This window comes from Rhinatrema bivittatum, chromosome 5 (assembly GCF_901001135.1).
Source record: "Rhinatrema bivittatum chromosome 5, aRhiBiv1.1, whole genome shotgun sequence".
Lineage (NCBI taxonomy): Eukaryota > Metazoa > Chordata > Amphibia > Gymnophiona > Rhinatrematidae > Rhinatrema > Rhinatrema bivittatum.
In genome coordinates this window covers 212,423,625-212,495,713 of record NC_042619.1, presented here as the reverse complement: position 1 = coordinate 212,495,713, position 72,089 = coordinate 212,423,625, and the positions used below count along the sequence as shown (strand labels likewise).

Genomic DNA, 72,089 nt, shown 5'->3' with positions numbered 1-72,089 from the left:
CTATGTTACTGGTGGAAAGAAGGTAAAGGGGGAATAAGCTAGAAACATTAGAATATTAAACTGGTTTCAATGGCGTATGTAAAGGTGAAATTATATAAAAAAAAAAAAAGAAACTCAAGGACAAAGGGTCATAACCTGAAGTTGAAGGGAGGAACGTTCAGATAACATTTGATAAAACATGTTAGGGTGGTAGATGCTTGGGCTAGCTTGCTGGTAGAAATAGCAGCAACCAGAGCCATGACAAAATGTAAACATTCGTGGGACAGACATAAAACACTGTGGCAAGGGCAGGTAGGGGGTAACAGGTAGAAGAAGTGAGGGCAGGAACTTGGCTATTTGCTCAGTCATGTGAAACTTTAGTGGCCCAAAGAGGGGAGAATATAAATCAACAGACAGGGCGTGGTGTTACAACTCCATTGGTCTTCCAAGAAAGCTGGGATAGCCTGTACGGAGGGGCCACTGTTACAACTGCACCATCAGAGTTATATCGGCATCACGTTTCCAAGAAGGCTGAGTTAAACCTGCAGAGAGCAGCCCTGCTTACAAGACTAACGGCAACGAGCATGGGGTGGCTGACTTTTTTGGCCATTGGTCTTACTAGTGTTGGTGGTTGTTTGGATTATCATAGAACTTGGTGGTAAGACTTGGAAGGAGGCCCGATGGCCAGATTAAGGAACGGGACTTGAAAGAGAAAATAAGGGAAGGCAACCAGGCTTGGAATAGCCTCTATTAGTGGAGGTGCTGGAGGCCAGTATTGTAACGAAATAAACATATTAGGGACAGATATAGAGGGCAGTGGTGGAAGCGGGTTTGAGAGATGGGTAAAAGATAAGGTTAGCTGGATCTGGTGTCAGTTTACATATTAGGAATTTATGTACTCATCTCCCCGTGGTAAAGAACCAGAGAGGAAGACAACGGAGCAAAGTAACTGATCTTCATCTCCCTTCATCTGCGATGTTATGTGGAGTTTGCAAGGTTCCCACGTGACTGCAATCTCCTTTTCAAAGGGAAACTGCTTGTGGAGTGCAGCTAGCGAGCACAGCCCTGATACAAAAAGTGCCTACGCATGGGAGCAGGTGCAAAGAATTTGCTGGAAATTACACGTGGAGGTTTGAAAACGAAAGATGTGCATGTGTTTTCACTTCTTGACCTGTTCCTTGCCCATTTTTTATGTGAATAAAAGAACACATACTGTTCACAGTGCACATATTTTTATCCGTACTGAAGCAGAGGGTGGGGGCAATATTCAAAATGTGGTTTCCTTACTATGATTATTGCCCCTATATATAAATCTCACCAGGCAGATAACCTGCACAGTTAACAGAAGACTCTGGAGTAGCCTGCATGCAGCGGCAGTTATTACCCTGAAAAGATGGCTTGGGGGTAATCTGCATGGAGTGGCAGTTGTTACCCATAACAGAAGGCTTGGGGTAACCTGCACGGAGCGGCAGTTGTTACCCATAACAGAAGGCTTGTGGTAACCTGCACGGAGCGGCAGTTATTACCCTTAAAAGAAGGCTTGGGGGTATCCTGCTCAGAACGGCAGTTATTACCCTTAAAAGAAGGCTTGGGGTAATCTGCATAGAGCGGCACTTATTACCCAAAAAAGTCTTGCTGAGCAGATTGGACAGACCATTTTGGCCTTTATCTGCCATCATGGATTAGATAATATATCCCCTGTTAAGTTTGCCGGCTCGCAGGATGACCTCGCGAGCTGGCGCATTCACTCCGGGGCCTGCTGACCCCAAACTAATCTTCGCGGCAATGGGAACGCTGACACCAAGCTGCCTTTGGTCTCTCTAGGCATGTGTGTGCGATGCGCACCTAGTCTTAAAGGTCCCAAGGCAGGAACCTCAGCCACCGGTGCACCAAGATAACATCATGCAACTGGGCATTTAAACCCCAGCCGTGCAAGGAGCAGACGCCTCAGCAATGGGTCAACCACATCCCATGTGTAGTGAGAGTTGCTGCTCCTGTGTTCCAGCCCAGACTGCCTCACCTCGCCAGCTCAGCCTGCCTTGTCCTGCAGTCCAACCTGTCCTCTTCTATCCAGCTCCTGCCTCCTGCCTTCTTCTCTGCCTTCTGTGTCAGTCCTTCTTCTTGTCTCCTGTTGCCTGCTTTCAGACTGCCTTCTGGATCTGGCCTTCGCCTGGACTTCGACTTCTCTTGCCTGCCACCTGTCTCTGCCCCATGTCTGGGATACTGACCACTCTCGTCTGCTGCCCACCACTGACCTTTGCCTCCTAGTTTATTATCTGCCTCTGACCCTAGCTCGATACTGGGCCCACACTCTCGCCTACCTCATAGAGACTCTCGCCTAAGACCTGCCGGTCCCTGGAACCCAAGGGCTCAACCTGAGGAGAAAGGGTTTGGCATAGGTGATGCTCCTGATCCATCAGCTGTCGGTGAGGACCTATGGGGCCTTCCCTATAGGTTGAGTCAATCTCGCTGCAGCCCCAGGGCCAACGAATCTTACATCCCCATTACTATACTCTTCCAGTTTATCCTTGGAATTTCTATCCATAAGGGTTCCATTAAATCTAAATAAATTAAAAAATATATATATTTAAAAACATAGACAGTTTGCTGTCTGCAAAACCTTTGTCTTTCTGGACTCTAAGGCTTTCTTAGCATACAGTGTCACCCCTCTAACAGTTTTATCTGCCCTGTCATGTTGATATAAATTGTACCCTGGTATCACAGGGTCCCATTGGTTATCCTCCTTCCACCAGGTCTCTGAGATGCCAATTATGTCTGTATCTTCCTTTAGTGCCATACACTCTAACTCTCCAGACTTATTTTTCAGGCTTCTGTCATTCGCATGCAGACATTTTAAAGTAGGTTTATTTATAATTCTGTTTTTATAGGTGCCCACGCCCTGCATATTATCAGATGACAAAGGCTTTGCAGTCATTTTTACCTGTGTGCTCTGAATTTACATTTTTTGAGTAATTTTTATTTGCATGCTCTGTATTTAGAGCCAGGGAAGTGTCCTATTGTGGACTTGTAACTGGATAAAAGACAGGAAACAGAGGGTGGGACTGAATGGTTGGTTTTCTGAATGAAGAAATGTCATTAGTAGACTGTCCCAGGAGTCTGTATTGGGACTTGAGCTATTTAGCACATTCATAAATGATCTGGAGAAAGGAACAATGAGTGAGGTGACAAAATTTGCAGATGACGCAAAATTATTTTGAGATGTTAAAACAACAGTGGATTATGCAGAGCTGCAGAAGGATCTTGTGAGATTATGAGACTGGGCTTCTAAATGGCAGATGCAATTTAATGTGGACAAGTGTAAAGTAATGCACGCAGGGAAAAATAATCCCAGCTACAGGTACACGATGCTGGGTTCCAGGTTAGGAGTCTCCACCCAGGAAAAGGACCTCAGAGTCCTTGTGGACAATACCTTGAAATCTGTGTGGCAGTGGTGAAAAAGGCAAATAGAAATTATTTGGAAAGGAATAGAGAACAAAACTGAGAATATCATAATGCTTTTGTATAGATCCATTTTGTGACCACATTTTGAGTCTTGTGTGCAGTTCTGGTCACCTCATCCTTAGCGCCTCCTTTTGGACCGGAGCGGCGGCAATCAGCGGGTTTGACAGCCGATGCTCAATTTTGCCGGTGTCGGTTCTCGAGCCCGCTGACAGCCACGGGCTCGGAAACCGGATGCCGGCAAAATTGAGCATCCAGTTTTTGACCCGACAGCCGCCGGCAGACTTCAAATTTTTTTTTATTTTTTTTTTACTTTTGGAAAGTTTCAGGACCTCCGACTTAATATGGCCATGATATTAAGTCGGAGGGTGCACAGAAAATCAGTTTTTACTGCTTTTCTGTGCACTTTCCTGGTGCGCGAAGAAATTAGCGCCTACCTTTGGGTAGGCGCTAATTTCTGAAAGCAAAATGTGCGGCTTGGCTCACATTTTGCTTTGTGAATCACGCGGGAATACCTAATAGGGCCATCAACATGCATTTGCATGTTGCGGGCGCTACTAGGTTCGGCGGATTGAACGCGCGTTTTTGGCCCCTTACTGAATAAGGGGTAAGGGAAAACGCGCGTCCAGTGGCAGGTTAACAGTGTGCTCCATCGGAGCACACTGTTAACCTGCCACAGGACGCGCGGCCCGATAGTGAGGTTCAAAAGAAGACTGGACAAGTTCCTGAAGGAAATGTCTATAAATAGTTATTAGCCAGGTAGACTTGGGAAAGCCAGTGCTTATCCCTGGGAATGGGATACAAGAAATAGATCAACTATTGGGGATCTGATGGGTACGTGTGACCCGGATTGGCCACAGTAGCAGAGAGAGAGGATTCAGGTTTGATGGATCTTGATCTGACCCAGCATGGCACTTGTTATATTAGAATATTTGAAATAAAATATTAACTATATAGAAATAATTGATTATATATTTTAATTTCGAGGCTCAGGAATCCTTGTTTTTGGATCATCACTTTGTATAGAAGGGGTATGTATAAAATGGATAAAGTATGTGGATGAATGTTTTGCTGATTAACTGTTTAAAATTATCTAATAATACTTTATACGCATACGTATGAATACAGTCCGGGAAGGGTCAATTCATCTTTTGAATGTTAATATGGTGTTTCTCTGCTCCTGGCTGCACTGCATTCTGTTTGCTGGATGCTCTTCAGGACAAACTATTGCCAGACGGATAAAATATATTGCATGGTTTAATCTTCTACAGGAATCCAGGTGGGTGGCCAGCGAGTCGCACTCTGCGCGCATTGTCCAGTGTGAAGGGCGGGCAGAGTTGGGGACTGTTACAGAAAGTACCAACACAATGTGAAGGGTTAAGAGAAAGCGGAGCCCTCTAGCCTATGGTCCCTATAAAATCTTCAAAATGCAGCTGTTTATAAATCAACACATTCCCTAATGAGGTGTTGATGCCTCTAACATAGATGTCCATAGTTAGTTAGGGGGATTGGTGCAATCTCCCACGTGCTTGCAGAGGCCGCAGATATTCTTGCCAAGCAGATTTTGGGCCGATGGAATACCCTGCACAGCGGCTAGCGCACGGCTTAACACGCGATTGGACGCATGTTTCGGATGCGTGTCCATAACCCCTGATCCAATACGGGGATTAGCGCATTCAAAATGCACGTCCAAATCACCGCGGAGCTAATAGCGCTCATCACATGTAAATTCCAATTAGATGAGACTATTAGATAATCCCCGAGATGCAAAAGATGTCCTGCCCTGCCGACGCGCCCATTGCAACGTGGCAAAGTTTGCACCAGTCCAGGGCTGGCGTAAAGGCGTGCCACGATCAAAGGCACATCGGAAAAAAAAAAAGAAAAATCCTGCTTTCTGTGATTCCTCCAAATAGTATTGCCGTGATGTTAAGTGGGAGGAGCCAAAGAAAGCAGATTTAGGTTAAAAAAGAAAAAAAACACTTTTTGAAAAACAAAAAATTCTGGACGCCCAATACACGCACACAAGGTACACGGTGTAGGTTGTGTATCTTGTGCATGCATATGCCAGTAGCGGGAGAAAATGGCCGCTCGTAAATTGAGCTTCCATTTTTTCAACCCACATTGACAGCCACCTCTCCTGTACGCCCAATGGCGAGGAGACGCTAGGGAAGTACAATTTTTCCCTGCTCCTCCTTTTTAACGCGATCCCTAATTTTAAATATTGCATCGCGCGCCCTGGAGAGGTGGCAGGGCGCGCGTTAGGAATATGGACGCTCAACACTGAGTGCCCTTTTTCTGCGCAGAAATATTGCATCGGCCCCAAAAGTAGCTGGCGTGTAGCGCGTGTGCTAAAAGCGCCTGGCGCACTTTGCCCCGGATATTTGCCCCACTGGTGGTGGCAGTGGGGGAGGGTAAAATAGCATGTATGCTTTTGAAAAGGCCCTTGTACGCCCGCTGTCATCCTTCCCCTGGTCTGGATGTGCCCCTGGAAGTGCCTCTTTTTACCCGGCGAAAGATCCAGGTGCTGGGGAAGCCCATGCGTGCTTGGAGCAGGGCAGGGGAGGGCCGGTTAGAAGACAGGCAAATGCATCCAGGGAAATGGCTTTGAAAAGAGCCTCCACGTGCAATTGCCAAAATTAATTAATTAGTTAATTAACCAATTAAGTAATTAATTTTTCATTCTTGCCTAGGAAGGTCAGAAATCTAACAGCACTCCGTGAGCAGTGAAAAGCCCTGCCTCGCTGAACAATACATGGGAATTGACTTCCACCAAGTGGTAAGATATGAGAAGTACCACTTGGTGGCAGTCAATTCCCATGTATTTATTGTTCAGCGAGGCAGGGCTGAACAATACATGGGAATGAAGAGGTGGCAAAGGAAAGGCACAAAGAGTCCTCCTGCTCTCCTCCCCATCCTCCTCCATTCTGCTGCTCCTAATCTAAGAAGGAAAGGTTTGGCTCAGCTCAGGAGATCAATTCACTAAACACTCTGAAGGACCTAAGGAAGGGAGAAGTGGGGAACAGCGCAGCAGTGTGCGTAAACCAGCACATCCACCTAGCACACCCAGGCCTGCCAACTAATTCAAAACCACCGAAGAGATTTAGAGTTAGTTCAGGTTTAGATTTTTTTTTTTCTATACAAGAAAAATTGCTTTTTCATGTGGCCAGCCTGTCTGCCTCTGAACACATTATCTCCCTGAGCATTTAACCTACAGCAGTCACATTTTCAGCATAGGTATAGCTATACATAAAAGCTAGAAAATGAAATAAAGGTCTCCTATACAACTTATGAATCAAGTCAAAATTGAAAAAGAAAATTCAAAAACTGGATCAAGCTCAAAATTGAAACTGAGTCATCAGCATTTCCATCCAAAAGAATTTCTCTCTTCAACCATCAGTGGACTTCCTCCTCATACATTACTTCATAACAGTGTAATTCTTGTATATTGAGACTAATTTAATGTAATTTAATTTAAATATTTATAAATCACCTCTCCAAGTTACAAACCAATATAGTAATGTACATCCAGCCATATAATAACAAAATAATATATTATAATAACAAAATATTATAGCCCCCCAAAAATAAACCATAGAAACAATATAAGCACGATAATAGAAGATCATTAACATCAACATCTCCATCTACAATTGTACTCTTCATATGCCACAGATCAAATGTATTTCTACATACATCTCAACCTATTATAACAAAAATGTAAAGCCTCAGTCAATTACGATTAAACTGAATCCTTTAGGGTTAGTATTTCTCTGATATAATTTTATTTATTTATTTGCAGTTTTTATATATCGTCATTTGTTTAGTAACCTCACATCGGTTCACAGATAACAGAAACATTGCAGCTGTGCGAACTAGAACAAACATATGCAACAGTGCTTTACAATAAACATTTACAATAATCAATAAACTTTACAATAAACTTGTTAACGAAAATATGCAACAGTGCTTTACAATAAACTTATTTAACCAGGGGGGGAGGAGGGGTAACAGTGGAAACAATGGAAGGGAAAAATCAAATAGCGGTACATAGCAAATTCTCGCTGAACTTATGTCTGTAAATAAATAGAATGAGTTTTATAAAACACAATTGGAAAAGAGAGAAGCTGGGCCTGAGAGAAAGAAATAGGGTAGAAGTATTATGTCCAGTCTGACAGGTGGCCTTGGAAGTACAGAGGTTTTCATCTTCGCCAAGTAGTTTCTTTGCAATCTAATGCCTCTTAGGAGACTCTTCCATAAGAGAAGGCTGATGTCACATGTCCCGTACTGCCAGGAAGTGCAGTAACGTGTCCTGATGGGATCTCGTTTGCCTCCCTGGTTTATCCCAGGTGAGCATCTCCGACAGATACAGTGAGACTTGTGATATCTAAGGGTTCAACACCGAAAATGTCTTCTTCCCGAAAGCTCTTACATACCTCTGGCACTTTAGCTCTTGACCAGAACTGTGTCTTAGGGGCAGGGCTGACTCAAAGGGGGTGCAAAGCCAGAGTCAGTTCAGCCCTACTGGGCCCCTCCCCACAGATCGTGAAGAGTGGGGGGGGGGGGGGGGCTGGCCCCCCCCCCCCCCCCCCCCCGTGAGATGAAGGGCATGGGGCTTTCTGACCCAGCAGCTTGGATGTCTCCATACAGGGCTTGATGCAGCTGCTGATCCACCGGCGCTCCTGAGGAACTGGAAGTGATGATAATAATCACAGGGAGGGCAGAGCCACCGTATCAGCACAGGGCCCTCCAATGTCACAGCTGGCATCTCGCTAAGACTGGTCCTGCCCAGGGGTGCTGGCAGGGACGGATTTAGGATTTAGCCGCCCTTAGAAACTTTTGGTGCTTTCACTCCTCCACCTCCTGTAAGGTAGCAGAGGGCTATTATCTGATGAAAGAGCTTCACAGAGCTGGAAGACAGCAAATCTTAGCCAACTCGCTGCCCCGAAATGCTTGCTGCCCTAGGCACAGGCATAATAGGTGCCTATTGACAAATCCAGGGCTGGGTGCTGGTGGGTCTGTACCTATGTAATCTGTCATGGGGCGGGTTTAAAAACATCAATGCAAACTGTAATTTTATGTGCCTGAGAACTAACCCTGCCTTAACATCTGGCAACCACACCTCACCAGAAGGGTTGCAGGTTTGCTAAATATTCGTGTATTAATGACTATGCAGTGCGGCGCCATTGTGTGGGCAAGGCTGGTGAGAGGGCACCTTGCTATCTATCGAATCAGCATGTCCGGCTTAGCAGAAGGGTTTTAAGTGTTCTTTGGCTGTATTACATGGTCTGGAAAATCATGCATGTGTAAGCAGAGATGGGGGGGGGGGGGGAGGTTTTAAAGGGTCTTAGGGCTCTTTTAATGTGAGGCCGGTCGGTTGGCAAGGTGGGCCAGGGGTGAAAGCGCTCAAATTAAAGGGAGAGCTGTGAGCACTACTCCCTCTGGGACAGCCAAGTCCACTGCAGTCAGAACCTGAAATAATGCTGGACTGCCCTAAAGCTGTGGCTCCAAAAGTGCTCTGAATTGCATTTACAGAACAGAAGCGCCCCTGAGTGTACACAGCTCTCAGATAACTGTGAAGAGCCAAATGTCAACGCCCGTCCCTGGGGCTTTCCCTTAACCCTTTCCAGATTGCCCTTTCTCGGAAGAGCAGAAGGAGTGGAAGGAAGCCCTGCTGCCTAGATCTGCCTAGATCTGGCTTCCCTTGACATTTACCCCTCATGGTAGAATCCCGGTTCCCCTGCTGAGTGTGCGTGAGGAGGATTCCCCTTACTGCTCACTCTTCCATTTTTCCTCATGGGTGAGGAAACTCATCTTCCTGCCAGGAGTGCAGCGCCTCTCTCACCAGGAGCCTGGCATTCTCTCTGTAGCCCTCCCCTCTGCTGACGTTCTGCTCTCGCAGCTCCATTCACTGCAGCTGCTTCACGCACCGAAATCCAGCTCTGACCTGTCACACGCTCCCTCCACTCCCATCCCTTCCGTGGCTCACTACCACTAAGGTTCACAAGGGTTTACATTTCTCTCTGGGACATTCCCCGTGGCACGGATGCTACACATGCAATTATTCAGATGTTTAACCATTAATTCAATTCCAAAACTGATGTGTCTGAGAAAATTCAGTGTGAGGTTAATGGCTTGGGCCGAGCACAGTACTCTAAAATAATTTTACAGATTGTATATAGGTCCTAGTGCAAACCTTATGAAGACTCCAAAATGAAACCGAAGCATAAGCATTGGCAGCTATATTCAGTAAATAAACTTGTTTAATGTGGTTACCATTTCCAGGAATGAGCCAAATGACTATGCTGGTAAAGACTGATCTTAATTGATAAAATAAACCCAATCCAACTAAGAAGCAAATTATTCTAATAAGAATGATTGATAATACCTAGCATGGAACAAATTAATTACCAAAACATCCCAGTTTAACAAGTAAAGGGCAATCATACATAAGTAACCTGTATCAGAGTAAATAATTTAGCTCAGATTTATAAATGGTCATCAATTTACAATCATAGCCCTCATGGTTCTTAAATCATTTATAAGCATATAATTTTTTTACCCTTTACTTCTAATTTCTTTTAAATACGTCTAGAGCAGAAATAGCAAAAAGTCTCGAAAAAGTATAACCAGCGTCCTGACAATATACAGTACTTACCTGCTGAAATACTCCAACATTGTTATCACAAAATGTTCAGAAGCTTATTGCCGTTAGAAACTGAAGCTCCAATGAAAATCAACCTCTGATATATCTGCCCTTGTTTGGAATCAAACATGCAAACCCTGATGAATTAAATGTGGAACAGACCGGGATACTTCATTGTAATTGGATTACGTGAAGAATATCTGTAGTAATTCTCAACTACTTGAGACTTATCTGGCTCCTTGTGTTGGGTCTGGATGACCACATCCTGAAGATCTTGCTAATTGTCCAACCTTTCCAGGTGACGGCAGATAGGCTGATGGCTTGGTGTCAGAGCTGTGTCCTATATAATGCTTTCCATTGTTCCCCCTCCCCATCCCCCTCTTACTGAATCTATACCCTTTCATACCTTGAACAATGGGCAAGCCAACATTTTTGGTTACGACTCTTTGATGGTGTAACAGTTATTGAGAGAAAATTCCTAAAGTTTGACAATAAGACCCCCAAGAAGAAAGTTTTAACATGTGTCTCAATAACATGTTAAACGTGACTGCTTTGCAATACTTTTTATTGAAAGCATACTAAAGCTTACTCGCAATAGCATGTCCTGGGTAATGAATATAAACCTAGGCTATTCTTACAGTAACATTGTAAGGAACTGCAGATGAAGACTGAAATGGAGTCTGCCCAGTAGAGATTCATCCAATTGAGGCATATGCACACATAAAAGTAGGGTGGTCTCATAATTAGGAGGGTGAGTCGGTCACCTCAGGTGGCAAAATTTGGGGGCAGCAGCAAGTGCTGCCTCACTTTTCATTTTGAATTCTCTATCCCAGTGGCAAGAGTTTGGTGATAAGCCAGCAATTCAGTTTACTCATGGCTTTCGGAGGTCCAAGCCTACACCCAGCGCACTTTACAATAGGCCTAATCCTATATGGATTCCAAGTGTCCTTTTTACAGAGTTTTCTGGTTGGCACCACAGCAGTGCTTGTAAATATAATATACATGTTGTAAATGATATTTTTAACCCAGAAGATTGTACTTTGAATGTCCTTGTTCATGTAAAATCTCCTCTTTTGGGGACCTTCCCCCTTGGCCTGCTCGGTGATTTGACCTGTGCCACACTTTTGGGGTGGGCACCATCTCATCCCTCGCCTCAGGCAGCAGATTGTCTCGAGCTGTGCCTGCACAAACCCACCCCCCATGCAACACAACATCAACTGCTTCCCCTCCACCACCACCACCCCAAGTCTCTTTCCTGACCTCTCAACCCTCTTCCCACCACCGTCCTGGGCATGCCCAAAATCTGCCATCATGATGGCTTTTACCTTTTCTGCTAGTACGCCATTTCAGCTTTGTTTCTTACCATTTCAGTACCCAAGGCAATACCCCAATGCAGTCCTAGTATTGCTGTTATAGGCTGAACTGTCGCTCCAACACCTGCCTTTCTAAAAAGAGATCATTAGAGAGAAAGGGGAATTTGTTGTTGCTGTTGCTGCTCAATGCATGCTGGGAATCCTGAGAAATCAGTGAATTTTATATTTGACTGCTGGAAATCCCAGATTTCTTGTTCATAGAGGCATCTATGAAAGGCATCTGTCAGTGACACAGGAGTGTATTTGAAGATGTTGGACAAAAGGGTGCAGTCAGAGGGGTCACAGACGGGAAAGAAGCTCTTTTTTTTAAATTCACTATCCAGCTTGATAAATACTGTCTTTGCCTCCGTGTCAGATCCACTACACCATCTGCTTGACTATTTTTTGTATTTTCAACCCACAGAGACTAGTGCATAGCTCATAGAAAAAGCATCAGACACCTCTCATTTTGTATACCCCGAGGGTGGATTACACTGTGATGAACATCAATGTAGTCATTAGCTAGAGACAGGCAACAGGCAGCGTTCACACAAGCAGTACAGCTCACTCCTCCTAACCTCCAATTCCATGTTCTGGCATAATCCGAATCAGAACTTCCAATCCTGCCAAACTTTTGACAAACTCCTTAACTGACCTTTAGTGAGAGTGCAAGAATACCATATGTGACAGGGCCCCTAAATTGGATCTACACCTTGGAGTGTGGCTGTAGGAGACATTTTGGGTGAGGGAGGCCCTGAGGTGTCTGTAGAGGATAACTGGAGGAAAAATTTGTTATTGTGCAGTACTAGTAAACTGCCACTAGATGGCATAGTAAATGGTAACAGCTTGTTGCAATGGTTCAATGGGAAGTTTCTAGATAAAGTTAATTATGAGTTGTGTAATATGTTAGTTCTTATAAGAGGGTTGGAAGGATGATTCTTTTGAGGTGTGGTCTTAAGACTATAAAATCTGGTTCAAAGTGTAAAATTTGTGGACCCTTGATGCTGTGGTGAGGTTGACCTAGCCTATGGGAAAGGTCCTGTAGACCCTCACCAAGAGCTGACAGAGCTACACAAGGAAGAGATGGGTTAAGAGCTTTACCTACACCAACCCCTTTCCCCTTGGGTTGAGTCCTTGGGTTCCGGGGGCCAGGAGGTCTTAGGCAAGAGTCTCTATGGTAGTGGCATAAGCGAAAGTCAAGGGCCAGGCTAGGGTCAGAAGTGGGAGGCAAGCTAGAAGGGTCAATGTCCAGGCAAGGATCAAAGGCAGACAGCGAACAAGAGTAGGCAAAGTTCTGACTAGGTTCAGATCCAGAAGTCAGTCCAAGGGAAGGCTTAGGAGACAGGGGAAGGACTGACACAACCGGGCAGGCAGGGAAGCAAGGGCTAAAACAGATGAGGCAGGCTGGGCTGGAGGTACGAGGCAAGCACAGGATCAGGAATGCAGGTGTCAGGAAGCAGCAACTCACACTACAACAAGATGCAGATGACCCAATGCTGAGGTGTCTGCTGGGAGTTTGTGCTGGCCTTTTATACCCAAAGCAGGTGATGTCATCAGCAGGTGCCGAAGTCTGGTTTCTCATCTCTGGCCCTTTTAAGATGCGACACGCTATGCACATGCACCTATGGAGACTGCTAGGAAGGGCTGGAGCACGGCGAGGAGGAGCAGCGTCGGAAGGAGTGTCTGAACTGGGGTCTGCTTGGGCTGTCGGCATTGGAGGTGAGTGCCGCAGCTCGTGGGGCCTCCCTGAAAGCCGTGAAACGTAACACAAGGTTTGGCATGGAGTACCAAGGAGACTTTATCATGAATTAAGGATTTTTGGAGGGAGCTGCCAAAAGGGCTGGAGAGCCTGGGGACCCCTCCTTTTAGGAGAGGGCCCTGCAGGGGCTTTCCGTCTCAAGGGGAAAGGTCCAAATCTTAGAGGTCTCAGAGGAGTTAGATACTGTAGAGGAATTGTCCCCACAGTCTATGGATGACCAAGGGAAGGAGAGGTACTGGGTAAAGGTGTGCACCAAGGAATGCCGGGGAAGTCCTTGAACACTGCCGAGGATACAGAGATGCTAGACCTATAGAGAGGTGATACCTTGTGGCCCATGAGTGAATACCTGATGTAACTGAAGCTAATGCTGGAGATTGTGAGAATATAGCGTTACCCTAACAAAGGTAGGGTTGTGGATTTGTGAAGTACTAAAGGGAAGGAGAGCAACACATTCCTACGGGGCAAAGGAGGAAGAGTACTGTAGACCAATTTGAGAGACGGGCTTGATTCTTCTGAATTTTATTTGCAGCTGTTATTGGATAACTTTAAAACTGTGTCTTGACTATGAAAGCCTGTGAATTCTTACAGAAATCTTGTCTTTCACTATCTTGTAAATCTTTATTTTTATTGCTAGTTACCCCCAAAATAAAAGTTGAACTGTTTGGAATACCTCTTGGTATGGATTTTGTTTGGGGTGTATATTGACTTCCAGCATTCACCATAAAGAGAGTGAGGGATGGGTTTCACAGAGGGAAGACCTAAGAGGGTTGGTCTTTGTTCCACTTCAAGACAAGAGTATTGCCCTGTCTGCTTCTGGGTCTGGGGCCACTGTACCATCGACTCGACTCGCATTCCTGAATCCTACGCCCGAGAGGCTGGCACAAGTCCCACTCAGGTGCCAGACCCCTCTCAACATTTTATGCACCTCATTCAGAGGTGGTCAGTCATTCTCCTAATCCCATTGCTCACCTCCGTAGACATCAATGGTTTCACCCTGTAGTCCAATGATCAGGTTTATTCCGTTGAGGGTCATTTTCAGTACTTTTTACCCATGGACTTTACATCGGTTTTCAAAGGGAAAGCTTTCCCTTTGAAAATTGCCTAAGAAAATGTTTGCAAACAAATTTGCACCTGCGATTTGCGGGAGTTACTTTTTCTGCGTAAATTAACACTCGTGTGATTGGAAATACAAACGTACGCACTTAAGTGCAAACTCCGACCCATCCTCGCCCCCTGGGAACGTCTTCCCTCTCTGTGGGTAAAATTATGTGCGCAGTGGCACAACACATGGCAGCTCTACCCCCAGGTAGAGTGAGCAATTTTCAGGGACGCTATTTTCACACAGAAATGGCTTTTGAAAAATGCTCTCTAGATACAGTGCCTGATCAGAAGTCCCAAAAATCTCACTCGTCCGTGACTCAGGAGTCCCAGAGACATGCCTCAGTTGTAGTCTTGTCTTCAATGCAACAGAAAAATAAGTCCACTTTTACAGAAACTCGCTTTATTTAATGTTTGTAGGAGGTAGCCTGAATTCTACTGCTTGGCTTCTCTGTTAAACCAGCTTTTATTCCTTAATGCCCTGGCTCCTGCTGCGCCTATCCTCCTCCTCAGCTAATGCCATTATGAACACCTCTACAGCAGAAGTTCTCTTCTATTTAGTTTTCTCCCACGGTAGCAGAACAGATTGGAAACTGGTTGACTGGCAGATGACAGCAGGTAATGATAAATAGAAGTCACTCTGGGGAAAGAAATGGAATGCCTCAAGGATTGGGTCTGAGGCCAGTTCTGTTCAATATCTTTGTGAGTGATATTTCGGAGGGATAGAAGGAAAGGTTTGCCCTTTCGTGAATGACCCTAAGATCTGCACAAGGATAGAAACCCTTGAAGGAGTAGAGAGAATGAGAAGCGATCTAAGAAAGCTGGAGGAATGGTCAAACTTGGCAGCTGGGATTCAATGCAATGAAACGCAAAGTCATGCATTTGGGGTGCAGGAATCCAAAGGAGCTGGAAGTGTTGGGGGGGGGGGGACACAGGCCAAGACCTAATGTGCATGGACTGGGAGAGAGACCTTGGGGTGATAGGGTCTGGCGATCTGAAGGCAGTGAAGCAATGTGAAGGCCAGGGACACTGAGCTGCACAGAGAGAAGCATAGCCAGCAGGGAAAAGGAGGCGATGGTGCCCCTGTCCAGGTCATTGGTGAGGCCTCACCTGGAACACTGTGTTCGGTTCTGGAGACCTCATCTCAAAAAGGATAGAGACAGAGGGGAAAGAGTCCTGTGAAAGACGACCAAAATGGTGCAAGGTCTGCACCAAAAGCCATGTGAGATGAGACTGAAGGACCTAAGTATTTATACCCTGGAGAAGAGGAGGGAAGGGGTGGGAGAGAGATAATAAATACCTGCACAAGAATCAAATCTTTTCCAGTGGGCTGCAGAACTAGGGGATAGACACACGGTTCCTCTCTCCTTCCCTCCTTTTCCCATAACCTTCTCCCTTTACCTCTTTTTTTTCTCTCACTCCCCTCTTCCATCGGACTCTCAGCCCCTTCCCTTTTCCTTCCTTCCTCTCTCACTCACACCCACCTTCACCTTTCCTTCCCACCCTTCTCACTCACTCTTTTCCTTTCCCTTCTTTCCCTCTCACCCTTTCCTCTCTTCTCATTCATCCCTTCTCTCCCATTCCCCATTCCCCCTCCCTTTTCACCCCTTCCCCTTCCTTCCCTCTCACTCACCCACATCTCATTCCCCTTTCCTTCCCTCTTACACACAAACCCCCTTCCCTTCTCTTCTTCTCCTCTCACCATCTTCCTTTCTCTTCCTCTCCTCTCACTCAGACACCCTTATTCCCCTTCTCTTTCCTCTTACACACTCATCCTCTTCCTTCACACTCGGTCACTCCCTGCCACATCTCACCCCTCTCCCACCTCCTCCACCTCCTACTGGTAACTTATGGTGCCACCTCTTGAGGTCATTCTGCCGGCAGAGAGGACGTTGGGAACCCTGCCAGCCCACAGGTGGGAGGGTGGGAACTCCACTGGCATGTCATCAAACTGCACCTCCGTGCAGGTCACTCTTCATGACTGGATGAAAACTGAGGAGCTTTTGGAGGAGCACTTGCTACTGCCTCAAAATGTTGACAACCGAGGCAACTGCCTCACTGTGCCTAATGATAGAACTGCCCCTGGAGAGAGGACTGGCGATGAGGGGAGATGCGGGAAAAGGAAAAGAGACCTGAGGATGAAGAGGGAGCGAGGACGAGGATTGGAGAGGATGGGAAATGAGGGACATCGAAGAAGGAGGGCGGAGGAAAGATCAGGAATCTGGGATGGGGGGGAGGGAACGAGAGGGAAGTTCTGGGATTGAGGAATGGGAGGAGGGGAATAGGAGGGTTTGGAGTGTGGGTTTCAGGATCATGGGAGAAGGGAAAAGGAGGAAGAAAGGGAGGTTCCAAGATCTGGGTGGGGGGGGGCTGAATCAGAGATCAAGGGAGAGATCTGAATTGTGAAGATGGGGTGGGGGGAAGGAGAGGATGCAGGTGTCCCTACTGTGCTCCAGTCCTGCTCCCCCTTGCATCGCCTCTCTAACCTCTCACCCAGTCTAACATACATACACACAGACACACACACACACATACTTCCCCCTTTTCCTCTCTTTCATACACAGACACACATCCCCTGTTGATCCTCTCTCATCTGCCAGCATCATCACCCACTCAGCCTCTCCTTCCTTCCCAAAACTCCTCCTCCTTCACTCTGTCTGTTCCAGGCTCATGCCCTCCCCTCCTGTCCTTGAATAACAGGAGGGGAGGGGCTGGATTAGGGAGCAGAGGCTCTCTTTGGTCTCCTGTGACTATACCAGGTTCACCTCCTCCCCTCCGATTCCCTGCAGGTTGTCTGCGAGGGGAGGGGCTGGATCAGGAAGCAAGATTCAGCACAGCTGGAAGGCAACCGTTCTTTAACCAGACTGCTGCCCCCAGATGTTTTGCCGCCTTAGGCACAGGCCCAGCGCCCCTATTGACAGATCCAGGCCTGCTGCCGTCTGCTATATTGCTGTGTTTCATTTCCATAGGATAATAAGGCATGATGCGGCCTAGTGATACATTTTCATTAGCTACAGTCCCGAGCTAAATTCTGATTATGTTGAAGCACAAAGGGACAAGTTTCAAAAATGCCTGCGTTAACCCAACAGCAGCAGCTACTTTTACTCATGGGTTCTGCATCACTTTTCAAAAGAAAAGTACAGGTAATTATCTTGGGAGAAAAAGGCCCCACAGAGCCATTTGTAGCTGCTTTTTCTGTGAGGGCTCGTTCCCTTCTAAATTATAGCATGTAGATGTGAACACGTGAGGTGGCTTTTCCCCTCCCTGGACTTAGATGTGGCCCTCCCCGGGACTGCCTGCTTTTTACCTGGCTGAATGGAGGCGTGTTGTTGATCCCCGCGCGTACATTCAGGCGGGTAGAGGTTGCGCAGCTCTCGGGCAGCCATGTTACCCGGGTAGATCAGTTGTCGGTTATGACATTTTGAAACTTGTGTCCTACGACTATTGAACATTAAAAAGAAATCGCCAAACTTTGGGTTTGGAGAGTTGCAAAGTTTAGAGCCCGGGGACAGTGTCCTCGGCCATAACCATGGGTCGGCGAGGACCTGTGGCCCATATGAGAAGAAATTGGCAGGAGCTCTATGACTGCCCCGGATTTTAGGGCAGCTCTGCACTTTTTCAAAGGATGTCGTGGGCAAACGCAGAAGGACACTAGTGGGTAACCTGGTGCAAGGACAGACAGAAGAAGAGACCGACAAGGAATAAAAGGCTGGTCTGGTGGCTCAGGCAGTAAAGGGTCCCCGCGTCTGTTCCCTGGATTCACTGGCACTGGGGATGCGGCAGAATCCAGGTCAATGGAAGAGAGCGTTCAAAGGGGATATGAGAGTTTATTTTGGGTTCATCAAGAACTGAATTATACCTCCGCTTGCCTGTAAGCTCCTGAGCTCTGTTCCCTGCCTTAGATCTGTTTCATAGTATTATCAGAAGAGCTCCCCGTTTCTGTCATATCCCACCTCGAGTACTGACCCTGATATACTTTGGGCTGTATCGACCCTGCACATGCCTGGCTTGGATTGCATGAATAAGTGTTTATCTGTTTCCCGTACTCATCCCCACGTGAGCCACCGAGCCTTTTGCTGTACATTCTCCCTTTCTCCCTCTCCCTGTCTCTGTCTCCCATTGTTTGTACTGGCTGACAAATAAGGACAGAGCTGGCTAGCGGCAGGGCGCTTCCTGGCCCTGCTGTTACTGCATTTAGCTCTTAGAAGGGCTCAGGACTTCAGCAGATGTTTTATTTTTAGGCTAATAAGGATTTGTGGATGCTTACTGTCTGCCTCCTCTCCCTGTCCTCCCCTCCCCACCTGTCCACAACAAATGCCAACAGCTGACAATGATATCTAAAGACTTTACCATCCAAACCAGAGCAAGACAAGACCGATGCCTGGACGTCACTAACACACAAAGATCCCAAATGGATGGATATCCCTGCATACCTCCCAATGCATAGATATCACCAGCAGACTTCCCAATGAATGCATGTCATTAAAAACATTACAACACCGGTATACTTATGCTATTATGCTATTATGCTAACTAGCATCAAATACGTATGCCTATATGAGGTCTGCTGACGAATATGATGTTGTGTACTTACACTAGTATTGAGTGTGATATGTTGGGATTCTAGCTTTTTTTGATTTATTTCTTTGCTGGGTCGCTACTCCCTTCCCTATAATTGGTGCTATAGGATAGCTGTGGTCCCATTAAAAACTCTCCAACATATGGCTCAATGCATGCACATCCCCCAACATGATATCTCCCAATCCATGCTGCCAACATGCATGTTTCCCAATGTGTGAATGTCACTAAACTACAAACCCCTCAGTTCATTGATATCATTAACATACTTACCTCCCCATATCACCAGCATACCTCCCAATGCATGGATAAAGGGATCAGGATTAGGAACCAGACCCTTCGTGTAGAGGGCAGAGCAAGTGATAATCATCCCAGTTCTCAATCATTTCAACAAGATCAGTTTATTTCAGGTCTGTTGGCTTTGAAAGCTTAGGAGATGCTGCGTAATGTCTGGGCTGGGAGAGGATAGGAAGGCAGTGGTGGGAGGTCACAGTTCTCTGTGGCTCTGTATTGCTCATCCTGGACAGGGTCTAATCGCCAGGGATTATGGGCAAAAAATGTGAAAGAAGTCTAGAAGTCAGTGTAGTTTGCTTGGGTAAGTGTGACGTACAGTTTTTGCCCAAGGTTTTAAATTCCAATGACTTATTTATTGTTTTTTTACATTTGTATTTCACCTTTTATGACACTTCAAAGCAAATTAAATATAGGTATTGTAGATATTTCCCTATTAGAACATAAGACTTGCCATACTAGGTCAGACCAAAGGTCCATCGAACCCAGTATCCTGTTTCCAACAATGGCCAAGTCAGGTCACAAGGACCTGGCAGGATCTCTGGGAGTAGATAGGCTTATGAGGGATGTGCAAGGGGAAAAAACGTGTTTTCGTTTTCAGTTCGTTTTCAGGTATTTTTTCCCATGAATTTCGGTTTGTGGATTGCTTGATTTATTTCATTCGTGTGACAAAAACGACTCAAACAATAACCCCTCTCCCAAAAAAAACAAAGACCAGCCAAAAAACAAAAAACTAGGCTTTCCTCTCACCTTCCCAGAAAAATGCCAGGGCCAAGATTCCCTTAGGCCTTCACTTATCTGGGCCTGTGGGGATCTGGTGATTAGAACTAGGCTGAAACCTCAGAATTGTGTATGACGAGGCTGTGGTAGGTCACCAAGACCTCAGCCTACTCAAGGCCGATGCCTGGACCCAGGCCTAACATCGCAGACCAGCCCAGAGGCCGAGTTGCAACTCCAGGACTGCAACCCGGAACATGACCCAACCCGGAGGCCGGGTCCCGACGCCTTGGCCTAGGCCAGACGTCATGACTTGAGCAGGAGACTGGGTCCTAATGCCAAAGCCTCGGTCCAGACCCAAGTCCGATGCCATGACCTGACCCGGAGGCTGGGTCCCGATGCCTGGGCCTCAGTCTAGGCAGGAGCCTGGGCCCAGGCCTGATAACAAGACATGACCTGGAAGCCAGGTCCCGAAGTCAGGGCCTCAGCTCGGACCCAGGTCAGATGCTGCAACCCAACCAGTAGGCCAGGTCCCAACACCAGGGCCTCGCCCGGACCCAGGCCTGATGCCACGACATGGCCTGGAGGCTGGGTCATGATGCTTGGTCCTCGGCCCAGAACCAGGCCAGACACTGCGACCCAATTTCTGTTATGGATGGCATGTAAGTTTTTTAAAAACCCTAACAAGCCATATCTGAGGGGTGTAAAGGGTCTGGGGTAACTGGGGGGTATGTAGGCTATCAAATTAGGGTGGGGTTGGAGGACCTATCTGTTAACTGGGCGATGTGAGGAGGAACTGGTAAAACAGGCAAAGACGTTGGTGTGCTTCCCTTTTAAAATTTAAATTTCCCCACTTACATGGCAGAGGCGGCTTTTGCGCACAGAGGTGCGTGTCCACTCAAAATTAGGCGCACCTGTGCACGCGGCCAGGGTATTTTATAACATGCGTGCATATACATGAATATGTTATAAAATGGCCGCATCCCTGAGCACGGGCTGTTGAACACGCACACGTGTACTGCAAGCATCTTTGAAAGTTACCATCTTAACTTTGGCAGCTGCACCTTTTAGATTTTTTCTATTTTCTTCATTTTATCAAAGTCCCCCTTTTGAAAGTTTAGTGCTAGAGTTGTAGATTTGCTTATTGTTCCCCTTCCTGTCATTAAGTCAAATCTGATTATGTTCTGTGATTACTCGGATCATTTCCAAAAGTCCCTGGTGAGGGGGCGGGGGGCGAACTTTCCCTTAAAAAAATCGCAATTGGAAAAAGTTACCTCAGTGATCTCCAGAACTGAACACACCACGTACTTTTTCCGTACCAAAATACCGCGCACAGATGTGAAAATGTAATCTTCTATGCATCATCTCCCTCTTCTGACCGATGCACATCCCTTTGAATGCCTGCTCATTACCTGGGCAAAAATCCAGGTTTCATGAATTCCTCCCAGTCTCCCCACCTATTTTTTACGGAAAAGAGCAGGGCAATTTTAAGACCCACTGTTTACCCAGGTAAATGGGTATTTAGCTGGGAAAGTAGCTTCTGAAATTTGTCTTCTTGGAGGGTCATTATTATTATTAAAGCTCATGTCGAGCCGAAGTCCTCGTCTAGAAAGTGCACACGGACTTCAACCCTAAGTTTGAAGTAGATTTGGGAGTGTAATTCCTCTTTGAAAATTAGCGGGGGCGCACACAAAACCCTGCACCGCCTGCAGGCACGCATTTACGCCCGCTTGGAGGCTGGCGTAAATAGGAACGCCGACATTTACGTGCACGTGTTTGAAAATTGAAAGCATGCCCCTCAATGGTTTCCCCGCTGTCCCGCCATGGGAATGCCTCTTTCAAGCACACATAAAAGCACCCGTAAAATCACTTCTGCATGCACTTTTATGTGCTCAAAGTCCCCGGCTCCCCAAGACAACTTTCATACTGATCGTAAACATGCGGAAAACTGTTTTATGCATGCAAATGCTTTTGAAAATCAGGCCCTTAATATCTATTTTAAGAGCCAAACAATGGCTGGAAAAGGCTAGGCAGAGCAATCAAGCATCATCAGAAGATTCAGCAAGGTTTAAGATCTTTATTTGGTGAGCGGCCCAGGGTGTGCACTCAGTTGCCTGCCGCTGTACTGCCCATGGATTTGTGTAGATTTGTGTATCAACATATTTCTGCTGTATCCTGTCCAGTAACGTCACTCCCTCTTTATCCAGATGCAGAACCAATTCATTTTGGTTTCATGTTGTTCTTATTTACTGGGCCCTGGCAGCAGCTGACCCAGCAATATTTGACCAGTTGGCTGTGTGACCAGCAGAACAACCCTAATATCAGCCAGTGTACCTCTTAAACGTCAGTGAAATGCAGATAATCCAGGGAATGAAATTGAATGTAAGTCACCATGTGGATTCCATGATGCTTTCTTCTACAGCAGAGTCCTTCTGGCTGCCAGAAATACTGTGGCATCATCCAACTCTCTTACCCACCAAACGGTGATAGCAGTCCACTGCATGAGGCTTTACATTTAGGATCCAAAAGAAAGGCAAACTGTCTTCTTTTTAAAAGCTATTTAACAAAATTCTTAAAGAAGGGACAAATGGGGGATTCTAATAAAGTGCTTCCTGAATTCCAAACGTAATCATTTGCAGCATGAGGCTGTCAAAGCAGCTGTCAAAAGACAAGTTCTTAAGTAATCAAATCTATGCCATCCTGACAGCCAGACTGATGCTGGTGGACAGGTCAGGGTCTTTTGTCCCAGCTGCTTCCCGGTGGGACTGGTAGTCAAGCTGCTCAGGGCATGTCCTTAGGAGCTGCACTCTTCACAGTGGCAGGAGAGGATATAGCGGTAGGTGGCCGTGAGCCGCCGTCCTCCGGAGCAGCGTAGGCGCATGGCCTTCAGCTTGGAGGTCTGGGGCCGGCAGCAGTGGCACGTGGAGTGGAAGGGCTGTTTCAGGAGTGCGCTGAAGGAAACCAGGGGGTCAGAGCGAGAGGTCTGACTGCAGCGACCCTCACAGCGAGCCAGCAAAACCATCTACAGGAAGAAAGAAAAAGAGCATTAAAGTCTGGGAAAACAGAGAACCGGGGGGAAATCAGACCTCTCTTCCCCCCCCCGTCAGAACAACAAACAATCTGGAATGTGCTCCAGGCATTCCTGGTCCCAGCGGGGTGCCTAGGTATCTGGACAGGTGAGTGAGCGAGCACCCAGAATGGGTATTCTGGAATCTAGAATGCCTTGCGGGTTCCCAAAATGCCCATTGTGGAACCCATTCGGACTCACTTTGGGTGACGTTCCAGATTTCAGAGTATCCATTCCAGAAGCTTTCACCTGGCTGTAGACCTTGGAATAAATATGCTAAGTTACCCCAGAGATATCGTGCTGGACCTAGTAATGCCTGGAAAGGCGATCAGACCTTTGTGTTGGTATTCCAGTATTTTCCCAGTCTTGGAAAATAGAATTCCTGAACTATGTATTTTAATTTTTTTAATTTAATTCCTTTGCTTCACTTTTGAATCACCTTTCCAAAAGCCTTAAGATGAGGTACAGGAGTTAAAATGCACCATAAAAATATGAAAACAAACAGCAGTGCACGTTTCAAATAACCATTTGGAATAAGAGGCAGGCAACATCCTATCAAGTGACATAGTAGATGACAGCAGATAGACCAATTGACTCAGTTATTCTGGTCTACACTGCTAAGGATCTATCCCAGCTGCCAGTTGTAGAGGCTTCAGCAGTTGTAGAATATTGTTCCTTATTTAAATCAGTTTCTGTTCTCTTCATTTTGGGTTCTCTGCCTTCCTAGGTAAATGAGAATACAAATTCCCATCCCTAATCCAACACCCAGCAGCTTCCAACCCTCCCCTTCCCCCCATGTCTTACAACCAAGCTTTGAAATAATCTAAACAGCTACCAAAGTCAGTGAGACTATCACCCACCTAAGTCCTGTGACCTTGCTGGATGGTACCAGGCTACTGCTAATCTGCAAGCAAAAACCTGGTTGGTTTCTAGGGAATTGGAGCATCTTGGATCCAACCCAATCACCCTGTGGTCTGTGGTGTCACTGGGTTATGTTTTCTTTATCAGCCCTTTGTTTTCTCTTCAATACCTCGCTGGACAGTACCCAGCCACCACCAACCTACCAGCATCAACCCTTTTGGTTTCTGAAGAGTTTTAGCCTGTTGGTACCAACTTGAATACAGAACCTGCATCTGATCTATCTAATGGACACCAGAATGAAATCTGCCCAGTTCCATGACTTGTAAAGCAAAAATGGCTAGAACGACATTTTACTTGCCAGCTCCAGAGTTGTATTAAAGAATTCAGTTTCTTTTATTTTTAGACTTGGCGTATGCTTTTCATTGGTAGCTCAAGACAAGGTACAGTAGGTATCTCCCTGACCCCTGAGGACTTACACTTGCAACTTCCTGTAGGGCACATAAAATGATAGGGGGGGGGGGGGGGGAGGTCTGCTGCTTGTTTACAACCTCAACACCAGCCTCCGAGGATTCAGGACTCAACAAACGGTCAAGCAGATGGAGTAGTGGACCTGGCCCAGAGGATAGGGAAAACCAACTGGATAGGGAAAATCTTCCTTAAAAGTCCTTCCTCTCTGACTGCACTCCAATTTTTTCTTTGCCCCTACACAATACTGTTAAGAACCCATACCTCAGGTAAAGGAAGGTCCTTCAAACAAAATTAGGCTGATATTCAAAATGGCACTTAGCCAGATAAGTACTTCTGCAAGAGATCTTGATCTCCCAAGCTTTGGTCCACTCCACAACGCTTCATAAGAACATACTGGGTCAGACCAAGGGTCCATCAAGCCCAGCATCCTGTTTCCAACAGTGGCCAATCCAGGCCATAAGAACCTGGCAAGTACCCAAAAACTAAGTCTATTCCATGTTACCGTTGCTAGTAATAGCAGATGGCGCCAGCCATCAGCCCCTATTATAGAGTATAGTATAATAGGGGCTGATGAGTAAAGATGGCGCCGGCCATCCAGTGCTCCTACCATGTGACAGGGGCCGGCCAATGGCACGGATACCCTGTTACATGGTAAGGGCAAAGGGGCATCGGCGCCATTTTCTTTTAGCGCAGCTGATGCCTGGGAACGGGAAATCACTCCCCGAGGCCCCCCTGGACCACCAGGTAATTTTAAATGGTTTTGGGGGGGTCGGGAGGGTGGGGGAGGCTAAGGGGGGTCAATTTAAAGGGTCAGGTGGGGTTTTTTTTTAATCGGGCCATCGGCGCCATTTTAATTAGTGGCAGCCAAAATGGCGCCGATGGCCCAAGAGTGGGAGATCGCGCCGGGACCCCCCCCCCCCCCCCATTGGACCACCAGGTAATTTAACATTTTGGGGGGGTTCGGGAGGGTGGGGGAGGGTAAGGAATTGGCTTTAAAGGGTCGGGGTGGGTTTAGAGGTTGTTTTGGTGTGCCGGTTTTCCCGCCCTCCCCCAAATAATTCCCGTGCCCTATTTAACGATTTAGGACGATTTATGATGATAAATCGGGGGCATTTGTATTGTATCGTGCACTCTGACGATTTAGGACGATTTTAAAATTATCTGACGATAATTTTAATCGTTCAAAAACGATTCACATCCCTATTAAATAGTGTGGCTGCACTATTGAATTTAACATAGCTGGCTATAGCCGGCTGACTTTATGAATATAGGTAACTATAGTCAACTAACTTTATGACAGCTCTTTGACCCAGCCAGGCTTAGCCAGCTAAGTCATCTGACTGACTCTGAATATCGGAGTTAGCTGGTTAACTTAGTCAGCTAATTCAACTCTTCCCAGTTAACTCCCCCGAAATGCCTCTATCTCATTTAACTAAATTCTAGCCTCCTAACTTATTAGTCGGCTAGAATTTAGCTGGATATGGGTCAAAATATTTATTTAGCTGGCTAAATCCTTTTGAATATGGACCTCATTTATTTTAACCATTTTCTTCATTAATGAAACTTCTAATGTCTCTTTTGCCCTGAATATTTGTCTTGATTAGAATATAAGCTCTACTGAGCAGGGACTGTCTCATATGTTTTTGTACAACGCTGGATACGTCAAGAAATATTATAGAAATTATTTGTAGTAGTAGCTAGGAAGAAAAAGGAGCTTCTACACATTTAAGATCCACCAATGGAGTCTTTCTGCAAGGTGCAGAGAGCAGAGCCCAAGTGCTGATCTGGATCTGAGCATCAGGCAGTGGTGACTTTTCCATAGCACATCTAATCAGGTCTGAAGGTACACTAGTGTGCCATGGCACACTGGTTGGGAAAAACTGGTGTGAAGAGCCTTCTGAGCTATAAGAGTAGGGTTTCCCACTGCCTCTTCTCTACTGTTTTATGTTGCAGATTAATCTTGTGGCCACACAATAAAGTGGCTCTCAGACTCAACCAGTGCCTTCTGCCTCCATTGGACCCAAGTAGCCATGGGTTAGCCAGTGGCAGCAGTAAACTGGCTACACATACACATAAACATAGGGATGGGAACTGTAAAACGAGTGCACGTGCACCCACATACAACATACGCTAGAGTTTGAAATCGTCTGCGCAAATACGTGCATATATCATAAAATACACCCAGCACGCACATGTGTGCTCCTAATTTTAAGTGGTTATGTGAGGAAACATTAGTCGTGAATCTTTCGTTAGGCACTTGGCTTTTACACACACAAGTGAGCACATTCTATAACATGCACACGTGAAGGAAATAACCAGTTGGACCACTTAGCCCTCCAGTTTGCCCAGTCTGTCTTTAGATCATCAAGACCCCTCTACTTCATCAGCTTGCGCTCCCCCCAGTTTACCCATACCCCTCACCCAGTCAGCGTCTGGCTATAACTAGTTTTATTCTGACATACAGAAGTAAATATGCACAAGTAACAACAGCCTGACGTGCGCTGCATTTGCCGGTTTTTAAATCGGCATTTATGGGTATAAATGTTGACCCCCACCCCGGAACGCCTCTGACCTGCTCCTTTCTAACGCGCATTCTGTTGCGCACACACATGCGCGTTTTAAAATAAGAGTTGCTTGAGCTCAGCTCGTATACTCGTGTTTAAGGGCCTTTTAATGTGAGCAACTCTTTCACAATTCACCCCTGAGAGTCACTCTCAAACACTACCGTACTGAGTGGAAAACCCTGGAACACAGGGACCCCTCCAGAATATTCTCTTTGGTTTCTCCCTTCACCACAATCTCGCAATCACAATCAAGAAGGGGAGATTATATGACTTTCTCCCCAAGAAGTTCTTCAGGGGCAAATCAGCTCAGTACTAGGGAAATCGAAAGCAAATCAAATAACGCAGATTGCCTTGAAATTCGCAAGCTGTGTTATTTGACCGATTGTTAGCTGCATCTCAGGTGGTGTAGCTTAACTTTCCCTGGGTACATCGGGATATTAACACATGTCCCAGTGCTCCCAGGCTGAGGCTTAAAGGGGAAAGTGCGGCCCCTAGGGCCAACCCTCTTTTAAGATGCAAAATTGGTGTGGGGGGGGGGGGGGGGAAGGGTCTATTGAGACTCCAATTTCCATCCCCCCTTGATGCCCCCTGAGGTAACCAAACATTATATATGTAAAAGCAATTGCCCTGATTAGCCCCTCTGGCTCTCAAAACCCCTCCCTGTGGTTAAAAAAAATACTGCATCTCATTCTCGATCCCCCAATCCACCCCCTATCTTCCCTGGCCTCTCATGGTCCCCTACTACTTCCAGTCCCTTGGAGCACTTACTTTAATGCTCTGGTGGTCTCGTGTACAAGGCTGAAGTACCCCTCATGCTTCAGGGCCAAACATGGCACCGGCCGGCCTCAAACTCTCCTCTGCCCTGACACAGAGACTTGCATGAAGCTGGCATTTTCTCTTCTTTACAACTAAAGTCTGAGTTAAAAGCCATCCTATCAGAAAGGAGCTGCAACCAAGGCCAACCAATCAGAACACTGCCATCACAACAACTCCTTTCCAGCTGCGTGGCACTGTCACTTGATGCTTACAGAAAGGAGGAATAGAAAGCACTGGTTTTGTATTCTTGGTCATTGCATACCTCCTAGCTTCAATATTTGGGACCTCGTGCACGCACTGGATAATTTCAGGAGATCTCTGTAATTTCACATCAGTAGGGTAGCTGTATAATGCAGCGGCTTGAAGCGTGTTGACATGCAGGGGTATGACATGGCATCAATGGCTAGACATAGGCCATTGACACAACATGGGGAAAATGCTTTAGTATATCATGTGCGGAATGGGGTAAATTTGCAATAACGCATATAACAACAAAAGTACATGCCTACTTCTCAGCCCATATAAACCAACCTGATCTTTAAATACAAAGCACCCAAATGTTTGTGTCTGAGAATTGGATTGTTATACAAAGTAGGTGAGTAGCCCCTCTTCTGATAGTTATCCTGGAAGGTGGGGGGTCACACAGGGTCCTGGGGCCATATTCCACTACTAGTCCCCAGCCTAGGGGTCAGGATTCTTCCATTGGGGGGAGGAACACTCCTCCAAGGCCCAAAGTGTTTCTCCTGAGGAGTTCTCTCTTCACTGTAGGTGCTAGGGATGTGAATGCCAACAAAATTCTATGGACACTCAGGTTGGGGGTTCCAAACAAATCTTTACTGCAGCAATTTTTCAGAAGCAAGTTGTGGCACAATGTTTACCAGTCCTTAGCGGAACTGTTTGTTATTTATTTATTTAACGAGTTTTATATACCGTCATTCGGTTTCGCCATCACAACGGTTTACAAAGGATCGATTTCTGTAGTCATATATTTCTACATTACTACAGACATACATTTGTTAACATGGCTTTTTTAACATACAAGTATATACTCTTTCAACGAGTCTTTCAGGTATTAGGCTGGTCTCTTCCTATCATGGTTCTCCAGCTTTCCTTATCTGTGCAAGTGCCCCTCATGAAATGGGCCAGGGAAGAACTCACCCTTCAGGCCTTGGAAAAGTAAGACTTTCCAGATGGACAGGAGAACCCTAGAAATGGCAGAAATCCCCTTTTACAAACTGCAGATCAAAAAGGACATCAAACAATGCACAGGTCCCAAATGTATTTCTTCTCACCAGGGGGAAGACTCCTAATAGATCAAAAGATCTCACTCACAGCTCTTTCTCCAGACGACAGACAGGATCTTTCAGCTGAAAAATCCAGGCAGCAGAGAACAATCAACAATTCTAGTTTCCTCACTCTAGGGCAGGAAGGGTGACAGGAAAAATATTCCTCAGAAACAAAGTCTTTACTCAAGTGTCCAAAAACTAGAATTCTCTTGTAGCAGGTCATCACTGACCACCACCCATGGGTTGTGAGGGTCAACAAGCAGAGTCTTCCCCACCCTGGCCACCCCCCAAGAAAGTAACTTCCCCATAATCCCTTCACAGGCCAAGAACCAGGGTCTTCCAAAAACAGTCCCAACAACTCAGCAAAATCTCAGGAACAAAACGCAGGAGAAAGATCCAGACAAATTGTGTACTGGAAAGGGTAAGTCTCTCTCCTTTCCTGGATCACAGACTGTGAGGCCTGGTCCCTGGAGTAGGGAAAACTTCAAACAATAAAAAGCTCCTACTTCCACTCAGCTTTGAACCAAATCTGCACTACCACACTAATCTATGATGCATTCTACTTTTTATACTGGCCAGGGGAGGGGGGGTGGCCACCACTCCAAAAGCCTCAGTGGAGGATGGTGCTGTTCCGAAAATGGTCTTCCCTTCTCTATACAGTGCTGCATATGTTCGTTAACGCTATAGAAGTAGTAATAGTACACTCCCTAAATCCTAATCCTAGCTCAAAAGTTGGGAACTAGGGACATCTAGTGGTGATTCCCAAGGGTCGCCAAATTTGTGTATTTTAAGTCATTCAAATGAAGGCATATAGTACAGTAGGCGTGTTAGCTATGAGTGAACATTTTTTAAACTTAAATGAATGTACATAGTTTTCCACCATGCCACTGAAACATCCCCCCGGAACAACTCTTTTTAATGTGACTGAACATGCACACTGACTTTTCAGCAGCTGAAAATCCTCTTATGGGGATTCAGTCTGCCTACATAACTCTTGTTTGTGCCCTGTTAAATCCCGACTAAGTCTCTGAAAATTTGCCCTGAGTTTAAGTTTAATAAGTTGTTGATATGCCTGCCAACTTTCATAAAATCAAGCAGCTAATGTATTTCTAGCATTAGTGGAAGCTCTCGGCATGCTTTGCTCCCATAAACAGCCAAGGCCATGCGCATTGCAGCCTCTGGAGCAGGAGATTGATTGGTGCTTAACAGCCCTGCTGGTCTCTCAGGTGGAGATGAAGGATTTCCCTATTTTAGCCAGCAGATGTCTCCCATGCAGCAAGAAACAGCAGCATGCAAGGTAGAAGCAAGAATACCTTATAAAGACAAAGTGAAAAAATATCAGCTTCCACTAAGAGCAAATCAATGCAGGCTTTGCACATTTCTATTATTATTTTTACAGACCTGCCAACAACTGTGTTGCAACCCACGCTAAGACAGATACCTTCAGCCCACCTTCAGTTCTTATAGGTCTCTTGCACTTTTCTCTCCAAGTTTCTTTTGCCTGATTTTTGGAGATCTTTATATCTATTTGTTTGTAAGAACATAACAACATAAGAAGTTGCTTACTGGATCAGACCAAGGATCCATCAAGCCCAGCATCCTGTTTCCAACAGTGGCCAATCCAGGTTACAAGTATCCGGCAAGAAACCAAACATTAAATAGATCCCATGCTACTAATGCTGGTAATAAGTAGTGTTTATTCCCTAAATCAACTTCTCCAGGAACTTGTCCAAACTTTTTTAAACCCAGCTACACTAACTGCCTTAACCACATCCTCTGGCAATGATTTCCAGAGCTTAATTGTGTAATGAGTGAAACAGAATAAAGTTGAGAAGGAGGTGTTAATGGGCCTATCTGGACTTTATCTGCAGTTATTATCTGTTTCTATGCCTAAAGGTGAGTGAAAACTCTTCATGACAACCTGGTGGTGGCTGAGAGGACCACTTCCTCTGTATCTTATAAACAAAGCTCAGGGACAAACCCTGTTCTTTGGAAATGGAGTGAATTGCAGTTTTAGTCCAATGGGAGGAAGTTACGTCTTCTTTTTCTAATAATATATGTAGAAGGCCTTACTGTATAAGCAGGTGAGTGGGAAAATTTCCGGATAAAATTACCCGGATAAGCAGATATTCAGTGGAACTTGCCTGGATAAGTATCTGCTGAATATATGCAGATAACTTTACCCAGATATTCAGTGGAATTTACCTGGATAAGTATCTGCTGATTATACCCGGATAACTTTACCGGAGTGCCAGGCCATGCTCTCAGGTTATTTTCCTGAAGGTGGGAAATGTAACATCTTTCAAGGTCTTCAGCCTGGTCTCAGTATAAACAAATACTCGGGCCTGTCCCAATACTCAATACTAGGTCTACATCCAGGACTCACTCTCACGCAGCCCAAAGAAGGTCTTCCGTTGGGATACTGAGAGTTCTGTGTAGTCTGCTCTTCTAAATACCAGTAAATTCATTGGACGTTGTGATGCTGTACCAGCATAAAACGTTACTGAAGTACTTGTTCCGCCTGAATCATATTTTACTTATTTACTTATTTAAAATCTCTTACTGCCGCTATGGCACTATTGCAAGCATCTCCTGATTTGGCCACTGTCTGTTCATGTTCAAGTATATTTGCTGAAACATGCATGTAATGTATTATTATTTTATATATGTTTTATGCTGTACATCGCCTAGGTTTTTTTTTTAGACGATTAATAAATTTAAAAAGAAGATAAAGATAAAAGATAAAAGAGATTCTCTATGGGAACATCCAGACAGCACCCTTGCAGCCACATTCTTGACCACTTGTAGCCTGTGTATGAGCCTCTCAGGGAGGCCCACATACAGACTATTACAGTAGTGAAGGAGAAGTTCATTAACTGCTTGTAGGGGGAGCGCTAGGGAGCGATCCCGCTTTCGTGGAGAGCGCTGTGCCCTTGGACCATGACATGTCTGCAGAGAGGAGCTCCTTAGAAGCGCCGAGGCAGGTGAGACATGTCCCAGCACAGGCGGTGTAATGACCTGTTGCAAGGAGTTAGCAATCTGTAATAATCCGCTATGCTGATGGGAGGAGGAATCAGATAGGGGAGCTATTCTGGTGTTAGTTGTGGGTGGATCCTTGGGCCGGTGGCAGATGACCACGCCCCCGGGGGAAGATCCCGAGAGGGACCACCGGCTAGGCTTAGTATATGGAGACAGACACGTACTAGTTCTTTTATTAAACAGTTTTTAGAAACCACCAGAAGACCCGGGGCTTTTTGAACCAGTGCTGCATGCACTTTACTTTACAACCATCTTTATTTCCTACGGCACTCTCTAAGACTACCTACATCCTTTCGTATTTGGATGGTAGAGCTCTGTCGTGGGCATCTACCTTGTGGGAACGCAAGGACCCCATTTTGCAGAAGGATTTATGGACTTGTTTAAATCCATTTTTGATGATCCTGCGCGAACCTCTGTTGCCGGTTCTGCTTTAGTGGACTTGAAGCAAGGCAGCAGATCAGGGCAGGGCTGAAGTCCCTCAGATACTGGAACAGTGAGCCCAGGATGGCTTGAGCTGTTGAGAAACTGTAGACAGTGAGTAGGCAGGGTATGCAGAGTTCATGAACAGACAACACTCACAATAATGGTCTGGAATGTATAGGCCCTCGAGGAGCAAGTACCTGATTCCAGGGAAAGCTCTGAGAGAGCAATGGCAACTCACAATGATGTAGGCAGCTATAACTTCCAGGCAGAAGAGAATCAGCAGAGAGTCAGGAACGTGGGCCCTTGAGGAGCAAATACAGGTTCCTATCTGTACCTGAAAGGCAAAGAGATAGCGAGGCCCCCGAGGAGCGGGTACCTCTGGTAAGTCCGAGGAGGCAGAGTAGCTTGGACGAATCCTTGCTAACTCAGCTTGTTAGCGATAACAGAGACCTTTAAATATCGGAAGCGGATGATGTTATCTCAGGGGGACGCCCCTGAGGTTTGCGCCCTGGCTGATACTTCAATCGGAGTGCGCGAGCACGCGCGCCCTAGGCTTCAGGCAACATGGAGGATTTGCAGCATCGGGCCAGTCTGGGGACGCCGGAGGAATTCGGCAGGAAGATGCCGCGGCAGCCAGCCGTCCTTCAACCCCAGGGAGTCGCCACAGAGGTAAAGAGGGCGGAGTGAAGACGTCGGGCAGCGACGGTCACAACAGGCGGACAGGCAGAAGACCAGAGACTCACACCTCCGTCAAACCTGACGCATCAGTAGAGACACAACAACGCAATGCTGGTCTCTGGGGTAGCCCTCCGGCCACTCGATAGCCCTTTTGGACCTGCTATACGGGAACGGCAAATGCACCAGGGTGGATAGAGGTCGAGGGCAGACGATGCAACTGGAACAAGACAAGACTTGAAGACTGAAGACAATCAGATGATACTTGAAGACAAGGATCCGAGAAGGACTTGATAAGGATAAGGCAAGGCTGAAGAGAAGAAAATCAGGGACACTAATGAAGACACTTGCTGAGTGAAAAGACGACAGAAGAGTTAAACTCAGTATGAAGGTATCCAGCCATGGCTCATAGCAGCATCCATCCTGAACTGAGCTTCGGGGACCAGGCGTGATTTGCGCAGGCCAACCTGAAGAAGCGACGGCTTCAGACCCAGTGTGGAAGACGAATCAGAAGATCAACCGAAGTTGAAGAGATGACGGTCCACTAGGCGGTAAAATCTGGAACCAGGATATCTGAGAGGAAGGCTACCCTGATGAGGGCGCCAAAGAGTCTGAAGGCTTCCTTGACGTAGGAGCCAAAAGGGTCTGAACGCTTGACAGCGAAAAGGACTGAAGACGAGGACGTCAAAGGATTCTGAAGACAAAGACAACTTGACACAAAGACGTCTGGCACGGTAGGACATCTGGACTTCAACCCCCAGGACACTCAGTCAAGAGCATCGAGGTATCATCAAGTGAACTGGAGAACAAGACATCTGAGACATCTGGACATCTAGACTCCGGACCCCGAGGTCACTCAACAAAGAGCAGTGAGGAGGCTCTGAGAGGCAGAACAATAGGATGATGGACGTCTGGAAGGACAGGACATCAGAAGATGAGGACTTCAGGAAGATCTGAAGGTGAAGACATCAGGAGGGTCGGGCGGCGAAGACATCTGAAGACAAGGACTTGGGATCCGGAGAGAGACCAGACATGGAATGAAGATGAGATGAAGGATCAGGAACCACAGAGGAAGACAAGGGAATTCCCACGAAGAACAGAGTGCCTTGAAGAAGTGGAGCTGGACATCAGGACCTCCTGGACTGAAGAGCTGGAATGGAGGATCCAGGAGCAGTCCAACTCCAGAACTGACTCCTTGTGAAGGCGAAGAGGAACTGAAGACTGAGCCCTTTTATAGGGCTGAAGAGAAACACCCAGATGACATCATTAGGAGGAGCCAAGAGGACTGGCCTTTTAAATCCAGAGAGGAGTCGCAGCCTCGTGCCTAAGAAGGTAGGAGGCAGGACCCTGGAGAGTGGCCATGCTGCAAGGAAGAAGAAAGCAGGCTTGAGGCATCAGAGGCTGTTCCTGCCACTGAAGAGAAACTGAGGATGACTCCACGCCACCCAGGAGGAGCAGAAGACAGCAGTTCTGCCAGCGCTGGAAGATGGAGAGTGTTGGCGGCCTCCGGGCCATGACGAGGAGCTCCAGGGCGGCCTCCCAGCCACAGAAGTGGAGGAACGATGGCGGCACACCCTGCCGTGAGAAGACGGTGTTGGCAGCCTCCTGTCTGCATCAGGATATAGTGGCATGGCCAGCCATGCGGGGAAAGATGTGGGCGGTCTCCTGACCACAAAGGAGCACTGGCGGCAGCCTCCTGGTCACAAGAGCAGCGTCGGTGGCCCTGGCCGCATGAAGAACACGGCAATGAAGCAGGCAGGCAGATGGAGAAGCTGACTGAAAAAGGTGAGAGACTGCTTGCAGCTATGCCCGCGAGCAGAATAGTAACACTGCTATTAATCAAGTTGACTTAGGGAATGGCCTCTGCTATAACTGGCATCATTGGCATAGGATCTTCTTAGTGTTTGGGTACTTGCCAGGTTCTTGTGGCCTGGTTTGGCCTCTGTTTGAAACAAGATGCTGAGCTTGATGGCCCCTTCGTCTGACCCAGCATGGCAATTTCTTATGTTCTTATGTTCTTATGTTGTTCAAGTGGGAAATAACCATAGACTGAATAACAGTTTTAAATGCCTGGATATCCAAAAAAGCATGAAGCTTCTTAACTAATTTAAGTTTCCAATACACCATATGTGTAACCTGGGAAACATGATAAACTAAGGAAAACTCAGCATCCAAATGAGTATCCAGCTCCTTCACCTAAACTGCAGGTTGTACGACCTCACATCCTACCCTTATTTATTTACTTAAAAAATGTATAACCCACTGCTCTACAATTCTTAGCGAGCAACACTGTTACATACATAATAAATATTAAAACAACATACAACATTTTGTCATAATGACAAAACTAAAACAGACACTGAATCTATCCCAATTTGAGGATGAAAGGAGAGAGAAGAATCAATCTGAATCCCCAAATCACGGGCACAGAGATTAATAGGAATGGACAATCCTTCAAAAAGTCACTGCTCAGGGATATTGCCTATCTCCTTATGGGATAAGACAACAATCTCAGTTTTACAAAGGATAAGGGCCAAGTTATTTTCTGTAAGACAAGCTTTTATCTTAGAAAGACAGCATGATAGTTCGTCAAATTTAGCCTCGACAGATAGAGAGATAGGAACTAGAAACTGGATATCATCCACATAGAATTTGAATGTAATACCCATTTGCAATAATAGTGTACAGAGCAGAAGCATGTAGATATTAAATAAGATTGGTGATAGTGCTGACACTTGAGGAACCCCCATCCAGAACAGAAAAGAAGTTGAACAGGAATCACCAATACCATCCTTGTAGAAACGAACTTTTAGAAATGAAGAGAACCAAGTGAGAACAAACGATGAAATGCCAATGGAATTCAAACATTGCAATAGAATCGAATGATTTTGAGCGGCAAACACAACAATCGAGTCTAACGACATCAAAGTAAATTGCTGACCAGCTTTGAAACCTTCCCTGATCATGTTCAGACAAGAAGTAAAAGCCTGGTGTTGTGGCATGGATGGAATCCAAACTGGCTCTCATGCAACAAACTGTTATAATCTAGATGTTGCTGAAGTTGTTGAAGAACTACCTTTTCCACTACCTTGGCAAGTAGTGGGAATGGATCAGCCAAATTAGATTTAGTTTTGGTTTTTTAATGGTACGCAACACTGCAGATTTAAGGCCAGCTGGTAGAAGGCCTTGAGTCAGTGAGGCATGCACAATGGCGTTGATAGCGGCGTCCAGATCTGCCCTTAATACTTTAATAAGTGCCATCGAGCAGGTATTAAATGGACACAGGGAATTAACCAAGCCCTGGTGACCTAATCTTTAACACTTGTTTTCTTTTTGGTTTTCAACACTATTTTATTTTTTAGAAACCCATCTGAAATTTTCGCCAAATCTAGATTCAGGTTGGTAATGGCTCTTGACTGATACTCACCAACTGGAATCACAATTTAACCTCATCTGTCCAAAAAAGTGCACTTGATACAAGTTTCTCCATAATGCAACTGAAAACAGGGAATCCGTGATCTCTTATTCTCTCCCTCAGGGTCCCTTCTTTCTCCTTGTATGGAATGTGAAGCTGCCCTCAGCAAACTGGAAAAGAGCCTCCCATTCCCATAGGGATTCCCCTCTGAAATACCTGGGATGCACTCCTTGGATATTAAACTCTTCAGTCCTCTCCTTACCTCTTTCGTGTACCCTCTCAGCACTCCTGGAACTGTTGCTCTCAGGGAGCTCCAGTGTGATGGTTAATTTTGTTTCCTCCTCTATCCTCCTGGTCATGGTGCCAGCTGGATATCCACTTCATCTACAACCAATTGATGGATTGGCAATGGAAACCCTTGGAATAAGGGACATCTAGATGACTTTGAAAACTCAGATCTTTACTGCTCTCTCTAGGGTAGGAATGGTGAATAAAACTTCTTTCCAACTAAAAATCACACAATAAGTAAATCACGCAAAAAGAGAGCTGTTATCAACCACTGAATGTGAATTGGAAATAAACTTCTTAACTGACTTAAGACTCCTCAGTCAAGGCTTTAGGCCTGTACTATGCAATCTTAAGGAAAATGGAAGGAAGAGTTCAGTTCAGCCCCTCTCAACTCCAAACTAAAAAATCCATACAAACACTAGAAGTCACTTGCTAATATGCAAACAAGAATAAACAATTGCAGCAACCTCCAGCGGGAGTGCTGTGGCAAAGATGGTACATTTCTCCACTTTGTGCTGCATGACCTGGCTACTAGGCCGCACTCCATAGTAGGGATCCCACTGGGGCTAAAGTAGTAACTCACTCCAGGTCGACCATTGATTTCTCTTACACAGTCAGACGCACAATACCATGCATGCAATGGGTCAAAACCAGGACTGGATCAGCCTGTTTGGTCGACCTGGGGTGAGCTGGCAACACTAAATGGTACCCCTACACAAAGGCAGAACACATCGAACTGGGGATTGGTCAAAAATAAATCCTTTTATCAGTTAACTTAATTGCAGTTGAAAATTTCCGGCAGGTACACTTTGGAATATGCACTTCAACACAGAAAGGAGAATGCAAGAAATCACAGATACAGTCACTGGTAAATCTGCACTTGCTGGCAGTACATACTCTTGATAAGGGACCCTCCCTGTGCACTTCTCTGAATGGTACCTGCAAGCTGGATGCAGACTCCCTCCCAATAGGGCACTGGAAATTCCCGTGATCTGCTGACAGATTCTTCAGACAGCAACTCTGCAAGTAGAGTTCCTAGGCTGGGAGTACTTAAGCTGACTCCAACTAGAAATCCACTCCTTGGAACACTTAGTTCTTTTCTCACAGAGTATGAGATTAGCTCCCCTCTTCCCTTAGATCACCTCTTGGTCCATGAATCTCTAGTACTAGCGCCCAGGCACCCTCCCCTCCCCCTCCCGGGTACCAGCCACCCTCTGGATAAAATACTGAAGGAACAGAACCCAGAGTCACGTGCAAGACACTTCCGACAGGGGACATCACTGACATTGCATGCGCACCACCCGTGAAGATTCTGAGGCATACAGTATGTCACTTTATCTATGTCACTTCGGTGACATAGATAAAGTTATCCGGGAGAAAGCTACACGGTGAACTTTATCTAGATAACTTTATAAAGTTAACTGGATAAAGTTAGCTGGATAACTTTAGGACAGATATTTATCCAACCAGACTTACCTGGCTGATAGTCAGTGCTGCCAAGACAAAGTAAAACTGCACTCTGAGAACACCCCCAAGTGCAACCTCCTTTTTACTAATCTAGGGTTTTCTCTGGTTTACTCCAAACATCAGACAAAACTTTTGAATATCGACCTCATAAAAGCAATTGCCTATTTTGGTAATAAAAATTCTGTTGTGGTGAGTTCTATTTGTGACATCCAGTTGAGATATAGAAACAGGTTACTAGCAAAAATATTAAAAAATTAATAAATACATCTCTATTTTATTCCCCGTCAGTTAACAAACTTTTCAAAGACTTTTGTAACCAAAGTGGTGGTGTTTCCATCATGAAATACTATTAAACAGAATAACTAAAGATGTCATGGAAGGGAAGGCCCAAACTTTAGCTTCACTGTACACTGACTGAAAGATTATGCCAGAATATCTTTAGATTCATGCTCTCATCACACTTCCGTTCATGAAGCGTCATGCATGCAAGGAAAACTCATCATCTGATGATGCAATTGGGTCTCGCCTACAGATGTAATCGCTGCCACGAGCTTGGGAAGGAGGCAAAGCAATGTAGATTCAAGAGGGCTAAGAGATGTAGATTCAAACTCTTGACTTGTTTAGACCCTGTGTTTCTTTGCCTTGTCCGTTGCCAGCATTGATGCCTTCTCCCCACCCATCACCCCCATCCAGATACAGTTTTCTCTTGAGAACCAATTGTCCCTAGGGTGCTTTGCTGTCCATAAACCAGTCTAGTGTTTCGGTCCTTCATCACACACAGCAGTGTTTCCTAACCTTTTCACGTCCAAGGTACTGGAGAAATTACTTACCTGATAATTTTGTTTTCCTTAATGTAGCCAGATGGACTCAGGACCAATGGGTTATGTGCTCCCCTGCTAGCAGATGGAGATGGCGTCAAGTTTCAAAGCTGATGTCACCTTAGATACACCCCTGCAGTATTCTCTTCAAAGCCATTATGGACATACTATTGAAAAACTAGATTAAAACTTGATTTAAAATGGATAACTGTAACTGTACTCAACCAAACATAAACACTGAATCCCAGTAAGATTATAGATGCCCTGAACTAGGGATTGGGTGATGGTTTACCCATAATCTCTTGGAATTGATATTCATTTCATGGACGATTCCTTGGCACCGTTCTTGGGCAGCCCGGGCAGGGTGCTGAGTCCATCTGTCTACAAAATTATCAGGTAAGTAATTTCTCCATTTCTTAGCATGTAGCCACATGGACTCAGGACCAATGGGATGTACAACCCTGATTGGGGCGGGAGGCTGCCCGCAGTCTGGTTAGCACTGCCCTTGCAAAGGCTGCGTCCTCTCGGGCCTGAACGTCCAGGCAATAGAAGAGAAGGTGTGTAAGAAGTCCCACGTCGCCACTTGGCACATGTCGATGGGAGACAGCAGTCTAGCTTCTGCCCACGATACTGCCTGAGCCCTAGTGGAATGAGCTTTAACCTGAAAGGGTAATGGCTTTCCTGCTTCTACATAGGCTCCTGTGACCACCTCCTTGATCCGATGAGCTATAGTAGCCTGCGAAGCTGGTTTGCCCTGTTTCCTTCCACCGTGAAGAACAAACAAGCAGTCTGTCTTGGGCACCGGTTCTGAAAGTTCCAGATACCACATGAAAAGCCTACTGATGTTTAAATGGTGGTGGAGGCGGTGTTCTTCCATGTCCTTGTGTCTATCTAGGGATGGCAATGAAATTGAATTATTCAAATGAAACTCTGAGACTACCTTGGGCAAGAAGGATGGAATGGTGTGAAGCTGTTATGCTCCTGGAATCATCCGGAAGAAAGGTTCCCAACACGACAATGCCTGTAGTTCAGAGATGTGACAAGCCAAGCATATCGCCATAGGAACACCATTTTCAGGGTTAACAGGCGCAAGGAAAGACTGTGCAGTGGCTGAAAGAACTCCAATACTAGATTAAGATTCCACAAGGAAACTGGCCACCGTAGGGGTGGCCGGAGGTGCTTTACCCCTTTTAGAAAACAGGCCTTGTCCAGATGTGCCAACAGGCGGGTTACGTTCTCACTCCTGAAGCAGGAGAGAGCCGCTACCTGCACCTTCAAGGAGTTAAGGGACAAACCTTTATTCAAACTGTCCTGTAAAAATTCCAGAACCAGAGGGATTTTGACCATCTGAGGGACAACTCTGCACTCCTCGCACCAGACCTCAAATACTCTCCAGACCCGCACATGTGCTAAGGATGTCGAGAATTTCCATGCATGGAGCAAGGTGATAATTACTAATGCCGAATATCCACGCTTCATGAGGCGAGCCCTCTCAAGGGCCAAACCATAAGATAAAATCAAGTTGGATCCTCGTGAAGGACCAGCCCTTGCTGGAGCAGGTCCCTGTGCTGTGGGAGGCACAGGGGGTTCTCCACCAAAAGTCTCTGCATGTCTGCATACCACGGGTGCCTGGGCCAGTCCAGAACTACTAAAAGGACTAATCCCCTGTGGCACTTGATCCTGCGAATGACCCTGCCCAGCAGGGACCACATAGGGAAGGCATATAGTATGTCCTCTTCTGGCCATGTCTGAACAAGGGCATCGATCCCCAGGGACCGCCGGTCTCTTCTGCGACTGAAGAATCGGGAAACCTTATCAAGGTAGCTTCACTGCTTGTTTCTTGTGCTGGGAGTAGCATGGCCACATCATGAATATGTCAGAGGAGTGCTGCGAAACGCCAGCTTGTATCCTTCTCGTATGATATCCAGTACCCATTTGTCCAACATGATCTCGACTCACCGCTGGCAGAAGAGGGGTAGTTGACCCCCTATCTCCTCTTTCCGTGGATGGGTCAGCAAAACTGCGTTGGGGAATTCGGGCCAATCCAGCCCCTTTCTTGGGTTGTTGACTCCGAAAGGATTGAGACCTTCCCGAGGTCTGAAATGTTGAGTTCCTGTAGGGCTGAAAGCATTGGCAGCCCCTGGATTGACCCCTCATAAGTGAGGGGCACTGTAACCGCTTTCTCTTATCTTCTGGTAGCTGTACACTGGAGATTTACCCCATTTACGGGCCAGTTTTTCCAATTCGCTTCTGAATAGGAGTGATCTCTTAAAAGGCATCTTTGTGAAGTTTGCCTTAGAGGTCGTGTCCGCTGACCAATTTCGCAGCCATAGCTGTCTTCTGGCCGCTACCACTGAGGCCACTCATCTAGCTGAGGTAGAACTATGTCAGAGCTCACGTCAGCTAAAAAGGCAGTGGCGGGTTCCACAGCCTCTCTGGAATGCGCCCCTGAGTCATCTGCCTCTTTGAGAGAAGCAGGCATGAGCGAGCCACCAGGGCACAGCAGGAAGCAATCTGTAAAGTCATTGCTGTAGTATCAAAGGCTTGTTTAAGGATGGACTCCATCCACCTATCATGCACATCCTTTAAGGCCGCTCCTTCCTCCAATGGGATAGTTGTTCACTTTGAAATGGCGCAGACCAGGGCATCCACTTTAGGGAAATGCAGGTGTTCTCTGGCCATCGGGTCCAGGAGTACAGGGCCTCCAATGAGCAACATCCTTTAAAGCTGGCTTCCGGGGCATCCCATTCCAGGTCAATCAACTCCTGGATGGCTTCCAGCATCAGAAAATAGCAAGAGGCTTTCTGCAGAGACACCAGGATGGGATTCTTCTTTGGTTCCGTCATAGGGTCCGCGCCAGAACTCCCAGAGTCTTCAAGGTCTGGGAAACCAGGGCCAGCAAGTCATCTCTATGGAAAAACCGTAACATGGTCCGATATGGCTCCAAACCTGGTGGGATTTCCCCATCTTCCAAGGAATCTGGATCCCCTTCTTTGTTCGTGGTGTCTGGGTCCCTGCCAGGGATACTCTTGGTGAGATGAGGCATATCTCGAGGCCTGATGGTAGATCTGGGAGAGGGAGGACTTACCGGCTGGGGTTCTGCCCGGACAGGGGCAGGTGAAACAGACTGTGCCTGTATGAAGGCTTGAAGGCCTTGAAAAAAATTCCACCCAAGAGAAGGCTGCCGGGTCCATGCCTAGCCTAGGAGGTACTGGGATAGGTGCTGCTAAATTTCCATGGCAGACCCAGCCCCGGGATTACTCAGATCCGGGGTGCTACCGGTTAAGTTTGTGGCTGGCCCATCCTCTGAATGGGAGGAACTGGGCTTAGCAAAGTCCTGGGAGTACAACTCTCCCTGGGCCTCCTCACAGTGCTGATACAGGTAAAAATCAAGGTCAGATTGTGTAGCCCTGATTTGGCAGGCAGCACAAAGGGAATGGCACTTATGATTCTTTGCTGCTGGAACCATTAGGAACGGAACTGCATGCTCTTCCGGTTAGTGCTTGAAATCGTGTGCACACAGACTTTGAGTGCCTCCGCGGTTTTCGGTGAGGCGCATGCACAGCTCCTGCACCCGTTACTTAAATTCTGCGCCTAAGGAGGCGTGTGCATACGGATGTGCATAAAGTTGGAGCGCACGTATGCACGCAGAGCTGGCATGCATCACTCCAGCTATGGTGGGCAATGGAGATGCACAAAACTGCGCGCAAGATGGCTCCACCACAGCCTACCACGCTGTGTGCCCACAGAGCCTAAAGCAGGGCCCAGCCCATCGTGGGGACGTTCAACTCGCTTGGAAACCCACTTCCCCTTATTCCAAGGGATCGGAAACGTCGTTGGTACAGCGCGCTGAGCAAGGAGACCGAGGGAAGTCTTACCAAAGCCCCTCCAATGACTGAATCGGAAGAAATCCTCTTCTCTCTTTACTTACCTGGCCTCAGTGCTTACCGGCTGAGTACAGAGATGGTCTCTGGCTGTGGGGGGGGAGAGGGATTTGGCTATCACCGCCACGCTCGGCTTCCTGCACACACTGCCTTTCAGCTGCTTCAGCAGCAAAGTCCACGCTGGGAGCCGGCTACCGGACCAAGGCACACCTCTGAGGGATCTCAGAAATCGCCTCAGGAATTCTCAACTGGGGGAGGGACCTTTAGGTATCACCGTAGGAGAGCGGAGCTCATCTTTCTCCAATTTAAAAGTAGAATATCTTCTTCTAGAGTATAGCGATCCTGATAGGGAAAGCACGTCCCCATCTGCTAGGAGATGGAGATATACTGAAGGGCTGAGGTTACTGCAGGGGCGTATCTAAGGTGACGTCAGCTTTGAAACCTGACTCCATCTCCATCTGCTAGCAGGGGAGCACATAACCCGTTGGACCTGAGTCAAGCTGGCTACACCCTAGGAAAATGTACATTAACAATAATGTTGTGTGGTCCACCAGCATCCATGAGGCAGGCAGTGTGGACATGGAGAGGACTTATGGTCAAAAGAAGAGCTAAGGAAGCACTGAAATGCCTACCAGTCTCTCTTCCAAATTTCAAAACAAAAGGAGAGAGAGAGAGAGAGAGAGAGCCAAGACACACATGAACCTGTCACAATGGGCCACTTCACACTAAATACAAATACAGAGGAAGAGAGAAGTCAGTGTGATGCAAGCAGCTGGCTCAGTTACTTACCTTGGCTGCTGCATGTGACTGCTAGAGCTCCTCCACTTCTGCTGCTCCAGCACTCAGTGAATCACATCCAGTGCTCAGAACATACTCTCCCTGTCTCACTCAGCTTGGGGATAAGACAAGAGGCTGGAGGACTGAAAGGAGCAGGCTCAGGAGGGGAAGGTGAGGAGATCCTGTGCACACCGTGTGTGCCACACAAAGAAGGGCGTGGCTATCCATACCTCACATGCTGCCTATCAATTCCCACACTCCAGGGCTCCTGTTGTGGCTAGGAAGAGGAGGCAGGCCTGAGTGCACAGGTTCTCAGAAAGGAGCTCTTACATGCTTAAGAGCCACTGCCGGTGTCTCTAATTGCTGCGAGGTGCTGAGAGCAGAGCCCCAGGTGCTGGTCTGGAGCTGAGCATTCCGTGGCAGACCTGATTGGGTCTGAAGGCACACTGGCAAGCAAATGCCGACATACAGTGTTCACCTTCTTACCACATTTGTGGAAGTGTGCAGTTTCTGCAGGCTGGCTTCAGTTGCATTATTAAGCCAAGCAAGATTTCTTCCCAGGTGTTATCCATCCTCGATTTGTACATTTCATTTTTAGCAGTGAGGAATTCATGGCATTAGAACGAGGGAGTGTTGTATGCTTGGCTGGAATAGTGCTCCTACTAGTCTTGGTTTGAAATAAAAGGTTGGCAGCGAGTAAATTTGCCACAATAAATCACTGGTGTTCTGGGAAGGGCATTCTGTAGTGTTGTGAATACAGATGTAGTTGCTTATTGGGACCAATTCAGAATATCCTGAATATATCAACTTGTATAGCAAATGCTCTGAGGACTGCTGATTTCTGGAAGGTGTCAGACTTAGTCTGCAGGAAGCTCTTCTCATGTATAGGAGGGAACCAATAGTGGTGTAGATCTGCTCTGACACTGCTCCCTGCTGGAAGCAGGAGGAACCATCTAGTGTCAGTGCAGGGACATCATCCCTGAGGAGGAGACCAGATGGCTCAAGGGAGTTGTCAGATATTCAGAGAGCCTGTCGCCTCTCGGTCACAGTTTAAATCCAGCTCAGACCAGTAGTGACTTACAAAGGAGGACCCCATGTGAAAGGAGCTGCTGGGCCTCAGTCATGGGCACCAGAAGAAGCGCTCACAATCTGGCCCCCCCCCCCCCTCCCAGAGTCCTACAGATCTGTGAATTCTGCTGTACACTTTATCATTGATTTATGACAAGGACACAAGGAGGGATCCCTCAGAAGAATATGCACAAGGAGCTAAAGAAATCCTAAAATTGGTATAGGTTAGGCAGGCAAGTCATGGAATGAAGAGAGCAGGGTCTCAGGGGGATGTGAGGCAGTTGCGTAGGTGTGCTGGCAAGCTTCCCATAACTCATCTCTATCAGAATCCCAGCTAGCCACAATTTTAGGTCGGTCAATGAACCTGAACAGACTCCAGTGCCATCAGTCTCTTGTGCATCAGTTTTACCCCATTACAACAAAACTCTCTCATTTGCTTTTGACTCAGCTGGGGATGAGGGATGGAGTATTCCTGGTTTTAATCTGGACAGGCTCCAGACGGTGGAACTGAAGGACTGCAGAGGAACATGGAAAGAATACCGGCTATCCTGTGGAAAATTACAGCTTGATCTGCCAAGCTGAAATATTTACTCTTGTGACTAATTGTTCAAATATTCTAAATTGAAGAGCACAGAGATTTTTTTGTTTGATAAGGGTGGAAATATATGCCAAGTTCTCTGCCTTGGCATCTTCCAGTACATTGTTGTTTCTCACGCCTTTGGCTTTAAGGAGCATCGCAGAACCCACCCCCTCGCCCCCCAGCAATGTCACTAGTTTCCAATGCGCAATTTATTGAGTCATAAAGAAGGAGCAGCAGTATTACTGTACCAACGGACTGGGAGGAACACTGAGGGAATAATTCAAAGGACATTTTCCGTAGACGCAAAGGGAGAGAACCTGTGGGAAACTGAATCAGGACCTGCAGCAAATGGCAGAATGCAAGGGAAACATGAGTCAGAGATCCATTCAACTCATAACAAGTGAACATACATACACATGTATGTCACTCATTAAGGTGACTGATGGATTCCTTTATTCCTTATTTGTATAATGTTTTGTGGTGGAAATTCAGTTTTCTTGGGCCTCTGTATTGGTTCGAATGAACTGCAATGTTATTTAAAAACTTGGCACTTCTCTAAAATCTCTCTCAGGGTTTTAGAGAGCTCAATTCTCTCTCTATCGATCCAATGACTGCCTCTTTCTTTCAGGGTTTCAGAAAGCTCAATTCTCCCTCTACCTGCCCAATGACTGCCTCTCGTTCAGGTATTCAGACAGCCCAGTTCTCCCTCTACCTACCCTATGACTGTTTACTCGCAGGGTTTCAGAGAGTTCAATTATCCTTTGACTTATCCAATCATGGGTTTCATTTCCTTGGATTTCTTTATTGCAAAACCTGGGCTGTTGAAGTTCTTGTGTTTTGTGTGCATTTATTTCATCTATTTATAAAAAAAAATGTCCATTAAAAAAAACTTGGCATTTGCTTTATAAAAGAATTAACTCAACTTGTAATTTTGGGGATAAATCTTTTATAAATTAGACACCAATAGGTCAGTAAGCTGGCTAGGGGCAAACATATGTGGATACAGTTATCAGGATAACTTTAGCCAAATATTTAGCAGAACAACTTTCCCATTATGGTTACCTGGATAAAGTTATCTGGGTAACTGAGGCCTTAGCTGGTTTATTGAATAGCCCACCATCCCCACCTGACTAAACTTAGCTGGTTAGTACTGAAAATCTGTAAGAACAATACAGCACGATGAGGCTTGCCATACTGGGTCAGACCAAGGGTCTATCAAACTCAATATCCTGTTTCCAACAGTGGCCAAGTAAGGTCACAGGTACCTGGCAGGATCCCAAGGGGTAGAGAGATTCCAAGCGGCTTATCCCAAGAATAAGCGGTGGATTTCTATTTTAGTAATTGTTAATAGACTTTTTCTCCAGGAACTTGTCTAAACCCTTTTTTAAAATCAGCTATGCTAATAGCTTTCACCACATCCTCTGGCAACAAATTCCAGAGCTTAATTATTAGTTGAGTAAAAAATATTCTCTCTTATTAGTTTTAAATGTATTACCCAGTAATTTCATTGTGTTTCCCCTGGACCTTGTACTTTCCCCAAAGAGTAAACAACTAATTCACGTTTACTTGTTCGATTCCCCTCATTATTTTATAGACCTCTATCATATCTCCCCTCAGCCATCTCTTCTCCAAGCTGAAGAGTCCTAACCTCTTTAGCCTTTCTTCACAGGGGAATTGTTCCATCCCCTTTATCATCTTGGTCGCCCTTCTCTGTACCTTTCCTAATTCTGCTAGATCTTTCTTGAGATGTGGTGGCCAGAACTGAACACAATGCTCACAGAAACATTGAAACATAGAAGTGACAGCAGAAAAGGACCAAATGGTAGAGATGTGATTCGGCCGAACCTTTTGGTTTGGCCTTCGTTATCGGCCTGCCGCAGGAAATTTCGTTTCCCGCGGTTCGGGCCAATTTTTTTTTGGCTGTCCCGATCCGAAAAAAAAATACCCCACCCCAACCCTTCAGATGTAATTAATTACAATCCCCCACCCTTTTGACCCCCCCAAAACTTGCCTAAAGTCCCTGATGGCCCAGCAGGGGTCCCGGGAGCGATCTCCAACTCTCGGGCCATCAGCTGCCAGTAAACAAAATGGTGCCGGTGGCCCTTTGCCCTTCCCATGTGACAGGGGCTATCAATGCCATTGGCCGGCCTCTGTCACATGGTAGGAGCAATGGACGGCCGGCACCATCCATTGCTCCAACTATGTGACAGGGGCCAGCCAATGGCACTGATAGCCCCTGTTACATGGTAAGGGCAAAGGGCCATTGGCACCATTTTGATTAGTGGCAGCCGACAGTCCGGGGAGATCGCTCCTGGGACCCCCGCTGGACCACCAGGGACTTTAGGCAAGTTTTTGGGGGGTTGGGAGGGTGGGGGATTGTAATTAAGTAAATCTGAAGGGTTGGGGTGGGTTTGGGGGTTTTTTTTGTACCCTTTCTCCCCTCCCCCCGAAAACAATAAAACCACACGAAATTTCGTCAGTTTTCTTATCGTTTCGGGGACCCCCCCCCCCCCCCCAAAACCACGACGAAATAGGAAATATCATCTATATTTCCTATTTCATCGCAAACGAATGCACATCCCTACCAAATGGCCAATCCAGTCTGACCAGCAAGCTTATGGTAGCATTTGCCACGCTATATAGGTCACCCCCATACTTATCAATTTCCCAGACCGTCAAAGTCAGGGCCCTTGATGGTTGCTGTCTGAGTCCAATTCCTTGTTACCTCTTGCCATTGAAGCAGAGAACAATGTTGGAGTTGCATCAAAAGTATCAGGTTTATTGGTTAAGGGTAGAAACAGCCGCAACAGCAAGTTACTTCCATGCTTATTTATTTTCCCAGACCATAAAATTCAATGTCCTTGTTGGCTGCTGTCTGAATCCAATTCCCTTTTTCCTCTTTACCACCTGCCATTGAAGCAGAGAGCAATAATGGAGTTGCATCAATAATATAAAGGCTTATTGGTTAAGGGTAGTAACTGCCACACCAGCAAGTTACCCCCATGCACTCTTTTCTTCGTTTCCATTCTCTAGTCTTTAGGGATCCACAGTGTTTATCACATGCCCCTTTGAAATCTTTCACTGTTTTTGTCTTCACCACCTCCTCTGGAAGGAAATTCCAGGCATTCACCACCCTCTCCGTAAAGAAATATTTTCTGATGTTGGTTCTGAGTCATCCTCCCTGGAGTTTCATTACATGACCCCTAGTTCTACTGATTTCTTTCCAATGGAAAAGGTTTGTCAATTGTAAAATCATTAAAACCATTCATAAGAACATAAGAAATTGCCATGCTGGGTCAGACCAAGGGTCCATCAAGCCCAGCATCCTGTTTCCAACAGAGGCCAAAACCAGGCCACAAGAACCTGGCAATTACCCAAACACTAAGAAGATCCCATGCTACTGATGCAATTAATAGCAGTGGCTATTCCCTAAGTAAAATTGATTAATAGCCATTAATGGACTTCTCCTCCAAGAACGTATCCAAACCTTTTTTGAGCCCAACTACACTAGCTGCACTAACCACATCCTCTGGCAACAAATTCCAGAGCTTTATTGTGCGTTGAGTGAAAAAGAGTTTTCTCTGATTGGTCTTAAATGTGTTACTTGCTAACTTCATGGAATGCCCCCTAGTCCTTCTATTATTCGAAAGTGTAAATAACTGAGACACATCTACTCGTTCAAGACCTCTCATGATCTTAAAGACCTCTATCATATCCCTCCTCAGCCGTCTCTTCTCCAAGCTGTATCATATCTCCCCTAACCTTCTGTCCTCTAGGATATACATATTCAGATCCTTCAACCTCTCCTCATAAGTCATTTGATAGCGGCCTCCCACCATTTTGGTCGCCCTTCTCTGGACTGCCTCCATCCTGTCTCATGTCCCTTTTGAGATTTGGTCTCCAGAACTGAACACAATATGCCAGGTGAGGCCTCAACAAGGACCTGTACAAGGGGATTATCACCTCCTTTTTCTTACTGGTATTCCTCTCTCTATGCAGCCCAGAATGCTTCTGGCTTTAGCTATTGACTTATTACATTGCTTCACTACCTTCAGATTGCTAGACACTTTCACCCCAAGGTCCCTCTCTTGCTCTGTGCACAACAACTCTTCACTCCCCATCACAAACAGCTCTTTTGGATTACTGCACCCCAGATGCATGACTCTGCACTTCTTGGCATTGAATCCCAGCTGTCATATCTTTGATCACTGTTCAAGCTTCCTTAAATCATGTCTCATTCTCTCTACTCCTTCCGGCGTCTCCACTCTGTTGGAGATCTTAGTATCATCCGCAAATAGACAAACTTTACCTTCTATCCCTTCCGCAATGTCAATCACAAAGATATTGAACAGAACCAGTTCCAAAACTAATCCTTATGGCACTCTGATTAATACCATTCTCTCTTTAGAGTAGGTTCCATTTACTATTACATGCTATCATCTACCCATCAACCAATTTGTAATCCACGTCACCACCTTGGCACTCACTCCCAAGCTTTTTATTTTATTCACAAGCCTATGTGGGCCCATATCAAAAGCTTTGCTGAAATCAAAGTATATCACATCGAGCGCTCTTACTCGATCCAATTCTTTAGTTACCCAATCAAAGAAATCAATCAGATTTGTCTAACAGGACTTCCCCTAGTGAATCCATGCTGCCTTGGGTCCAGCAATCCTCCTGAAAGTAGATAGTTCACTATTGTTTCCTTCAGCAGAATTTCCATTAATTTTCCCACTATCGAGGTGAAGCTAACAGGCCTGGAGTTTCCAGCCTCCTCTCTGCCACCACTCTTGTGAAGCAGGATCACCACCGCTCTTCTCCAATCACTTGGCACCACTCCCGTTTCCAGGGATCTATTGAACAGATCATGCAGTGAACTCACCAGCACTTCTCTGAGCTCCCTCAGTATCCTGGGATGAATCTCATCCAGCCCCATAGCCTTGTCCACTTTCAGTTTTCCTAGCTCTTACCATACATTCTCTTCTGTAAATTGAGTTTCATCTACCCCATCTCCATCTACGGTCTTGTCAACCAGTAAAGTCCTTCTCCAGGGTCTTCTTTAGTGAACACCAAACTGAAGTATTTGTTTAATATTTCCGCCAATTCTTCATCTTTTTCCACACAGTGGTCCTCGTCACCTTTCAATTTCACTCTACCACTTCGGGCCTCCCTTATTTCTCTGATATTTCTGAAAAATGTTTTGTCTTCTCTCTTTACCTCTTTGGCAATTCTTTCTTCTGCTTGACTTTTAATTTTCCTGATTTCTTTCTTCGTCTCCCTCATTTTTAACAGATATTCTTCCTTGTGTTCCTTTTTTTGAAATCCTTTATACTTCTCGAATACTGTTCTTTTTGCCTTAATTTTTTCAGTCAGCTCCTTAACCAGATCGGTTTCTTTTTCCTCTTGATCTTCTTTACTTTCCTGACTTATAGATTTGTTACCTTTGTAATAGCTCCTTTTAATTTGGTGCATTGTTGTTCCACCTCACCCATTTTTCCCAGTCTTCCAGTTCTTCCTCCAGGTACATCCCCATATGACAAAGTCCGTATTTGTGAAATTCAAAACTCAGGTCTTTTTGTGACTTCTCTGTATCCTATTTGTGATATCGAACCATACCATCTGATGATCACTACTGCTCAGGTGAGTACCTACCCGAACATCAGAGACATTATTCCCATTAGTGAGCACTAGATCGAGGATCACACCTTCCCTCGTGGATTCCATTACCATTTTTTTGAACAGAGCACCTTGAAGGGCATCCATTATCTCTTTACTTTTTGTAGATTCCACAGAAGGGATGCTCTAATCCACATCTGGAAGGTTAAAATCTCCATTGAGCAACATTTCTCCCTTCTTTTCCAACTTTTGGATGTCCTTGATCAGGTCTCTGTCCAGTTCATCCATTTGGGTTGGAGGCCTGTAGATCACACCTGTAAAAATGGAAGCACCATCTTCTCTTTTTAGGACGGTCCATAATGCTTCTTCTTTATTCCACGTCCCTTGCAATTCAGTTGCTTGGATATTGTTTTGACATAGAGAGACTGGGATTTCATTGCTCAAGCTACGAGCATTTGTGGTCATAGCTTTCCAGCTGCTTTTCCTAGTCGCATTTTCTGTTTTTTTTAACTGATTGATTTTGTTACTTTGTCTTCCCATTTCCTCTATTGCTTGAGGGTGACATACCAAATTCACTGGCCACCTTCTGCCACCCCCACTTCCTAGTTTAAATGCCTGATAATATATGATTTGACATTTTCACTTAGCATCCTTTATCCTGCCACAGACAAATGCAGATCATCCTTACCATATAATCTTTTATTGATCCATAGATGGCCCCAGCCTCCAATGTATCCAAAACCATTTTCCTTACACCAGGTTTTGAGCCAGACATTGAAATTATCAATATGGTAAAATCTTTTCTTTCCCTTTCCATGAACTGGTAGTACTTCTGAAAAGGCAATAGCCTTTGGCATGTGTCTAATCTTCTCCCCATGATTTTGAAAATCTTCCTTCCTGTATTTTGTAGACACCATTTATAATGAGGTCATTGCTTTCTTACTTTCTTCTATAATTGCACTGACCACCTGGTTTGCATTTCCATTAGTTGAGCATCCTGGAATGCATTTAACCATTGTGTCCCCATCAAATTGAGCTCCCAAACTGGTTCCTCTGATGACAGAGTCTCCCAGAAGAAGCAGATTTCTTTTATGACATTTGACCATGTTGGAGGGTTTCTGGGTGCATTGGGTGACTACTTCCCTTTCAGATATCACTTCATGTTCTATTGCTGGGGCTTCTTCATTTTCCAATGCAGAAAAAGCATTATGTAAGGGTAACAGCTGAGAGAGTGAGTGTCTCTTCTTCACAGGCCTTATTCTGCCAAAGCCGACTGCAATCCAGTTATTCCTGGGATTCTGAATCTTGGATGACTGAATTCTCTGTGGGAGTGAGGGTAGGTATTCAGGATGCTGTCCAGTTGGGGTGATTGGGTGTCTTATAGTCACTTGTCTTGTTCTACCAAATCCCACAGTAAACAAACAGTTCCGGCAGATAGCAGCCCTTTGTTCTATAAATTACAAACACAGTTATTTCACTACACACTAGCCAAGAGTCTAAAAACATTAGCTAGATTAAATAGATACAGATTTCAAAACATGCAACAGGAAATATAGGAGAAAAGAGAACAAGAGAACAATGTTAGCAAGATGAGGTCGCACCATGGAGCCATACAGAGGCATTATGATATTCTCTGTTTTATTTTCCATTCCATTCCTAATAATTCCTAGCATTCTCTTTGCTTTCTTGGCTGCTGCTGCACACTGAGCAGAAGATTTCAATGTATTTTCAACGATATCTAGATTCTTTTCCTGAGTGGTGACTCCTAATGTGGAACCTTGCATTCTCTAGCTATAATTTGGGTTGCTCTTCCCTAAGTGCATCACTTTGCACTTGTCTACATTAAATTTCATTTGCCATTTGCATGCTCAGTCGCCCATGCCCATCACCCACAACCCCCTCCTCCCCCTACGTCCCAATCCCCATCAGAAAAATAACTGTGCTGCCTCCATCATGTCAGAGACCACCACCTCCCGATCCCCTTCAAAACATAACTGTGCTGCCTCCAACACTCAGACCCCTCAGCTCCCGATCCCCTTCAGAAAAAATAAAAGTAGTGCCGCCAGCCGGGAGACCCACCACCTCCCGCTTCCCTTCACACAAAACATATTTGTACCCTCCCCTCCAAATTTACCCCATCCCCGTCAAATGTTAAAAAAGGAAAGCTTTAAATCTTACGTCTAGGATCCCCACCCCACCCCCATATACACCAAATTACAACCCTAAGTGGACCCTCTCCCTGCCCTTCCCAACCTTCACTTCACAGACCTGTGCCCAGGTGCATGCAGGAAGAGGAAGGCCTATCTCATCCCCATCAGCATCCTGCACTGCTCTGAAGGGGATCATGAGGTGGGGGGGTGGAGGGGGGAGGGGGGATGGGACTTGGCTGTTCTCCGGTTAACTTTAGGACCGGATATTTCCTGTCCAGAGTTTGATGGAGAAGTTTACCCGGTTAGCGCCGATATTCAGTGCTAGCTGTGTAAATGTAAACCGCGCCTCCAAAACACCCCCCCTCCCCCATCTGCCCCATTTTTAAAATTTGGCTTACATAATAAACACAGCTGTTCAGCCGAGAGGGAAATTTAAAAGATGGGGTGGTCCAACGAAGTTCCGAAATGAGACATTCAAACCCTTTTGAATCCCAGTCCCGCCTCCACCTAAACTTCTGATTCCATTTTTCCCTCCCCACCCCCCCCTCCCATAGACCTCTGAGGTCCAGTCCCCTTCCCTGTGGACCTCAGGACTCCGGGAGTGCTGTGAACAGAAGGCAGTGAGTGAGGAGTGGGGAGGGGGGTCTGAGTGAGCCCCTCACACTCACTCTCACGGACCCCGTTTCCAGCATGGAAGCCCGCAGGGGGCGGGAACGCTGTGGTGCCTGTGAGCAAGCGTATCCGGAGTCCCAACGTGCAAGGAAAAGGAATCAGAAATGTTGGGGGCGGGGGAAGGGGAAAGACAGAAATGAAATTGGAGGGCTGGGCAGAGGGATGAATGGAATCGGAGGTTAACAGGGGAGGGACAAGTGCTGAAGTTCTGGGTGCGGGGGGAGGGGGGAGGGGAAAGGCGCAGCAAAGGCAAAAGTCTAAATATCTCACTGCACCCGGTTGATGTCCTTTGTACAGAGGAAGGGTCTGAGGGCAATCATTCAGCAGCACATGCTCCTGTCATGCAGCTCGCCTCACCTGCATTCAAAGCCAGTATTACGCCGGCTTTTATTATGTTGCAGATAATTCATTATTCAGGTTAAATATGGTTTCAAATCAGTTCCAGACTGGTCTTTGGACCTGTGGTGAAGAAAGTTATGTAAAATAGCAATGTGATTCCGTACCATCATAGTTGGGTGATGAGAATCATCTCTGAGACACAGAGGTAGGGACCACACCAGCACAGCACCCCCACTGTGTGACCAAAAGACGAGTCACGCCTTTCTCTACCCAGTCCCTAATTCTCTCCCCTACATGCACTGTGTGTGAAGGCCTCACCAAAGTGGGGTTCCTTCCTAGTGACATCAGTATGTCTAAAGAAACAGGTCGATGAGGTAAGAGAGAGCAGGAGTGGAGAGGGTTATGTCTGATACTCCCCGGTAGAACTTAGAATTATTGACAAAACTCATGAGCCCTACAGGGCTTGGGGTTATTTTGCAGTTGACTTGCTGAGACTTCACTGGTTTCTTCTTGGGGGTCTCTCTCTTTCCAAGAGAGAAGTCCTTTCCGTATGTCGCCTTTCCAGAGGGGATGGCCAGTGGATCTCAGGATGGAGTTCCTAGGCCCTAAGAATCGGTGCGATTCGTCTTGAGATCCAAGAGTGAATCTCTGATATCCCATTATTATTGCAAAGAATCAAAGAATCATTCTCTAAGAAGAGGGACGTTAAGCTCCAACTCCTCATCTGTCTAAGACTTCTTCAGTGCCTTGAAGGAAGAGGGTTTTCTGTGTGGGGAGTCAGAAGGAAGGCTGCCTTGCAGCAGAAGGTCCCATAAAGCTACTTCCCAAAGGCAAGCATCAGTCTCGGAGTTTATGAAGGAGCCTGCATCCAGTTTTCAGGTACCTTTTGGGAACTGCCCAGGAGGGTCTTTTGTGAAAAGCACCCACTGCCAGGGAGTGCAGATTTAACGGTGGCTGTGACTGTAATTTTTTTTTCTTCGAAATTTTATTTCCTATACTGATGTGCACTACACAAGAGTGCATCCCTTTTGCGATTTTACCCCTGCAATCAAGTTTTCAGTAAAATGATTACATTTTGAACAACAGCCACCTTGTGCCTGTGTGTTTCTTTTCGCTGGATAATGCAGAAGAGCTCTGAGAAACCCTAAAGGCCTTGAAAGATTTTTCCTTCCTGCCCCCTCCTTTCCATTAGGAAGAAAAACGCAATAACATGTCTCAGGACATGGCCTCAGTACCTCTCCATGAGCCCCCGATCCCAGTAAGCTGGTAGGACAGGGATTACATGTGCGCTTGCCTCAGGATTAAGTGCAGCTTTGATTCCTCCCCAGAGGTGGCTGTATCTTCTCCCTTTCTCTATAGTGAGCACACTGAACTTCTGTCCTTTGAGCCTCATATCATGCCCTCCTGGTGTGCAACTTCCTGCAATTCACCAGTGGAAAGAACATTCTGGAACAAAAGGTCATTATCCGAGGCTCAAAACACAGGTGCAATACTGGAAAATATTTCCTCACAGAAAGAGTGGGGGGTACATGTAACAGCCTCTCAGAGAAGGCGAAGGAGGCAAAAACAGTAACAGAATTCAAGAAAGCCTCAGTTAGACACAGAGGATGTCAGGATGGTAGGGGCAAGGTCTGAGATCTGGTTGGTTCTGCGCTAATGCCTCAGAAAGAGACAGGCTAAAGAGGCCTTGTGGTGTTTACCTGCTGTTTGTTTTCTATATTTCCATGGCATGGAGTGGTTTATAATACACTGTTAATACTAAAACGTCAACTCCCATTCCTTCCCTCTCATTTATCTCCTGAGTCCCTAGGCACTGTACCTTGGAGGTGCACTTGTACAATGGATGGCTGATGGAGTCCACATAGTGATGCCTTATGCAGCGGCCGGGGTCTGAGTCCATGAGGAAGGCGCCTCTGGCTGTCCCGCTTGTAACTCCCAAAAATGCCAGCAAAGAGAACACAAAAATCCAGACCGCAAGGACACTCCTTCCCATTGTTAACCTGGAGAATTTCTCAGAAGTAAAAATCAGATGAGGGAACCGAGGTGTCAAATTCCAGGTCCAGAGCTCCAGTTCTCTGCAAAACACGTGCAAGGCCTGGTGTCAGCCACCCGTCTGGGCTTTCCATTGGGCTCGGTGCAGAAATTCACTTCAGCATCTCCTGAAAATTAATACATTAAAAAATAAGAGCAATTACGAGCAAAGAGATGCAAGAGAAGTACAACTGCGGATCCACACTTCAATTCTTCTCTGCTGTAGCCTGTATTGCAGGTCAGGAAAGTGTGGTTTATATTTATAGACCTTGAGAGGACAAGTTTCAACGCCAAATTTGCAGGTATATAGCAGGAATGTGCTTTGGCTGGAAATAAAATAGGAAAGCTCAATGAAATTACCAACTTCATTTCCTTTCGTTTGCAAACCAAAACGAAAGAGAAATGAACAGAATTCCAATGGGTTTTCATTTCACTTTGTTTTGCAAGGGAACCCCATCCCCCCACCGCCAAAGGGCAACCTCTCACCGAATTTAGAGGTAACCCCTCCTCTCACGCCCACATCTGATTGCTAAGCCCAGAGGAGGGGCTTCTTTGTTTGGAGGAGGGTTTGTGGGGAGAGCTGCCACTAAACCTGGGGGGGGGGGGGGAGAATCATGGGGGTTATCGCTAGGTTCGGAGAGGTGTCTTTTGGTTTAGTATGTATTTAAAAAAAGCAGAGCAGTCATATTAGGTGACCACCCCTTCCCTTCCCCAGTACAAATGTGTATTATTCTGGGTTGCTGGACTGCTTTAGAGAGACGTTGCTGACAATTTCTAGCGCTCTGGAAGGATATTTTTCAGCAAATCTGAAACTGCAGTGCTAAGGGAAATCTGAAAACCCCTGAATTAATTTAGTTAAAGGAATTAAAATAGCAATAGCATTGCAGGACAGAGACAATACTTTTAGAAGGCATTGGATATCAGGGATGTGTTGTTGTTGTTTTAAAATAATAGGAAATAACAATTGTTGTTTGATTTTGTGCTATTTTTCCATCCAAAATGACTCAACAAACAGTAAAATGTCATTCTGTGTCTTTTCTTATGTTTTAGCATGCACTAAAACAGAAACAAAATGACAACAGAATGAAAAAAGACAATAAACAGAAAACAAAATAAAAAATGAGAACGGAATGAACATTTTTTTTCCATGCGCACCTCTGCCGATGGAGGCTTTTGCAGCGTCACATCGGAGAAAGGCAGTCGGTCTTGGCCACCCCGGCACATCTTACTTGTAGCTCAAGGGCGGGGAGCACAACGCCTGCATTTTTCCTGGTTTATTTTCTGTCAGGAATCAGATATAAGTAGGGCTTCCCATGCTAGGGGGGTTGTAAACTAAATGTAGGTGCTTATTTTCCTGCTGAATTGGAGGATACTGAAAATAGCAGCGTTCTCGGAGTTTTTGCGTTGTGAACAGTAAACCCTAGGTGCATTTTTTTAAATAAAAGGAGCATGAAAAAGCCTACCACAAATTAAAAACAAAGCAAGGATGAGGGTGGAGAAGAGGCGACCTCTGCCTTGTCTTAGGCCGGAGGAGCTGGTGCTCCCCACAGACCCCGCCGCCTCCCACATTGGCTCTTCTTGGGCCAGCAGGCCTTGGCCTCCCCGTTGGTCTCACTCCGATGACCACCATCCAGCTGCTGCTGCTTTTGCGGCTCTTCTTGACTCACTCGAAGGCAGCGGCCAGATGACCTCATCATTTAGGACAGAAAAACCCAATTTCCCCCCATCGAGGTATTTTATTGGGGTTTTTCGGTTTTGATTGAAAATGAGAAGCCCTAGATAGATACAATGGAGTGCACACAGCAGGGCATGCCCATACCAAGTCTACTGGGAGTGGATGAAAGTGGGGGAGCGAATTGTATTCTCTCTTTGCATATTGCTATAACACCAGCAATCTTCTGAAAAAGCCCCTCCTGTAACTCAAACACTGGTTAACTGTCATACAGCAAGATCTGAGGAGAGTCCCAAGCTTTCTTGTGAAGCCTCTACTGGATACCTGCAGGACTAAAATCTCTCTGGCCTATTTTATTTGTTTTCCATTGAGTTCTGCAATGCTAAAAATGTTTTTCTTCCTTTACAGCTGGCTCTTGAGGCTCACGCACAGCTCTCGTTTTCAGGATAACCAGAATAAGTAAATTTACTATACCAGAGACAGGAAACTCTGCTCCTTGAGTGCCGCAAGCCAATTGGGTTTTCAAGCTATTCACACTGAATAGTCACGAGATGCATTTGTGTGAACTGTTTCCATTGCATGCAAATACATCTCATACATACTGTCTGAGGCCATATGTGGGCGGGAGATGGTGGATAGACAATAATAGGCGCTGAGTTTTATGATACCTGTCTCCTTATACATGAAAAATTAGAAAAAATATTAACAAATATCTTGTTTTGGGAATAGTTTTTCCCTCTCCGTGATTTTTTGGTATATATTAGGAGAGAAGTTGGCTTTTGTGTGGTGATTTACATACCGTGATTATCATCATTGTCATGACTGGGCTAAGTAAATTGGGAGAAGATATATAAGGGGGAACAAATCCCCCTTATAGTTACAGATGAAGGTAGACGGCACCAGAGCCCACCAAAAGCCAATTCAGATTCTGCTGGACATCCAAAGGCACAGGAGGACATTTGCTGAGATAAAAGAAAAAAGAGAGCTCTTTTGTTTCATAGCCTGCTCTGTCTCAGGGTTTTGTCAAGCTCCATGTCCAGGCTGTCCTGGAATCTGGGAATCTATTTTGTAAGCAGGAAAAGCAGGGCCAGGAATCTCAGTATGGTTTGGGCAGGAGTGAAGACATGAGAACCAGGTAAAGGCGCAGTCATCTGGTCACTCATCATTACCACATGCAGCTCTTCCTGCAGTGAACACTATTCGGAAGTGGAAAGTTGCATTTTGCTTTTTTCTTTTTGTGGTTGATTATTTACAACCTCTTTTGCTGTCCAAGTTCTACTCTCGCACCCTTATGACTAATGAAGCGGGAGGGGTTCGAAGGCCTCGCTGGGCATCCCGTGAGCAACCTTTGTCAAGCCATGGTCTGAGCAATCAGATGCCCCTCCCCCGTCCATAAGTCAGGGCCTGCCCTCTTACCACTGTGGTAGACTACTTTCCAGGGGACCTGATGAAAACCTTTCTACAAACTCTAGAAAGGCTACTGCAAGTGAAGTTCATGAAGGATAACAGTGAAAATCTATTGGTGGTCTTAGCGCGTGTTATTTTGTGCAAAAGCTGCTGTGCACACAGCATTCAGAAGACCCAGCTGGCAACCCTCTTCAAGGTGCAGGCAGTGCTGATAAGAAAAGGCTTTAGACGCTGGTCTGTGCATAACACTGTAGAGGTAAGTAGGAGAGATACCTGAGTCACAGTCCCCACCAGACATAGTCCTGAGCATCCACGTATTCCCTGTCTGGAACTGCCGCTTCCTTTCGGTCAGAAAATCACTGAATGCCAGTGAAAACCAGAACAGGGGTGATAGTTTTTTTATGATAACTTTTAAAGGGGAAGGAATGAACACAAGCCTTAGGTTTTTAAGGTTGGTTTTTTTCATGAATTCACAGGCTGCATCTTTCCTTCTCTCAGCTCCAGTCCCTGCTTTTGTACCTCAGGTCCGCTTTGGAGCCAGGAGATGCAGGACGTGGGGAAAGCAGACATTAGGCTGCTACAGGTTTGACATTCGTACTTGTACTTAGCAGAATGATCCAAAGAACAGCAAGAACAGAAAAGGAATTAATAGTGTGAGGGTGAGCGCTGCCCGAGAGCATTAGGCCATCAGCACCACTGGTTGCTAAGGGTGTTTGAGCACTCCTAGTGTCAGACCTGTCTCCCATGCCAGCTCTTCAATCTCCCGCACCCATGCCAACCGAGAGGAGAGGAGGCATTGAAGAGGTGGCATCGGGAGGCAGACCAGGCAGCTGCCTGACATTGGGGGGTGCTCCGGCACCCACAGAGCTGGCGCCTAGGCCCAGGAAACTCTCCAAGGAATGGCAGAAAGCTCCGTGTGATGTGCTGGTGCTGAGTGGACCGGCAGCCGATGGTGCCAGCCAAAGAAATCTATCCAGAATTAGACTGCGCTTTTGAGAGGGGACAAGAGCAGACTGCCAGCTGGTCAGGCGGCTTACAACCTTTCCTTTCTTCTCCATTCAGCTGGAGGTGGGGGGCATGAGAGAGATTCCAGTCATGCCGCCTGCCTGTTTGTGGGGAAGTTTTAATAAGTTCCTCACCCGTACCACACGCTTACAAAGGAAATAACAGCTGATGCTAAGCTGCGGCATCTCCCAGCAGGCACTTAAGAGCTGTGGAAAATCCCAGGGAGGTGGTTACCCGGGGCGGGGAGGGGATGATCTGTCTGCAGCTGGACTTTTATCGTGCCATTACCAGGAGAGGCGCATCCAATGGAAAGTCAATGGCATCCGACAGCAGCAGTGCCAGGTATCTCTCACTAAAATCCAGTTCAGAGGTCACTGGTGACGCAGTGTTACTAACTTAGCAAAAAAAAAAAAAAAAAACAACCCCCACAAAACCAAATCAGCAAGAAATGTGAAAAGCAAAAGCAGAGCTTGAAAAGAGAGTTTCCATCCTACGCTTTCCAAGATAAGAGGAAAACGGGCCCCAGCAGCTGGTTTATGGCCACTGATATGTCCATCTAGTTTCATGAATATCTTTCCCCCCTCTTGTACTTTTTACACTGCCAAAGCTGGTTGAATTCCTTGTCTTTCATAATGTAAATGCATGTAAAACTTTATCCTCCAAGACCAGGCTCTACAGTCTATTAGAAAGATATCATCAAATGGTATTTCAGCATACTCTTAAACGTCTACCAGCAGTGTTTACGCTGTAAAACATGTACAAAGGTGACCTGGAAGACTCTGAGCTTTCTTGTAGAAGGATAACATGGACCATTTAAGGCTATTGAGGTCTTGGCTTTCTGTGCAAGCTGTTCGAATGTCGTTACATTGTGTTTTGCAAGTCAAAGGGGGCCACATCTCTGATACCCTCTCCTTCCCCCAGCATTTCTTACAGAAGAGTTGAGGGAGCCAAAACGGCGAGTTGGGGACGGCTGCTGCATCCATTTTTCCCCCATCTGCAAACGCTAACCTATCTCCCACAGCGGTCCCCCTTCAGTTTAAGCGGGTCAGCAGCAGAAAAGGAAGACTATTTGCAAAGCTGAGAAAAGGACACCGGGAAGACAATGAGCCCTGGTTTTTTGAAGACGCAGCAAAACAAAGCGCTCGAGCACAAGGCCAGGCCAGGGGCTTCTCTGGACCTTTCATGCTCTTGTGCCTGCTAAATGCGCAGCCCTGTCCTGGCACACGCCTGCCTGAGCCCAGAAAGGATGCACTTGGCGAGAGATAAGCGTGGAGCCCGCCTGCCGTAGCTGCAGAACACATGCGATTGCCCTTGTGTGTGGCTTCCGTTTGAAAACGAGGCTCCCACCGCTGCGCTGATCTGCTTGCCGTGTCCTAGTTTCCGCTTGGGGGTCCCAGTGCGGGCATGAAAACGGAGCCCACGTTTATGCCGAAGGCACTTTAGAAAGCCATTTGTGGATTTGCCTGCATAAATTGGCTCTCAGAAACTGCAAGCCCTCCATGGGGATAAAAGAAGGGGGCGTTCTTCCATAACACGTGCGGTTTTAACCATATATAGAGAACGCATTGCCTGGGGGCATGTCGAGGTCAGAAAAGGGAAATAGCGTGTGCAGACTGCACCTTCGGCTTCGTGTTCGTTATTTCCCATGCAAAACATTACCCACACATAAAGCTTGTGCAAGTATTCGCGGATACAAGTTTAGAAAGGGAAAGGTCACGCGCACTTCATTTTTGGAACTTGGGGCAAAATCCTCAGGTACAACATCACCACAGACTTTGTCCCAAAATGGACCATTTGATTCTTATGCTCTTCCAGGTGAATTTTCAAAGGACTTCTGTATGTAAATGTAACATACTATCATGGCAATTTTCAAAAGCCATTTGCTCGAGTAAAGTGCACTTACGTGAGTAAATCCTATGGAAAATTCAATGGCATGTACTTTAGCAATTTTTAAAAGCCATTTAAAAGCCATTTATGTGAGTAAATCCTATGGAAAATTCAATGGCATGTACTGTAGCAATTTTTAAAAGCCATTTACACATGTAAAGTGCACTTACTCCGGTAATGTGTATTTACACATTTAAGCCCAATTTTAAGCATGTAAAAATGCTCTTTAAAACCAGCACCTTGGTGTATCGCGAAGTACCGTTCAGCTGTACGCCTCAGCTACACGTGCTCAGACCGACTGTTTCCCCAGCTTACACGGCCGCATCTTCAAAAAGGGACCTGTGCCGTCCCAAAGGTTCCCCCTCACACATCATTGTCTTTGGACAATGCTCAGGTTGGTCGCAATGTCACAGCCCGCCGAGAAGCTGCTTTTCTGCAAGCTTGCGATGGCCACAAAGACTTGGTGGAAGATTAAAATCCATCCACTCTTAAGTGCCGCTACTATATTATGCTGTCCTGCTATCAGAACACAGCCGGGTTAATTTGCTCACCTTATGTGCGGCAGCATCAGGTCATGTAGGCGCATGTCTACCTCTGCAAGGTTTCCATCATGATTCCTCACTATAAGTACATAAGATTTGCCATACTGGTTCAGATCAAAGGTCCATCAAGCCCAGTATCCTATTTCCATCAGTGGCCAATCAAGGTCACAAGTTCCTGGCAGGATCCCAAAAGGTTGATAAATTCCAAGCTGCTTATCCCGGGGATAAGCAGTGGATTTCTTCAACTCTGCCTTAATAGTTTGTGGACTTTTCCTCCAGAAATTTGTCCAAACCTTTTTTAAACACAGCTACACTAATAGCTGTCACCACATCCTCTAGCATAAATTCTAGAGCATAATTATGTGTTGAGTAAAAAAAAATATATATTTTCTCTTATTAGTTTTAAATGTATTACCCAGAAACTTCATTGTGTGTTCCCTCGTCTTTGTATTTTTTGAAAGAGTAAACAACTGATTAATATTTACTTGTTCCATTCCACTCATTATTTTATAGATCTTTATCCTATCTCCCCTCAGCTGTCCCTTCTCCAAGCTGAAGAGTCCTAACCTCTTTGCCTTTCTTCATAGGGGAATTGTTCCATCCTATTATCATCTTGGTCGCCCTTCTCTGTACCTTTTCTAATTCTGCTAGATCGTTTTTGAGATGTGGTGACCAGAACTGCACACACAATACTCAAGATGAGGTCACACTCACCTGAATTCTGCGCAAAAAGGTTTTCCTTGAATTAAGTTCTAGTCCATCTCTGTATCTCTCATAGCCCAAAGCAGCGACTGAGAGCCATGAAGTTGCAACATCCTGCTCACATTAATGTTCTTCTCCTGGCTTAGGCAGTGTATTTGGAAACCACTCCGTTGGCATCGTCTCCCTGTGCAATTGTAATCTGTAAAACAGGTAATATCAGTGAGGTTAGAGACGTCTTCTGTCCCCCTACCGGCCCCGTGGGGGGCTTGCAAGCTCGGACTGAGACCCGTGCCTAGACCTGAGCACTATTTGCCTGTTGGGGGTATCCTGGCTGCACTTCCTCGCTGGACTGATCTGCTGGTGCTGGAGGAGTTAAGCAGGCTACTAAATATATTCCTCTGTGGTGCAGCCAAGACAAACCCAGTGCATTTCCCCCATAGCTTGCAGCCAGTGGAAACCATGCCATAAATCCATCCTGATCCGTAACCAGCCCTGTTCAAATCCTTGACAGGGCTTCTTCATCCCCCTCCTCACCAAAGTTAGGATAAATATTATTGTTCAAATGAAAACGTGATGCCGCCGGGCATGACACACCACGCCAGAAATAAATGTCGCCTATTGTTTCACATTATTCTGAGCGCTCCAGCAGATGACTGGCAGGAGGTCGGCATGCATGTGTAGGAAAGAAAGCAAACAGCTCAATTTTTAAAGGGGCTGGGGGAAAAGCTGCGCAGCCAGAGCCCGAAGGCAGGAAGCAAAGGCAAACGCTGCCCGTTCAGGCTGACAGGAGGGAGGCTCTCAAGTGATTTCTCAGGATCATCACCCCCGAAAGGACAAGCCCAGGGGTACACGAGCAGGACCTCGGTATGCTCCACAGCAGAACGTATTTGCAACCCCAAAAATACAACTCTTCCCTTCCCGTAAATCCTTGCTAGAAAGGTTTGGGTTGCCTCTGGACAGAGCATCCACGTAAAAAGTTACTGAAAGCCAAAATCTTTATACAGAAAGAAAATGCAGGTTCAGTATTTAAAAAACGGTGTTTAAAAAGCCAACACTTGTTAAGTAGACAGATTAAATGCTTAGTCTAGGAGTAGGCAGTTACGGTATCTAGAGCAGGCAAAAATAAGGATTTTTTTACTCACCTTTGCAACGTGCGTGGCTTCTCCGTGCTCTGGTGCACTGTTCAGGCAGCTAAAAGAGGTTCTGTAACTTGCCAATGGCTTTGCTCCTCTCTCCCTCTGTCACATGGTTTTCCTTTTCTATTTGCAACACACAAAAGTTAAGGCTGCTGTTTAGGCGGGGGGAGGAGAGGGGGAGACAGAGAAAATGTCAAGTGGATATGTGCCACTGCGGTTGTAGTATAGCAATCAGACTAGCAGCTAGCAGCCGGGGCTCTGCTGCACACAGGCAAAGTCCTCATTAGCTGAGAGATCCCCAGCACCAGCGGCAAGGGCAGGTTCCCCTCTCCAGAGCCCTCCTACAGGAGAGCAGACTCCAAGCCACAGCAGAGCCAGCATTCAAAAGGCAGGGGAAGCAGCCTGGCATTTCCACAGTTTTCCCCAAATGCTTCCTGTTCTTCCACAGAACCCGAGCGCCTGGGTTCAGGGAGAGTCGCCAGGTCTCCAGTGAGCAGTGAGCACTGCAGCTAATAATTGGGGAGGGTGGGGGAAAGGCTTTCCAGGAGCCCGCCTGGTTGCAAAACCGGCCGGTCGTTTTTAATTTTGAAAATTAACTTCTGCAGACTTTGCGCTTTCTTTTTCTGTTGACAGAGGAAAGGGGGATGAGATACGTGCGCAGGTTTGGAAATGCTGTTCTGCACACACACTTTACGCCTCTGAGCTTAAACACTCCCAAAGGAAGGCCCTTTTCTGATGACTTTAAAAGTATGAGCATCGTGAAGCCTGCCGGACAGAGGACAAACATTTTCAGAAAGGCCTGAATGTAGCTGGGCAAATGGCTTTGGAATATTGTCCTCAGAGGGGACATCTGGTGTTCTGCCGCAGGTTAATGTATGACATGGACACTAGGGATGTGAATCGTTTTAGGACGATTAAAATTATCGTCCGATAATTTTAATATCGTCTTAAACCGTTATGGAACACAGTACAATACAGATTCTAACGATTTATCGTTATAAATCGTTAGAATCGTGAGCCGGCACACTAAAACCCCCTAAAACCCACCCCCGACCCTTTAAATTAAATCCCCCACCCCCCCAATAACTTAAATAACCTGCGGGTCCAGCGGCGGTCCGGAACGGCAGCGGTCCGGAACGGGCTCCTGCTCCTCAATCTTGTCGTCTTCAGCCGGCGCCATTTTCCAAAATGGCGCCGAAAAATGGCGGCGGCCATAGACGAAAAAGATTGGACGGCAGGAGGTCCTTCCGGACCCCCGCTGGACTTTTGGCAAGTCTCGTGGGGGTCAGGAGGCCCCCCACAAGCTGGCCAAAAGTTCCTGGAGGTCCAGCGGGGGTCAGGGAGCGATTTCCCGCCGCGAATCGTTTTCGTACGGAAAATGGCGCCGGCAGGAGATCGACTGCAGGAGGTCGTTCAGCGAGGGTTCCGGTGCCTCATGGACTTTTGCAAGAAAAGACAAGTTGGATATTGGACGATAGTTGTTCCAATCGCCAGTTCTACCATTCTTATTTTTTAGAATTGGCTTTATCATAGCTTGTTTTAACCCATTTTGAACAGTTTCTTCTGAGAGAGACAGGATAATTAATGTTGTGATTGTCTGAGTGATAACCCAGTGTACTTGTTTCAAGGAACTGGTTGGATTTGGGTCATGTGGGAGATTGGCAGGTTTAATTTTAGTAATGATTTGACTAATTTCCAATTTCAGTATTCTGTCAAACGTGGACCATTTAACCATGCCATTTGAATCTTCAGCTGCATTGCTGGAGAACAGATAGGGAATTGTGTTTTCAACTTGTAGATTTTGTCTAAGAATATGGTGGCATATTCATTGCAAGCAGCCTTTGTGAAGTTGTAGCTTCTTGAGATGGAAGATGTCTGGTCTTTAATTAAATGTTTTACAACCTCAAAGTGTAGTTTAGAATTAAATATAACTCCATGAATATGCTTAGCACAGTAATCTTTTTTTGTTTTATTGGTTAATGTACAGTATTTTATAAGGAAAGATTTATATTTTCCTAGGGATTCAGCAGATGGGCATTTCCACCATTGTTTCTCTAATTTTCTAAGGTTCTGTTTAGTGTTTCTTAATTCATCATTGTAGCAGGGCTCCTTATGTTTGGAGTTATTCCTTTCTTTGTTAATAGTTTTCATCTGGACAGGACTAAGGTTTTTTGCTATGTCATTGACAATTTTATCCCAGGAATCAAAAGCCGATGTGGAATTGGTTTGATTTAGTTCATGGAGCTTATTTTCTATTGCTTCCAGCAAGTTCTTCCATCTCTATCTTTTCTCTGAAGGTAAAGGTAAGCTTATTATTCTATACTATTGTGGATTTGGATGGTGATGGCTATTTCCACTTTTATTAATTGATGATTTGACCAGGGCAATATGGTTTGCTAAGTATTGATTAGGCAGTTACTGGTATTCGCAAATATTAGATATAGAGTGTGGCCCGCTTTATGAATGGCTTTTGAGACAAATTGTGACCATGCCAGGGCTTCCATTGCTTTAAAAACATTTCACAGGCTAAGGTTCTTGGTGTTTCGTCTAGATGGAGGTTATAGTCTTCTACAATTAATGTAGATTCTGGTGATGGAAACACCTTGGTGAATAATTCAATCAGTGGTGAGCAGTCTTTTTGTAGTATGTCTGGAGGACAATAAACCAGTCTTATGTTTAGTTGTGGCGACTTTAGAATTGCCACCTCATAGGGAGGCTTAATCTCTACTTTGTACAATACAAGCTTAAGTGCTTTTTTGCTAATTATTAATAAGCCCCCACCTTTTCGTTTAGCTCTAGGAAAATTAAATACATCATAGTTAGGTTGGTAAATTTGGTTTAGGAGAACATTATCTCTGTCTTTCAGCCAGGTTTCAGAGATACAAAAAATGGTGGGATTTAAATCCTCTAGCAGGTCATTAATCAGAGGGATTTTTTTTGACAGAGACTGAGCATTTAATAGGAGCAGAGTAAACAATAAGTAGGAAGAGATAATGGAAGAGTTTTTTTTATAATGGGCCAACTTTGTGTTTCTTCTGTGCTTATTTCTCTGGAAGCTCCTTAGATTTCCTTACTGACCCCATCCAAGTATGGGCTCATTGTAGCACTTCCATGGTTGTGGCAATTGGATTAATAGAATTAGCACTTCAGGCACACAAAGGGGCACCCAAAGGAGCTTTGTGCACCCCTTTGTGTGCACACCTTACGGCACAAGCATCTCCAGCATCACCGCCGTGGTGATCCTCGGGCATCGGTGGGTGGACGCTGGGTGTGCCAAGCCTCAGCAGCACCAGCATCTCCCTCCTCGGTCCAGTGGGGAAGGGAGCATCCTCAGCACCGTGGGTGGAGGCAACCAGTAGAGGATGTGGCTCCTGGCAAGGCCATATGTATTGCTCCTTCTGGCATCACTGCCGCAGTTGAACATGCGTGCACATCTTTTAAAGTCTACCCATTAATGTATCTACTCCAACATCTACCAGATTATGTTTTTTAGGGACATTAATGGAATTATATTTCTTTATGGAGAGGGTGGTGGAGACATGGAACAGCCTCCCAGTGGAGGTGATGGAGACAAAAACAGTATCTGAATTCAAGAAAGCATGGAATAAATGCAGAGGATCTGTGAGGGAATGATGGGAATTGTAAGAGCTAGATAATTTGGATAAATGGGCATACTGTTTTTTCTGCCATCACTTTTTTATGTTTCTGCATCTAGGTTTGTCTTAAGCAATAGACATCCATGTATTAAAATCAGTGCCTTATGGCTATTGAAGGATAATGGGGGTATGGTATTATCTAATTTCCAGTTTTATTACTGGGCTGCAAGATTTGCCCATGTAAAAGAATGTCTCAATCTGAGACTTCATTCTCCTTGGAAATCTATTGAAATGGCCTTTCTAGAAGGCTTGGAAATTGCTAATGTAGTCCTTGGCAGAGTCAATGATGTATCTTGGAGGTTCAGCAACATTCTCCATCTGGAAGGAATGAGAGAGGGTGAATAACAAGAACCAACAGGCTTATCTTGCATTGAGTTGCCGAGCTTGGTGTAAGTGTTCAAGGTTTTTGTGGTCTGTATATATTGTAATTCGGTGCTGAGCTCCCTCGAGTAGGTGATGCCATTCCTCGAAGGCCAGTTGACAACCAAAGGTGTCGGTCTCCAATACTATAATTATGTTCTACTGGAGAGACTTTTCTAGGAAAGAAGGAACATGGCTAGAGGACTCTCTCTGGTGAGTGCTGACTAAGGACAGTCCCTACACCCAGTGATGAGGCATTGACTTCTAGAACGAAGGGTTGAGTAGGATCCAGATGTTGCAGGTATGGTTCATTGGTGAAGGTGTTCTTTAACTTCTGAAAGGCCTCTAGAGCTTCAGGTGGCCAGTCTTTGGTGTTGGCACTCTTGTGGGTAAAAGCAGTGAGTGGTGTGGTCATGGAGGCGTACTTCAGGATAAATTGAAGATAATAATTTGGAAATCCTAAGAATCTTTGTAGAGTTTGGACCCCTATGGGGTGGGGCCAGTCCCTGATGGCTTTTACTTTGGAAGGGTCCATGCAGAATCCATTACAAGACACTACGTATCCCAAGATGAGGAGTTCTTCTTGCTCAAAAAGACACTTTTCCAACTTGGAGTAGAGGTTGTTCTCTCACACTCATTGGAGAACAAAGTGGATGTTTCAGTGATAGGAACTCAGTCTTTATGAAAAGATTAAGATGTCATATAAATACATGACCATGCAGGAGTAAAGAAGGTCGCAAAAGATCTCATTGACCATTTATTGGAAAACAGTGGGGGCATTGCAGAGCTTGAATGGCATAACTAAGTTTGTAATGTCCATCGCAGGTGTTAAATGCTGTTTTCCTCTTGTCTCCAGCCTTGATAAGTATGAGGTTATATGCCCCCATGAGGTCCAGCTTGGTGAATATCTTGGCTCCTTGTGGGTGATCAAAAAGGTTCTGTTATTATAGGTAATGGATTCCAGCCCTTCTTGGTGATGGCATTCAGGCTGCGATAGTTGATGCACAGCCTGAAGGAGCCATTCTTTTTTGCAACAAAGAAAAACATCTGCCGGAGAAGACGGATGAATAAATCCTCATTCCAGATTCTTTCAGATATAATCAGACATAGCCTGAGTCTTGGGTAGAGACAATGGGTAAACCCATCCATGTGGAGGTTTGCTCCCTGGGAGGAGTTCAGTGCCACAGATTTTCAGCTTTCTTCTTTGAAAAGACGTCTTAGAAATCTGCATACTGAGGGAGCCCAGGACATACCGTAGCCATGGTCATATCATGAGGAGGCTCAATGTGCTCCAAGCAGGAGTCCGCACAGTCATGGCCCAAATGGTCAATTTGCAGGGTAGCCCAGTCGAATTGTGATTGATGCCTCTGGAGCCATGGTAGGCTCAAAATAACAGGATGAATGGACCTGGAGATTATGTGTATCTGAGCTTCTCCAGATGTAGGAAGCCAGTGCATAATGTCATGGGTGCTGATGCTAGAGTGACTTGACCAGGAAGGGGGTCTCCCTAAATGGTTGCAATAACTAATGGAGAGGTCATACTGACGTTTGTAATAAAAACAATTGCTCAAAGAGTTCTTTATGGATTGAATTCCCACCAGGGCCCAAATTCACAAAGGCTTGGGTGGTGAAGCATATGGAACCTAGCTCCAGGGTCACAGGAACCCGTAGTTGGGGATCAGGAATGGTGAGACCTAGGGGCATCTCCCCACAGGATCCTAGGAGTGGAAGTTTCCTAACCTCAGTGGACATTAAGCCAACAAGTGTCCCCAGCCAGCATCATACAAGCGAAGGCCCAGCTGCCTGCGGTAAAACCTTTCTTCTGGAAATAAGCAATATTGCTCCAGCTGCATGGGTTCTTCTGAAGTAGACAAAGGAGGCGGAGTGGTCGGGGGTAAAAGAGGATTCTGGAATCTTGGTGCCAAGTCCACGCACCTTCTTGCAGGATGGTTCTCATGAGCTCTCTGTTAGAGCCGGCGATCTGTTTTCCCAGTTAGGGTTATGAGCTCCTCCAACGAGGTGGGAAGGTCTTGGGCAGCAAGTTCATCCTTAATTCTGGATTATTTATTTATTTATTTGAAGCTTTTCTGTACTGGCATTCATGATACAATCATATCATGCCGGTTTACAGGTAACAGGGTGTGTAATAACCTTAAGTAAATAACAAGTGGAAAGGAACAAAAAAGTTACAATAAAACAGGGTTGCTGGAACTGGGGGAGGAATGAAACAAGAGTAGGAGTAACTTACAGTAATTTTTTTTTTTTTTTGTAATTTAACTTTTTATTCAAAATACAATCATAAAACAATGCAGTAATTTTATAGTAAAAAACTATTTACATGGATGAGATACCTTCAAGAAAAATAGTGATCAGTGAGTCTTCTCGCCAGTTCAATTCAGTCGCTAAGGTCCGAAACTCTATAGTATAAGCCGCAAAAGTTTTGAAGCCTTGATGTAAGTGATGTAAGTCGGAAGCCATTGCTGCTGCACATCCTGGTTCCTCAAAGACAAGCTTGAATTGCTCTGTAAATTGTTGCAGCTTAAGCAGAAATGGGTCTGACCCGGGGAGATGCCCAAGCTAGGGTAGAGCCGACCAGCAAAAACAAAATATAAGTAGTTTTTGCCTGGTCATTCAGGAATAGGGGCGCCCGCAGTTGGAAGTGCATGTGACAATAATTCAGAAATTCCTGACAACGCTTGGGGTCCCTGGCATACTGGGGTGGAGCCAGTAAACTGTGGGTTTGGCCGGTGATTGGTTTCTAGAGGTGGCAGAGCTGGTACAGGTGGAGGCAGCATCACTGCACTGGTTAAAGTATTCAGCTGGGTATCTAGCTGATCCATGGGCATGGTCAAGAGTCCAAGATTTGCTGCTGTTCCTGTAGCCTGTGGGCGAGGTCCAAGATGGCCTGCAGGGGATTCAAGCCCACCGGGTCCATGGCCTCAGCCACCTGTTGCGTTCATGAACCCTTAGGTTGAGGCAGGATTGGCACAACCTGCAGGGAGGAGCTCTGCAGGTTCCCACCATCAGCAGATGGACCCAGATGAAGCAGAGATCCAGCTAGAGCTTTGCCTATACCAGCCCTCATTCCCCTCATGTTGAGCCTTTGGTGCCAGGGCTGGCAGGTCTTAGGTAGGGTCTCTTCTGAAGGCAGAAGAAGGGATCCTTGGATAACAGGGTTGCAGGCTGTAATAAATCTGCTGTTAGTTAGACTGCGGAGTAGCAATCTGTTCTTATTGGCTCCTAAAGAAGGAGTCAGCAATCTTGTAGTGTCTCAGATATCGTCTTGCTAAGGAGTAGCAATCTGTAATGAATCTGATATAGTTGTGGGTGGATCCCTGGGCCGGTGGCAGATGACCACGCCCCCGGGAGGATATCCCAAGAGAGACCACCGGATAGGCTTGAGTATGGAGACAGACACACATTAATTCTTTTATTAAACAGGTTTTTGAAACCACCAGATGTGGCAGGGCTGTAGTCCCTGAGGTATTGGAACAGCGATCCCAGGATGGCTGAGCTGTTGAGAAACTGCAGAAAGTGAGTAG

General features: G+C 45.9%; 1 protein-coding gene across 3 annotated transcripts; it reads right to left on the bottom strand.

Moving 5' to 3' along the window:
• Positions 1-21,938: 21,938 nt before the first annotated feature.
• NDP (norrin cystine knot growth factor NDP) lies at positions 21,939-64,826 on the bottom strand. Of its 3 annotated transcripts, XM_029603123.1 has the most exons (5): positions 64,538-64,826; positions 63,408-63,594; positions 62,703-62,772; positions 55,969-56,308; positions 21,939-22,898 (listed from the first exon to the last, which is right to left on the bottom strand). In XM_029603123.1, the coding sequence occupies exons 4-5, from the start codon at positions 56,140-56,142 to the stop codon at positions 22,671-22,673; spliced, it is 402 nt and encodes a 133-aa protein (XP_029458983.1). In that variant the 5' UTR covers positions 56,143-56,308; positions 62,703-62,772; positions 63,408-63,594; positions 64,538-64,826; the 3' UTR covers positions 21,939-22,670. The 3 variants fall into 3 exon arrangements, with proteins under 3 accessions (XP_029458983.1, XP_029458982.1, XP_029458984.1); XM_029603122.1 differs by lacking the exon at positions 62,703-62,772; XM_029603124.1 differs by lacking the exons at positions 55,969-56,308; positions 62,703-62,772; positions 63,408-63,594; positions 64,538-64,826 and adding an exon at positions 54,168-54,252.
• Positions 64,827-72,089: the final 7,263 nt, after the last annotated feature.

Excerpts from the sequence above, each read along its gene's own strand:
- NDP (XM_029603123.1), bottom strand. The coding sequence starts at position 56,142 with ATGGGAAGGAGTGTCCTTGCGGTCTGGATTTTTGTGTTCTCTTTGCTG. Across the intron at positions 22,899-55,968 it reads TGTACAAGTGCACCTCCAAG|ATGGTTTTGCTGGCTCGCTG; the intron begins GTACAGTGCCTA and ends TTCTTCCTGTAG.